Genomic DNA, 60,948 nt, shown 5'->3' on the forward strand with positions numbered 1-60,948 from the left:
TTGGGAAAAGCACGTAAAAGTCCAGGCAGAAAGCAATGCATAAGGATGTAGTGTAACGGAAAAAATTTTTTTGATTTTTTTTTTAAGTGTTGACAACTTAGTGTTAACTAATAATTGTTGCAAACTGGTACTACCAACAAAATATTAGTGCATTCCTGGAACTGGGCGTCGTTACACTACATCCTTATGCATGGGCAAGTCCCTGCCAGGACTTTTATGTGCTTTTCCCAAACCACTGAAGTGACGTCGACGTCCGGGTTAGCGGTAGCATGAGCCGTCAGGCAAGTGTTATTTAAATAAACTCCTGATGTACTTACAAACTTTCCAATGCCTCGTTTTATGAGGACAGAATCTACCGTAGAAGTTTGGTACCATTCTGGGCATTATTAGTGGGGTAATTTACGAGATACATCCTAGGTTCCATTAGCGCCTGCACTAAGCCATCCGGCTGATTTCTCTAAATAAGCTCTAACTTTAATAATGTTTAACCAAGGGAAAAAAGGCTTCTGGGGGGTGTTTGGCACGAGGTCATGGTGCAAAGGACCCTAGGTTGATTTTACTCCGAACCATCCCTTTAAGTGGAGTCTGGTGTTTCCGCAAATCTGCGTCAGGATAGATCAAGCTAAAGGCCCAATGAAAGGAGCATGTGGCACATCATCTGGGGCCTTTTGATTTCTGACTATCCATGACTTACCTAAGTTCCAGCATTGGGAATAAGAAAACTAAATGTTTGTATGAACAAGCATGGAGTGGTTCGACTCAAATGTATAAGTAAACCCTTCACTGACTAAGATCAGAACTGATGAGTTTGTGTCCGTGAGAACACAACCCGGGCGACTTAAGTTCTCTATTCGTTCATTAGGGACCCGATGTCGCACAATTGAAAGAATGGGATACCCTGAATAATTAAAGATTTAGATGAATACAAAACCAATATGTTTAGTTCCTAATTCGAAACACAATCTAAATGTAATAATCATTTGAACTGGAGTCAGATTAAGCACGGAGCTAAAGTAAAATTTAAACTAAATTCTAATAAATTAAGTGAACTTTACAGAGGCGCTGAAAAGACTCATTATACCTCATTATAGACTCATTATACCTTCGCCCTACCTTCGTGTAATTGGTTTAATTCACAGGCCACACAAATTGTAATAAAATGTAAAGTCTTAAGTGTTGCTTTCGATGAATATAAGCATATTAGAATGATTTCTGAATGATCATGTAATGGCTGCTTAAAATAGAGATTTGCCTTCAAAGGAATAAATTACATTTTAAAATATATTCCAATAAAAAACAGTTCTTTTAAATTATAATAATACTTCACAATATTACTGTTAAAATAAAATAAATGCAGCCTTGGTGAGCATAAAATAGCTCATGGATTAAAACATCCAAACTTTTGTTTTGCAGATGTTTCAGGTAATCCATTCAGAAAAGCCTCTGTACGTGCAGGCGGGTAACTGTGTGGAGACCAACAGCTGGATTGAGGTGCTGAGTCAGGTCAGCCGCTGTAACCCGGGGCGGCTCAGTGCGTTTCACACGTCTGCTTATGTGAGTGGACTCTGGTTATGCTGTAAGGAACCCAACGAGAACGCCCCGGGCTGCAAACCATGCACTGCGTAAGACATCTTATTAACACATTTGCATTTTATCGCTGTATGTGCAAGCATGTACACGTTACCTTTTTTCATGTCTGACTCCGTCTTATAGGACAGTGTTGGCTAATATTCAACTGGACATCGACTGTGACCGAGAATCAGAACGAATCTTCTCCTTTTTCTCCACAAACCGCTCCAGACTACAGAAAATGGAGGGTGTGTATAGCCTAAAAACAATATGAAATCATTTACTTTATTAATACACATTTTGATCTGTGTACTGTGTGTTTTTGTTTCTCCACTATTGAACTAACTTTTATTGTCTATTGATGTAACCAATGCTAGGAAGTAAAAAATATTGACCTATGAAAAGTAGCTATTGTGCAATCATATAAATCAACCCAGGATATTGCATCCAGGATCCTGCTCAATATTCTGTTTCATTCAGAATTACCAGTCAAATGTTTGAACACAGCCATTCATTTTTTATTGCTACTAGGTAAAGTCATCTGAACTGTAAAATGACACAAATGTTGGTATAGAACATTTACATTTATTCATTTAGCTGACGCTTTTATCCAAAGCGACTTACAATTGCTATATATGTCAGAGGTCGCACGCCTCTGGAGCAACTAGGGGTTAAGTGTCTTGCTCAGGGACACATTGGTGTCTCACAGTGGATTCGGACCTGGGTCTCTCACACCAAAGGCATGTGTCTTATCCATTGCGCCACCACCACCCTGCAGCATAGAAACACCAAAATGACCAAAAATGTGTCCCATGAATGCACTTAATGGCTCTTTTCCTTTTTATTATTTGGTCAATTCAACCATTAAAAAGTGATACGTTTTATTTTATTATTTCTTTTAAAGATATTCATAAAAAATTGTTTGCATATTGTCTATTATACTATTTTAAAGGTTCCTAATTTTGCTTCGGAGGCCTCCTAAAATTATTTCAAAAAACGTTAATTTTCTAATAATATACATTGCAGGATCACCTCTTTTCTCTGTGTTTGAAACGATTCAACAAAGGATTCAGTCTCTCAAAACCAGAAAAATGTATTTTCTTTTAAACGTGTGAATTTAATTGTGTATGTGTGTGTGTGTGTCTACAGATGCCTGTGCCGGCATGTCAGTGTATCTTGGGCAGCAGGAGGAGTGTTCAGCCTTCACTATACAGGACCCTAAAGAGACCTTCCGTACCATTAAAGAGCTCGGAGAAGTACTGGATGAACTGCAGGCTCACCACGACTTAAAGGGGGCATTAACCGATGAACCAGGCACTATGTAAGACACCCAAAATCAATCAAGACATCACATTTTTATACAAAAGTGGAAATTTAAATTGTAACATAGATGTTTCAAATTCATAATTTGCATTTTTTTATTATCCTTGAAGACTTTTTATAAAAAATTCCCATCTTCTTCAAGAGCCAATTAAACAAAATCTTGTCTTATATGTGTATGTGCAGTAAAATTATAAAAAAAATTGTTTTGCTTTTTTTTTTTTACTTTCTTTTATAGCGCGAATCCTATTGTTGGAAAGACAGCGTAACATTGTGACTGCGTGACCAGGTGGTACTGACACAGCCACACAAGCAGAGGGCGCTGTGTTTGACAACATTTAGGAGCATGACAGCGCGCTGATAATGCTCAGAGAAGCGCTGCCGTTCCACACGTGACTCAGTCTAACCTCTCCAGCAATGGCCTGATCTGGAGTTACGGTGTACTTGGAAGAATTTGGCCAGTCAAGAGTCGAGTGGCGTGTCCGTGAGTTGCTATCATTGGAAAAATCTAGCTCTTTTCTCTGTGTGCCTGTCCGGTCTCAGTCTTATATCAGTTTTTAAGATCGTTTTAGTAACCTCAATCGCCAGTCCGCACAGTAAGAAAGGATTCCGATCACCTCTTATTCATTCCTAAACAGGCTGTGAAAGTCCAGACACCAAGAGTTTGTCTGAGAAATTATAGCTGCTAAAATGAAAGAACTCAACCTTCACATTTTTCTTTGTAAACCGCCAGTTTTTTTCAGACTACTGGTCGTTAAGTAAAATAACCATGTCAAAGGGAATCTTCATTGTTCTTTATTCTTGTAGTTTCATCCCTCTCAGTCCATCCCTTTGAGTGTGTGCATGGTTTTCTATCTGTAGTGGATAGAATTAATCTGCCTTATAAATTCAGTGGAGGTACTTACAATCCCACACTTGTATGAATTAGGGACTAATGCAGAAGCACTTTAGATATTTGGAATATTCCAGATGAGATTGTTTTAGATACGTGGTATCAAACCTTTTTTTCCTGATATTGATCAGTTACATGATCAGCTCTTGTGTAATGTTCTGTAGATAAGGTTCATATCCCGTAGATTTTTACTAGCTATTTTTCTTACGCCAAAGATGTTGTTTTGTAGGTTTTCATGACTTGAAAATGGTATACATGTAGTTTTTTAATGACAGAATTTAAAAAAAGGAAAATGGCTATCTATATTTCATGGATGTACGTTTTGGGAGCCTCATGCATTTTTGATAAACATGAAGAAAATTCTTTGTAATCCCCCCCCAATCACACAATGACAATATTTTATAGTATGATGTCATAAGCTCTGTTCCATAACCTAGTGAGCTGCCTACAGAGACAGCACAGGCATGCTTAAAAATACAAAAACTGTTCTAAAAATGTAAACAACTAAATGCAATTATAGAATCGCTGCCTCCTTTGCAGAGAATGCATTGCCATAATGCACTGCAACTAACTTAGTGGGGGGAAAAAAGTATTGTTCAAAATAGTTCCATGTACTTACAAATATCCCAATATGGGTGTGTGCTATGTATATTTTTGCTCAATTGCGTATTGAGTTGTTAGCTTAGCAACATGATAACAGCATTGGAACTGGAATATTTGTGTGATGTGCAGAGAAGTAACTGTCAGGGTAAACAGCAAGGAAGCTCACTAGAGTTTTGAACAGAGCTAGAAACCGATTGTTTGGTATGAATTCTGATCGACAATCTCCTATATCATGTTTGTGGTGTCACCGTGTCTAATTTAGAGGTGGAATTGTCATGTCATTCTGATAACTTCCACCTACTGATTATTACAGGTCTACACATTTGTGATTTTGATTTAAAATGACCCATTTTTAACTGTACTGAAGGGTTTTTGTGTGTCTTTTCTGTAACATTGGAAACTGTTATGTTCTGCTTGGTATGCTTGTGTTTCGCATCTATCTGTTCTTGGTAGCCTAGATCAGTGGTTCTCAACTGGTAGGTCAAAAAAGGGTCATGGACTTCAGGGGAAATGTGAACCATATAATAGTGAAGAGCTTAGCAAAATAAATAAGCTTAACTTTTAAACATAAAATCTAATACCCCATGAAATAAAACAAATACAAAAGAATGAACATTTTAACAATTGGTCTGTACGTTTAAGACAGAGGGGCCGTTTACACGACACCATATTCAACTATTTGAGGGCCTTAAAACACAAACTTTGAAAACGGGATTCAAAGTTTTTGAAAACCATACCGTTATCGTCTTGCGAATTTGTGAAAACAGTGATGTCGTGCGTTTGCTTATTACGTGTTCAGTCTATAGGCTTGTACTGTTTCTTTACAAAGTGACATCGCCAACTACTGGCCTGGCATTCATAATACAATCGTTTTCATGGATCTTTCGTGAAACTTTGTCTATATGCGAAAAACACAAAGAAAAAACGTTTCCGTTTTTAGTACATTGTTGTGTAAATGAACCCTGAGAAAGAACATTTAAAAGATCTTCCAAACCATCTTATCATTTACAATATCCTCACTTTTATGAGCATTACAGATCTCTCCATTCTATCTGTATGCCACTGTGTACATGATCAGATCGATGGCGTAACTGGCATAAATGTATTGAATTTGGACCAGGGCACACTGTACGATTTTGCCCACAGTATTAGCTTCGGAGACCAATCTGTGAGTTTGTTTATTGTAGGATGTTCATTTCGTACTGTAGCTTCCCTTGACAAAAATAGGATTATTAAATTGGCTTTTGGATTAATGCAGAAAATAAGCTCTGTGACCAACAAAAGTTTATGATTCTTGCACGTTTTGTTCATCATAATAAACTTCACAAATTAACACAACTTTAATGAATTTCAAAGCCTAAATACAATCGTTAGAAGTACAAAACTAAACGTAGGCCGTAAACAAACTATACCCCAGTTGAATGAATTTAACATCATTAAGCTTCCGACATCTTTTCAGTCTTTATTTAAAAAAACATTTTCCCTGAACGTTCGAGTTATAATAGTTTGGAAGAGTGTGATTATGAACGCATTGAGGCTGTAAAAGCGGACTAGACAGTTTAGCTGTTCAGATGATGACGTTTAATGTCCCCGAAAACCTTTGCAGTCCCGTTTAGCCACTTGTCAGCAGCCACCTTTTTCAAGACTATTAAGCGGGGTATTACTGATGTATTTCATGTTGTAAAGTAAAACGTGACTCTCTGTTAATATCTTGAGCTTGTGTTAACCACAAACCTTATTTCAGGCATTTAACCAAAAACCCATCGATTTCGGGATGATGGAACCGGAAGTGCTAAAATGCTAACGTTTCTGGGGTTTAACCTACATAAAAACACAAAACTATAAATTCAAACAATAAATGCCGTTTTGAAGCTCTTAAATGTGACGTGACAGATCGCTGTTGCTCGGCTGGTTCATGTTTGGAGCAGTGGAGAAGATGAATTGAGGCTCTGTCTGGTCTGGATAGGGATACATGATTCTTTAAAAGGGAGGAGAAAATGCTTTCCATATCTTTTGTTGTTGACATCTGTCACTTGATAGAAGCTAGCCAAATCGGGCAGATGCCAGCATGGACGGGTTGAGAAAAAACTCCCAAAAACATTAAAAACCCGGTTCAATAAGGGCATAGTTTGTGGAAACCACAAAGTTTTGTGCAGAGAATTATTGGCTGCTGAGAGCATAAAACCATCGAAATTTTGTACGATACACAGTTTTGGTCCCGCGTTGGGTCACGATGCAAACCAACTTGGGTCACGAAGCAAACCACTGATCTAAATAATCTAACCTCTTAGTGTGACATCAAATTAAAGTGTACTTAGCATGATCATTGTATGTTCTTTTAAAAAAGACCCCTTAGCTAAATGATGGAAGGATATGTAAAAAAATCATCATTGGGGAACGCAGGAACCACCAAAAAAAAAGCAGATTTCTGTCATACCTCCATATGAACTCCATATTAGGGTTTTTAGTTATCAGAACATTCCATTCCTAAACTCTAGTTTTAACACAATCTCATGACAATTCATAACTATTTTACGCTTTGGCGAATTGGTGGTTAATTCATGTGAAGTCATGCAAATTAATTTGTACGGTTTCGTACGATGTGCTTACGCCCCAGTGATGGTTATGTTTAGGGGTGGGGTTAGCTTACATTTTTTTCAAATAATCAAACATTTTTGGGCAGTTCACATCATACAAATTCATTTTTAATCACCACCTTGTAAAATAGTTATGATTTCCCTTGAGATTGGGTTGGTCAAAACGCAAGTAAAACTACAGGGCATCAGTCTATGTGTGTGAATTTTTAGTGACGTGCCTCTCAAACAGATATATATTTTTGTAATCATGAATTTTGAAAGCTGAAATATTGTATTGAGCATTGATTAAAGAAAAAAAAAGCCTGGAACACAGTTTGCCGTTTCAGCACGAACAATTATGCAACATTCACCTTCCGGTAATTGTCTCAGAATATATATATATATATCTTTTTATTTGGTCCATCATATTTGACAGATTTGTGTGTTTTTTTCCTCATGTGTGATGTGTAGATGTTTGTAGCACACTGTGAACTAAATGTTGATGCATTGATTGAATGGTACATGGATGTTCATCTGGTACTCTGAGGCTCCAGTGAGCTTGAGTAGAAATGTGGTATCGATCATCCTCACTTCATAACTGTGATGAGCTAAGAGCCCGCAGACCTCCTCCATTCATTATATTTGTCGGATCGAATTTAGTGGTTTCTGTGTATTGCTGTAATTCTCTGAACTGGGCATATTTTCATCTTGTGTAAACATACAGTAACCATTACAACCAGCATCCAGTGGCCCTTAAGACACCCAAGACTAAAGATTATTCTTTAACATTCCCAATTTAGCACTTATCTTTGAGTCGACGGAACAATGCAGACAATGTCTTTTTTTCTTTTTCTTGAAGTCTCGAATGTATATCGGTACGAATCTACAATCACTATATCATAAGAAAGTTCCAAACGATCATGTGCTCCTGTTATGATGTTTGTTCTCGAGTTTTAACTTGTTGGCGTAAATGGGCTGCAAGTGGCCCTTTTGGAAACCTTGTAGTTTTAATAATGCATTTCCTAAATTATTTTATTTTTAGATCAATAATGTAGCTCAGTAAAACTGCTATAAATATTTGCACAAATTTGACCACTTTTTTTTTTTTTTTTTTTTTTTTTACCCAATTCTTCTTCCAATGTATTACTAATTGTACTGGACATGTTTGCTTCATTTTGTTATTTAAATGTTTTTATACCATTATTTTCACAATACAAGCTCACATAATTCCTCTGTTATTAGTTCTGTGGAATTAATTTGCAATAAATAAATAAATATATTGTTTGTGTGATTTCTGTTGTGTGTGTATTACATCAGTGGCTCTGCACCACAATTTATATTTAAGAACGATGATTTTCACAGTTCAGATCCACACCACATTGAGCTGTTGTGACACAATAGCTATTAAAATAAATTAAAATCAGCTGTAACACTGTAGACAGTGAATAGTATTGTGATAATGTACAGTTGGAGGCATTTTGTTATTTTAATTATCAATTAATAGCATGAAATGTCTCCTAAAAAAACGATCCACAAATAAAGTCTAGGCAGAGTTGTGTTTGTCCAAAAACAAAACACATTTGTAAATATTTTTGTTTTGGATTTATTACCCCATACAAAACATATTTGGACACCTCAGCCTTATTAAAAATGTATAAATATCTTTGCATTGGATGGTAAAATATAGATGCTCAAAATGAAAGTATCTGTTTACTGTATCTGTTTCTCTGTTTAAACATACAAGTTTTAATCTGCCCTCTCCTCTGTGATTCACCAAAATGCAGAAAACAAACAAAAACAGATAGTGATGGGGGATCCTATTTGATGATATAGAGAAGACTCAAGAAAACTATTAAACCTTCTTGTTGCAAATAGTATCACAACTGGCCGGCTAATTGAAAAATATGATTTGTGTTTAAAAGGAAGCACGTGTAACTTGGCACGTTTTAATAAATTGCGACGACTAAAATCAGTATCACAAAACTGTCTTCAGTTTCTCACAGCTGAGAAACCTGTAAAATATGAACTGTGGCAATTGTCTTTACAAGGCACATGGTGGTTGCGTGTGGACTGTGGATTTCACTGGACTGAATTTGAGACGTACACAATCTCCTTTCCAAACTCCAGATTTCTTCCATTTCTTGTCCAACATTTTCCCGCGGCATTCAATCTATGGAAACTGTGCTGAGTTTCCCTGTTTTTCCTCACATGAACTGTGATTAAGTGTATAGTATCAGAGGCTGGGAAGCAATCCAGTGCAAATGAAAACATACGGAAGAGTTTTGTTTGTACATGCACGTACAAACGTTTTCATCTCAAACATTTGCTGTCGAGGTTAATACAAGTGATATCAGTCGTATTCAAACATCGTTGAGGATAAATAGAAAATCTCATTGATTTTAAAACCATATGGTTGCACTTTATAACAGTATCACTTCAGTAAATCAATGATGTGGTTTTAAATGAACAAATTCTGTAATCACAGTAAGCTTTTATCTATCACAAAATCACCAGTATGAAAAGTAGCTTGTTTTAAGCACATCAGATTTCTGTTCCTCACTTCAAATGTTGATTTTGGTCTGTCCCACCGCAGGAATCTTGACCTTCTTGACCGTATCCCGCAAATAAATTCACACAATGTCATCATTTGGCATAATCTGTCATAATAATAAATCTTTTTAGAGCATTTTTTCTTTTCTATTTTGGATAAAATGTATTTCATTCTAAAGGGGATATATGTAAGAATGTTCATGTATTAATTGCTTTCTTATTGCAGCTTGTAACGGAATTTAAAAAACAAGGCCTTCCCCGACTTCCTACGTTGTCTATGAAAGCCTGTAGAGTAGGGCTGCATTTGAGTCCAATTTTGTTCACTCAGATGTACGTCATTGCTCACGTTGCACAAGTGCCCACAACTGGTGGAACACAATGTGTTTAAATGTAACACCCTAAGCCCTAGATCACTTGTTTACACACCATTCTATAGGCCCTTTATGTAGGCTTGGGCTGTTAAAAAAATAAATATGAACAAATATTAAATATTAATATTTTTATATTGTGCTGTGATGTCACAATCATGGTGCATTGTGGTCTATGGAACTGCCTGAAGTGTACATATTGGCTGCATCAGAAATTGTATACTTCCCTACTAAATAGTAGGTGAAAAACAGTATGTGACAAGAGTAGTACGTCCGAATTTATACTCATAAAAGAGTCTGTAAAAAGTAACCGGACGTCTTTTTTCCGGCAAGATTCTGAAGTGTGCATACGAAGGACACTTTACGATCCCATAAGGCCACGGGAGAGGATTTATGAATGGCAGTGAAGCGACGCAACTCACACTGGTAAGTACGTTACATGATAATGACAACATGATGAATGTAGTATTTCTGGATAACATTCATACTACACACATTCATACTATAGATAACATACTTTTTTAGCAGTCACAAAGTAGTACTCATTCCAAATAAATACATACTCGAGAGTATGAGATTTCAGATGCACTCATTAAGTAGACTCGCTCCCTGGGTCAAGGGTCTGTCCAAATAAACTTGCCTCGTCCACTTGATGAAGTTGAACGCAGTTCAAAATGGTGGTGATGAACAGATTGAATTTAGGATTTTATTCACATATAAATATTCAACTCTGTGAAGCTCAAGCGTGTTCACTTGAAGTGTGAGAACCAATAAGGTTTATTCTCGTGTTATGCAGCACGTTTTGCAAGAACCAATGAGGTTTGTTCTCTCATGTCAAGCAGGTTCGGTTGAACTTCTGTTTAAGTTTACTGATCAATGTTTAAATGTGAATAAAAGTCTAAATTCAATCTGTTCATGATATAAAGCGATCGAGTCTCTTCAGAAAATTTAGACTTAGGGGGTGTTTACACAACACCGTTTATAACTAAGTAAAAACGTAAAACTTTGTATGCGTTTTGGCCGTTCATTTACACGACAACATCGTTTTTGGTGCTAGAAAACGCAAACTTTTGAGAACAGGTTTCAAAGTGCAAGTTTTTGAAAACGGTCTCTGTGTAAACAACAAAAACGTGAATCTCTGAAGACAATGATGTCATACACATGCGTATTACGTGTTCAGTCTATAGTGTTTCATCGCCATCTAATGGCCTGGCAGCAGAATACAGCGTTTTTTGTCGTTTTCGCAGATCCATCTGAATGGGGATCGTTTTGGCAATGGTGTCGTCTGTACACGGAAAACTCAAAGGAAAAACGTTTCCGTTTTAAGAATTGTCGTGTAAACGTACCCTAAAACGTATCCAGTTACTATCGTAACCTTGGTTCCCTGAGAGGCGGGAACCAGACATTGCGTCAGCTGACGCTGCAGGAACTTCTCCTTTCTCCACTTTTGTTGAAATCTTATAGACTAACACCAGCTTGGAACAGCTGGCCAATGGGCTTTATGCACAGCTGCACTACTTCCTGAACTTCAGCCAGCTCTTTGTTTCCTGTCTGCCATTATTGGACAAACTGATTAATCCAGGTGTGCCTGACCTCAGTAACAATAATCAGACACACCTGGATTAATCAGTTTGTCCAATAATGGCAGACAGGAAACAAAGAGCTGGCTGAAGTTCAGGAAGTAGTGCAGCTGTGCATAAAGCCCATTGTCGTGGTAAGAACTGTATTAAACAGTAGCCATATACACAGAGTCAACAGTATAGTGGTAACCACTGCGTACAACTAGAACAGTTCATAATACATGAGTAAGGATGCGCTTTGCTGAGGCGAGAGCAAGGAGCAAAGCCGTTTTCAGGGAGAGCTCCTTAACAGCAATCGAAGCTAACGGCTCGAACGGCAGTAGAGAGAGAGCCCTAAAAACTAGAGCTAGATCCCACGGCGGCACCGACGATGGCCGTGAAGGACATAATCTGCGAAATCTGGTCACCAGAGCGTACTTAACGATCGACTGCCCGTCAATCGGGGAACGACACGAAGCAATAGCGGCCATATACACCTACAGCGTGGATGGAAAACTCCTGCTATCCAGTCTGTGCTGTAGGAAACACAAAACATCGGGTTGATGTCGAAGTCCTGGCACCATTTTGCAAAAACTCCCCATTTTAGAGCATAAAGGCGCCTAGTAGAAGGCACGCGCGACTCTGCAAGTGTGTCCAGCACTTGTGAAGGCAGAGTGTTTCGCTCATTTAAGGTCCCTGAAGTGGCCACGCATGAAGGTTCCACAGCTCTGGGCTGGGGTGCCATATCGTGCCGTTCGCCTGAGACAACAGGTCGTTCCTGAGGGGGATTTGCAATGGGGGAGTCACCATTATCTCTTGGCTGATTCGGCCAGTTCGGGGCCACAAGGATCACTGACACTCACTGCTCCCTGTTTTTGCATTACACCATAGGCAGAATGTTCACCGGAGGTAAAGCCTGGCTTTGGGCCAACGCGATGTCAGAGCATCTCCCATCAACGGGGAGTGAGATAGCGAGAAGAACGTCTGACAGTGCATGTTCTCGCTCATGGCAAACAGATCTACGTCCGCCCTCCCGAATCGATCCCAAATCATTCGCACCGATCCGGGGTGAAGCCTGCACTCTCCATGAGGAATCTGGTTCCTCGAAAGCATGTCCGCTTCGGGGTTTAGGAGACCTGGGATATACGCTGCTCTGATGTAGAGAAAGTGTTGATCCGCCCACAACAGGTGGTTCACCGCCTGTTTGAAAAGAGCTCTGGAGCGCACGCCACCCTGGCAATTTATGTGTGAAACGACTGACATGTTGTCGCTTCGAATCAGTACATGCTGCTGCTCCAACCTCAACCGAAAAGCTTATTGTGCAATTCGTGCGTATTCAGATGGTGAAGCAGTGCTTCCACGTGACTGATTAGCACATCCCTTGAGTGAGCTAAAATCAGCCAATCGTCCAGATAATTCAAAATGCGCATTCCACTCGTTCTGAGGGGAGAAACGCTGCGGCCACGCACTTGGAAAAGGTGCAAGGGGCTAGGGCCAACCCGAACGGAAGCACTGAATACTGGTATGCCGTGCCTTCGAAAGCAAATCTCAGGAAGCGCCTGTGGCTCGTCGCTATTTGAATATGGAAGTACACGTCTGCGTCTGAACTATATAGGCCATTATAGTTATGTACGGGGACTCTGCGCTGCTCTGGGGCAGAGTGAGTGACACAGTATTGAGTGTATGAGGAGGGAAAAGCTCTTTTTGTGAAGGGATATGTGTTTTTATTGTGGAACTCACACAAACAGACACAACATTGCAGCCTGCAGGAACATAGGGCACATGATGCAGAACCTGGCGCTTGGGGGCGGGGCCCTTTAATCTTCCATCTAGGAAGCTGCACCTGAGGACTAGCAACCCCCTTTTCCTCAACGCATCCGATGGCTTTATTTTGCTAGATTTGTGCAGGCCCCATCGACCCGCCCGACAACCACGAGTTCTGCGCCGCCTGCCTGGGCCTCGCCCACGCAGAGGTGGCCTTCACGGACTCCACGGACTCCACGTGTGCTTACTGTGGCGCACTCTTAGAGCCAGGAGGGATTTGGCTTGCGCTATAATGGGGACAAGGCCCACTGCAGCCAGCGAGCCGCTGGTGGGCCCTCCCCCGCCTGGACGGCCTGGAGCCGTCATCCTCTACCGTCACCACGCTCACCTGTCCTTTTCACGGAAGCGAGATTTCCCCTGCCTCGGACTTCGTTTCCTTCAGAACTGGTGGGGATGAGGACTCCATGTCACTTTCGACATCGGAGAAGCACCGTGCAGCGTCAGAACCGGACCGCCCCGACCAAGAAGGCCCTCTAGACCCTCTAGCTCCTCAGGGTCCTTGGCAAGGCTGTCAAGGAGCTGGACTTGACATGGAATGCTTCAGACGAGCCTACTAAGAGTAAGCTGGATTCCTGATATCTCCAGTCGGGCCACCGAAACTAGGCTGCCTCGAGGAGGAGGACTCCATTCTTCCCAGACATCCATGAGTACGTGGTGAAGTTGTGGTCTGCACCCCAATCCACGCTGCCACACAGGCCATTTTCCCTCGTCGATGTCTCGCTGTTCCTCGGCGCCTCACTCCGCTCAGAGACCGACTAGGCAGCCCGCCCCGCCGCACCTCGAACCGGATGTTCACCGTAGGCAGTGGACGGGACCTGGGAAGAAGCGTCAGGGACAGAGGAGAAGCCCGCGCCACGTCAGTGTGCTGTCCTCGGCTACCAAGCCTTCGTCCTGACGGACCGTTCAAGAGGAGGGGAGAGTTCACTGGAGGCCCCGCCCCCAAGCGCCCTTCTCCACTTTTGTTGAAATCTTGTAGGATAACACCAGCTTGGAACAGCTGGCCAATTGTCACGAAGTATGCAAATACGACAATTGCGTCAGAATCTCTTTCTTTAATCTTCCATCTAGGAAGCTGCACCTGAGGACTAGCAACCCCCTTTTCCTCAACGCATCCGATGGCTTTATTTTGCTAGATTTGTGCAAGATTTCAACAAAAGTGGAGAAGGGAGGAGTTACCGCAGCATCAGCGGACGCAAAGTAGAAGTGCCCGCTTTTGAAAGGGAACGCTCAATTCATATGGATTAGTTTTATGATCTCTATTAACTTTTTGAAGCTTCAAAGTGTCAGTTGCAGCTGTCAATGGAGGGACAGAAAGCTCTCAGATTTCATCAAAGAGATCCACGTGTTCCGAAGATGAACGAAAGTATTATAGGTTTGGAACGACATGAGGGTGAGCAATTAATGTCAGAAATTTCATTTTTGGGTGAACTATTCCTTTAATACAATGGATAGTGCCGAAAGAGCATTCTGTACTGAAATGTCAATGTGTCAAGCAAAGAAAAGGGATTCATTCAAACTACATAGCCAGACCTACAGTAGTCTCAAATATAGCCCTACCTTATAATCAAACTATCATAACAGTGTAATTTTAATGACCTAATCTGTTGACATGAATTGCGAAGAGCTAGTGCAAACATATCTGCTGTTGTTTCACCGCTGTCATTTTTGTTGTGTGTTTACTTTTTGTTATTGAGAGGAAAGCAACAATTAATTTAAACGTAGCTCTTAGCAGTGTGAACGGCGTTGGGATGTTCGTTAAAAAGTATATCGCTGCAAAAGTGAAAAACGAAAAAGAACTTCACCGTAAGTACGTTGGGTCTTGAATCACTCACGTTCAGTTCAATCTCTTGCACGTTCGTGTGCACAAATGCGAACATGCGCAGTAAGTTGCTGGCTGCAGTTCACTTAACGGCCGCCAGTATCGATTCAAAGGGTTTCTGAATTCTATAGGTCCTTTAATGGGTTTTTTTATTTATTTATTTTTTATAAATAATAGAAATCAGGGTTCTGTTTCAAACATGTCAAAGTTCAAAGTTATAATTTTTTTGCATAAAATAAACCTGTCAAATATCTCATATAATTTATTTCAACCTCCAGTTGGACGATCATTTTTTTGGCCCTATTTTGGCCCTGTCTGTTTAAAATAAAATGCCTTAAGGGAGCAGTATAAGGCTGGAGTCTCAATGTTGAGATTCACAATTGTCTGCCAAAGTTAAACCAATACAACTTTTCATGTTTTTTCCAAAACAGTACAGTTTAATGGTTCAGTAAAGTCATAAACTATGCCTTTTCTTCTTTAAACCGCAGCATGTTTATCCACCGAGTCACACAACTTATTAAGATTAGTTCATGTTTTTACATCCTCTGACCTTTAAATGCCAATCTCACACCATTTAATGTGCAAACTGGTGAATGCCACCAACAATGCACTACAATGAAACTACAGTACAGCAATAAAGTGACATTTCAAAGGTAAAATAAATCATCTTTTAATCTTTTAAATATAGCTCCAAAAGATTAGGTGAAGCAAAAGGAATATATATATATCTGAACATCAGTATTTATTTCATCTGAACAATTTAGAATTTGTAAAGGTTTGTCGTTGGATAATATTGATCTATGAATTTATTTTAAGATGAATATTCAATGTTTTTTGTCCATTTATTAATAGGGGATTTGTGGACATTAAATAATTTAGATTTGTACAATGATAATTACTTTTTTAAATTCTGGAGTAAAAATTTAAAAGTTAACACCTTATCGTAACATTCACCCCTCAGAATTGAGGTAAAAGGCTGGTCTTTTTATTATTTAATTGAATCATTATAGCTATTTATGGAGTTGTTTTTTAAGTGTTCGATCAGTTAGAGAAACATTTCAAGCATCTCAAAAATATCAATCAAATCATTGCAACCAATTGGCCAGACATTCAATCTGAATTCATAATATTGCTATTATGGCATCCTTCAAATAAGAAAAGATCATAGAAAGTGTTCAGATGGATCTCTATGACTGGGATTCTGACCATTTTCATTTGTCTGTCATATTTATCTAATATGTATTTTCTATGTAAAGGTATTTACAGACAACAGACAAATAGATTCATATTTTACATAAATTACACCATTTAAATAAACCATAAAAAATGTCAGATATAATTAGCCTACAAGTTCTGCAACTGGGATAAGTTTACCCCTAAATTAGCTATTTATTTATCTTAATAATATACTAATGACGCATCATCATCATCATGTTCCAATTTTTGATGTATGTATGATGATGTATAGACAAAATCATGTCAAGAAATAAATGATGTACTTGCATTGAGGTTTATTTGAACATACAGGCCAGTATTATTAAGGAAAGGGATCTTATTATATGTCGCTGTGGTGTGAGAGTTTCTGATTATTAATGACTATTTTTAGGGTTGTAAAAATAATATTTAGTCCACCCATTATCCAGAGTGTTAGGAATGTATTCTCATTCCCAAGCCAAATGTCCCAGCGTCCGGCTATGAGGGTCATGTTTGCCCTGACATGATCCTCACCCTCTCACTCAGTTTCCCTCTCATTCTTTCCCTCAGTTTCTCTCTCATTCTCTCCCTCATGTTCAGTCCTCAGTGATCTTTAATCTAGACATCTATTTTGTGTCAAGGCCTGTTCTCTCCATTCCCAGTGAGCTGCTGCATTATATCTCTGCTGCTCAGGAGCCCATTCCACAGTGAAAGCTGTAAAAGACTGCCGACAATGAAGATGACGTTGTGCAGCTCAGAAGAACAGTGTTTGGAGAGAAGCTTACCCAATCAAAGGCAAAAAACGTCTCATATATCCACATAAACATCGTCCAAATGACAGAGAACACACACGCACTTCCTATTAACCTAATCGCAGCGCTGAAACACATGCTGCAGACAAAGCGAGCCCGGTGATTTCAGTATATTTATTGGATTTGGCTGGTATGTCATCACACATTTCGAACACGTTCTGCCAAGATGTGTTACTGTAGTTCATTAAACTCATGTTTCATGTTTCCATCCAGGAGTGTCTCTGTTACTCATTTCCCGAAATCAATGAATCTGCTGTTGACAGTGTCCCAGTTTTGGTGTATGAAGTTTCAGAGTTAACAAGGTATTGTGGTTTGGATTTGTTGCTGTTGTTTGGTATTTAATGTTACATTACTTTCTATATTTATTATGCACTAAATGTACCATTTCAAATGAACATTCTGTTTCACCCACTCGTTCAGACTCCCAACTCGAACAGAATGGACGCTTGGACAGGACCACTTGGTGTCAATTTTTAACGCACAGGGTACCTTTAGCGTTATTTTTTGACGTGTAGGGTACTCTATTGCTTTCAGTAGAAATTATTTTTATAAACATTTATACATTGATAAATATTTTGGAGCACCTAACCCCACCCCTACCCTAAACCTAACCATTTCTCAACAATATAAAACACGTAACATGCAAACAAGAGTACAGTCACAGGTACAAAACTGACCAAAAAACTGTATAAAAGTATTGCAAACAACTCAGATTGCATTCCAAGTCTTCTGTAGCCACACAATATCTTTGTGCAGTACAGAGTGGAACTTAAGGAACTCATGCTGTGTTCCATTTACTTTGGAAGAAGGATGTCCCAGCTGGGAATGACGTCACACCCGAGTTGACCGCGTTACAATTCATAGGTCGGAATTCTAAGATGTACACATCAAAGCAAACCTTTTTTGTGCTTGCCCAATTGGAATTCAAAGCGGCAATTTGCAAGGATTATGCCTAAGTATGATGTCCACATACATAGTTGGGATAGTACTATGTATTGAGGTTATTGAGACACAGACAAACAGAAGTGCTAATTAACAATATACAGTTTATACCCCAATATATAATTTCATCATGACGTTAAAATTCCCATGCCCATCATGTCTGTGTAGTGTGTATTGAAAAGGTTTCAATGGTGACCTGCATGTCATTAATGTATGCTAAAGCTGCACCCTGTGACACCAAGAAGTCCTGATCAAGCGTCCATATGTGATGTGAGTGGGAAAGAGATCATAAAAGCATGCCAATTGCACGCTCCCTCAAAACTTGCGACATCTGTGGCGATGTGCTGTGTGATAAAACTGCACATTTTAGAGTGGCCTTTTATTGTGGCCACACTGTAAAAAAAAATTACATCCCCAAGTCAAAAATTTCTAGTGACTGATAACATCTAAATTTTTCAATTAGTCTGACGTATTATTTCTCATTGAGCCAATGTTAACAGACTATTGCAACAAGAATTGCACTTGGGCCAATTTAAAAATTTAGATGTGACCAGTCACTAGAAAATTTTGACTTGGAGAGGTTAGAAATTGTTTACAGTGCAGCCTAAGGCACACCTGTGCAATAATCATGCTGTCTAATCAGCATCTTGATATGCCACACCTGTGAGGTGGATGGATTATCTCGGCAAAGGAGAAGTGCTCACTAACAGAGATTTTGACAGATTTGTGAACAATATTTGAGAGAAATAGGCCTTTTGTGTACATAGAAGAAGTCTTAGATCTTTGAGTTCAGCTCATGAAAAATGGGGGCAAAAACAAAAGTGTTGCGTTTATAATTTTGTTCAGTGTAATTCAATCATTAAACTGTAGATGGTGTAGGCTGATAGATCCTTTACATGCAATCAGCCACCAATCACATTATTTTCTACACGATACAAGCTGATTGGACACTGCTGATTCTGCTGCCAATGAGATTGCTTGATCAACATTTAAAATAGTCTGGTTCAGTGGAAATAATGGGTGCTTTTCATGGCTAGAGGAAACAGTGACAGGGACTGTGGTGTTCCCTTTTTCCTAAAAAGGTAGGGAAACTCGATCCAACTGTCTGTGGGCAGTGCTAGAGGACAAATGGAGAAGTACAATCTATAGTTTGAACAAAAGCCATGGAGCTGTCAAAAGTCGTCATCTGGTGGACTTTAGCTGAAAATTAAACCGGGAGATCTGAGGGTAGGTAACATTAGGCCTACACATCATTTACATATACTACCAACATGGTAACAAAGCTGGTTGAAATTAGGCAAACATGACCTTTAAGGTTTGGAGACATACGTAAATGACAGAATTTTATTTTGGGCCAACTATTCCTGTCATATAGTGCTCCTGCAAAGCTATCATTTTTATTCATTAATTTAGGATGAGCCTAAAATGATATAGGCTAATTAACCCTTTCACGCATAGTGGTCACTACAGTGGACAGCTGTTAAAAAAGCATTTTCTTGAATTTGCACGGGTTTTTATGGCAAAGTTGCACATCAATCTCTTCATTGGACCCTGGTGCATCATCCTATAAATTGCAATCAAGTGGCAAGCCTTTGTGTTTCGATTTTTTCCCCCTCCAAACCAAGATGGCCAAGGGTCAGTCAGACATGCCAAGTTGCTCCAGAATATCCACCCATTCCTTCTATCCTAGGAGACTCTTGTAGGTAAAAAAAATATTGCAGCATAAAGCAATATCTAATGAGTCATATCACAGTAAAATTTTCCAAGTTTTGATTTTAGATTGAGAGAAAACTCTGATTAATCACATGTCCACTGTAGTGGACGTCATGCATGCAATGGCTATATTTCAGATACAATTCATAATTATAATGTGAATATTGTTTTTGAAATTTAAAACTTAAAAACTTAATATGCATTGACTTTTTCTACTGTAAATAAATGTATTTGTATTATTAGAATGTAATTTTCATTGACATCGAAAAAAGTCATGTGATTACATAATGTATGACACTTGTAATGCATTACTTTACTTGTTAGATCAAAAAGTAATCTGATTTTATAATGCATGTTATTGTAATGCATTTTTTACTCATAACATCAAAAAGTAATCTGATTACATAATGCATGTTACTTGTAATGCGTTTCCTTTCTCATAACATCAAAAAGTAATCTGATTATGTAATGTGCGTTATTGTAATGTGTTTTTTTACTCATAACATCAAAAAGTAATCTGATTACGTAATGCATGTTACTTGTAATGCGTTTCTTTACTCGTTACATCAAAAAGTAATCTGATTAGGTAATGCATGTTACTTGTAATGCGTTTCTTTACTCGTTACATCAAAAAGTAATCTGATTAGGTAATGCATATTACTTGTAGTTAATTACTTGTTAGATCAAAAAGTAATCTGATTAGGTAATGCATGTTACTTGTAACACATTACTTTACTTGTAACATCAAAAAAGTAATCTGAATGCGTTATGCATGTTACTTGTAATGCGTTACCCCCAACACTGATCATTTCAGATGAGATTGAAAAAACGTATCGCTAGGTTTTCTCAGAGGAGGGCTATGATAGAAATGTGCATGTCCATCTTGAACATAATCAGAATTATCAGCTAATAAGGGTAAATCTCCATACTCTGGTGCACTGGAGGGAGCATCTGAGTGGTTTCCACAGTTGTACCTTGACAGGCTGTAGAAAATTCTGATGGAATCACGTCCTCATGTTCTGATATCAAAGATACGCAAAGTGCAACTTGTATGAAGTTGTATGAAGCCATTGCAATATTTTGCATTTATATTTTTTGTATATATTTTATAGTTTTCACATTATTTGATATAATTGCATTGATTAGTGTGTTAAATTCACACACTTTATCTGTTTGATTATTGTCTTATATTTAATACAGTATATCTTCAGTTTAAACCAACCGCATGCTGTCCACTCAAGTGGACATCTGAAGATCTCTTTGAAAAATTTGTAAAAAAATAAAATAAAAATCAATTCTTGTTTTTCATGCCCTAAGAGCAATAAAAACACATAGGAAAAAAATCCTGACTGAGGGTATCATAATTCATGCATGAAAGGGTTAAAACTCCTTTATTGAGTAAATATAAATGGTCCTGGATTTTCTTGCAATGCAAAGTATGCAGAAAATAACAGGATAATGTGTGCCTATCTAGAAAATTTTTGTCTTTAATCAGAAACAAACCATAAAGCATACACCATAACGTAAATATATTTCAACTCTTAAAGGGGGTCGTCAGACGTCACCATAAAAAAAAAAAAGAGAAAAAGAGAGTGAATAAATAACGCAAACCATCTTGTCCGTTTCTGTTTTCATTGCACATAGGGCCTATTTTAGAAAATATAAAAGGTTTGCAGGCTTTACATGATCACAGCAGGAGTTAAAATATTGCTATTATTGTGATTTTATATCTTTAGTCTCAGAAAATGCTTTAAAATACACCAGCTAATGAGGTTCATTTATTGAGTACAATGAACAGGACATTGACCTGCTGACATATTTTTTTAAATGTGGGGTTTCAGTGTGGATATAGTACAGTAGTTTTAAATCATGATAAAGTACAGTAGAAAAATCATGTAAGCATAAGCAAAAAATTATATTTTTATTGCCAAGTAGGCTACATAACATTTGGTATAAAATATGAATTTCTTCTTAAACATGGGGGGAAATGCCCTGACTTGAGCACAAAATTAAAGTACCACTTTTAAGTATAAAACATTACATAGAAACATCAATTCACTTTTATCAAAAGAAACATTTACACATCATATACAAACATCTAGATTAGAATTTTGAAGGTCTGTTTCTATCCCTCAAGTTCTCAAGCGGATTAAATAAATGACTGATTTTGAAGTATGGGAGAATAAAACTGAGCTAATTAAAGTTAGTCAGTGGTGAAGTTAGTTCAAACTGAGTCATAGTCTACAACTGATTGTAATTAGTCCTTTGTGTAATTTGTTTTTTAAATTAGCCCTGTTATAATGATATATTTACTGTATATTCTGCAGCCATAGTCAGAACTAGACTTTAATTCTGCATCTTAATATCACCTTAAAGACAACATGAAACGGAATTAGAAATACATTTCTTCAGTAAATGTCTATTATTGTGGAAAACATATAACTGAATGTCCTTCAGGGTTTGATCATGAAAAGTAGACACCAGTCTTGCAGCAGAAAAAAAAATTGGTTACAGAGGTAAAGAAAAAGACATTTTAATGAAAACAACCAGTTTTTCTTGAGAATAACATGCATGATGTATCTTGCACAATAAGACCAGGGACATTTATTCAGAAAGCAACCAGTCTATTTTGATTTTATGTTGTGTTTAAGGGGAGTGCAGTGTAAATGTCTTTGGTCTGGATCCAGATGTTCTAAGCTGAGAAGCTGGAGGTCTTAGGGTAGCAGGTTGTAGAGGGGAGCGAAGGGAGGAGGGTTGGGCTGTACATGGGATGTATCTGATGATCCTCCTGGAGATGCACTAGATCCTGCTGCTGCAGGGGCTGCTGGAGAAACATAAACTGATGCTCTCTGGAAGAAATATGGAGAAAATACATTACTTCAAGGTGAAACTAATCATCTTTTCAGCTTTAAAATTTCAGTATACAGCTCCAAAAGATTTGATGAAGCGAAATGTGCAGAGAACAGTTTGTATCAGCTATGTATTTCAGTGAGCCCAGAATAGAAACATTGGGTTAAATGGTTCATTATCTAATTTAAATTTCAGCATCAGTACTGAATAAAAAAAAATATTGACAATTAGTCCAGATTCTGGATAGGAGATTCTGGAATTGTCTTGGATTTCAGGGCAAACTGAGATGTTGTCTAGGTGGGCTGCTCATTCCTCAGTGACCATTTTCTGTTTTAACTTAGTAAGCCATATTATACTATTTTCTTAGCTTATTTGTTGTGTTCATGATGAACATACCGAATATCTTGTGCTTAGCAATGTGTGTTTAAGTTGGCCAGAGGAACTTTTTGCAGTGATGCTTCCAAGAGCAACTCTAGATCACTCAACAGGGGTGAGGGTGCTGGGAGATCCATGATCTGGGATTGGTTGGACTTCTGGCTAGCGTTCTCGGCAGGGAAGGGGTGTGATCAGGACAAGCCCAAGGATCAGTGTACTTAGGCACAGTTTTATAAGGGAATGCTGTGGGATTTTGGACTGGGATCATTCTGTGAGTATGCATCACATCACCAGGGGATTTGATAGGGAGTCTCACACTAATTTTACGGTGCACAAAAAGTCTGCAGATTGAACTCCGCAACTGAATCATACCATAAAAGACCATGAGCGGAATCTGTGTCTGTGTGTGTGTGTGTGTGAGCGTGATGAACTGACCGGGTAGAGCTGGTGTCCTGTGTGTGTGTTAGGGTCCATTAGCAGGGGTGCAGTGGGGGATGAACAGTTGGCCCCATCAAAGGAGAACAGAGATGAACCTCTCCACTGGGACACATCAAGACCGACCACCCCACTCCTCTGGCGAGAAGAAAAAAAGTGTAAGCATCATCTCTGGTTGCCGTATGCAATTTCAATAGAATATTTATCCAAACAGTTTCTTAATTGCCCCAGAAAGTATAGTTTACTTCTGCATTCCAATCCCAGAATTATGGAAAGCGCCCATTGTTTATTTGTATATTTCTGTTGAGCAGGGAGATTATGTGTATGAGCCAATGGATTCATGTTTTAATTTGATTTAAATGCATCAGTACAATCTGTTTTGATCCTGCACTGCAAAACATTTTCCTACTCAGTATTTTTGTCTTGGTTTCCTTTTAAACTATCTTAACATTCTTGAGAAGCAAAATTACTTAAGATATAATGTCTTGTTTTCTGAAAAACTGATCAAAATTAAGCAAGTTTAGGTTTAAGACAAAAAAAGTGGGGTCAGAAAAATAAACTTAATTTTAAGGGAAAATAAGTTTATTTTGCTTACCTCATTGGTAGATATTTGTTTCTTGTTTTAAGCATAAAGTCAAGTTTGATACAAAACAACACTTGTTACAAATCAACACTCAGTAAATACTGAGGAAGAACATATTTTTTTGCAGTCATCGTGATTGAAGTGATTATGCGGGTCTTAAGTTTTGAAACTTCTTAAAAGGGTATTTAAAAGCAATAAAGTTATTAAAAGTATTAAAGTGAAAATAGAACAGACATCAGCATAAAAATAGCTCATTATATGCAGTCTTTTATGCTTTCATAAATCCTCATTGTGACTTTTTATGCATGTAAGCCATATATAGTCATGGCCAGAATTATTGACACCCTTGGTTAATATGATCAAAGACGGCTGTAAAAATAAAGATGTAAAAAAAGATGGCTGTTTTTATTTTTTTATTAGAAATTTTACTTTTCATTGAAGTAAAATAATTGAATGTGGGGAGAAATTCACACTATGTAATGTTTTTCTCCAAAACATGTTGGCCACAATTATTGGCACCCCTATAATTTTCTACGAGTACAATATCTCTGAAGTATATTCCCATTCATATTTACATTTTTAACACACCAGGGTAACCAGGAACATGAAATTGTCTAGCTGTGACTTCTTGTTTCACAGGAGTATAAATATGAGAAAACACAAAGGCCAAATTCCCTTAATCATCCATCACAATAAGTAAAACCAAAGAATATAATTCTGATGTGCATTTCCATTCCATTCCATTTCCACCATCGGGGCAATAATTAAAGCTACACTGTGTGATATTTTCCCCCATCTAGCGGTGAAATTGTATATGACTACCCAGTGAATATTAGTTTTTGTTCCTTTCAATTTCGAGGGCGTTTTAACTCCTACGGTGGCCGTATTATTCCAAGATTAACATGGCTTCCAGTTCGACTTCGTCCAATTGCGCCTTTAAAACTATCACCTGTGATCTGTCGCAGCACAGATTTATGTTACAAGTTATACAATACTTTTTCACCATTGATGTGAGGAAAAGTAACGCAAGTTATACTAGAGACAAGCAACTAAATAAAATAAAACTTTGAATTTACACAAATAGGCTGAATTACCTGTCGAGAAGAAAGCAGGCAACTTCGGCATCCGTTTTAAAATCTTTGCTCCTCATGAGCTCTTTCCATCTAGGAAAAGTTACTCCAACATTGATTTTGGTCTTGCTGATTTGCCTGTCGCGTTGACGTTTTAATTCTCTCTTTCGCTTCCTTGGCAACTCTGTCCTCGAAAATAGGCGTGATCCTCCATCAGCAATCTTTCAAATCTGCCGGCAGTCGCGAGTAATCTCCCCTCGCATTCGTCTCTGTGTCACTGAGTGTAAAGCGCGAAAGGCGAAGCTTGAATTTACAGGTATGTCCCTCTTTGGCTAATGTAGTTTCAAGATGGAGGGGCAACATGGCGACCGGCATTTGAACCCCTCACCCGTATGTACTTTCAATGGCAGATTATAAACTTACGAGAATACTTTATTACTTGAAAGAAGTAAATATACATAAATGAGCACATATATTTTTGAAAGAGCTAAGTGTTTTTTGCTAAGAATAAAAAATAAATAAAAATAAAAAAATAAAAAATCACACAGTGTAGCTTTAAGAAATTCCAATCAACTAAAGATGTTACAAATCTGCCTGGAAGAGGACTTTTGTCTATATCGTCCTAATGCACGGTGAGGAGTAAAGTTTGAGTGGCCAAAGACTTGGGGTCAGAAAGCCAAAAAAAATTCAAATAGCCCCTACATCAGCACCATTTTCTTTGAAGAACAAACTCCAGCATATTCAGTTGTCAGACATATAAAAATTGCTTCTTGGCAGCAAACACACTAGATGGGTTATGAAATAAAAAGAGTACCCCATGCTATTTTTAAAAAATTTTCTGCTGGAGATCCTGGACTTCTTGTTCTGATACATGGCATCATGGATTCTAACGTGCCAGCAGCCATATCACCCTGTAGCTCAAGACTGGTTGCCCACTGAAGCTAAGCAGGGTTGACCCTGGTCAGTACCTGGATGGGAGACCTCCTTGGAAAACCAGGTTGCTGCTGGAAGAGGTGTTAGTGAGGCCAGTAGGGGGCGCTCACTGTGTGGGTCCTAATGCCCCAGTATAGGGATGGGGACACTATACTGTCAAAAAGCACCGTCCTTCGGATGAGACGTTAAACCAAGGTCTTGTCTCTCTCTGGTCATTAAAAAGCCCAGGATATCCTTGGAAAAAAAGTAGGGGTTTAACCCCCGGCATCCTGGCCAAATTTTCCCACTGGCCTCTATCCATCAAAATACTAATCATCCCCATATAAACACTGATTGGCTGCATCATTCTGTCTCTTCTCCACCAATAAGCTGGTGTGTGGTGGGCCATCTCAAGTCAAGTCACCATAATTTATATAGCGCTTTTAACAATATAGATTCGTTCAAAGCAGCTTTACAGTGATAATAGGAAATTAAAGTAACAGAGATTGTTTGGGCTTTACAGCAGCTCTAGAATAATGTTATTGTCCAGCTAAAGTTAGTTTTGATTGATTCACTTCCGTTGCAAAGATCATTAGTTATTAACTTAGGGGCCTCTAACACAACACCGTTCTCTCACCGTTCCCCCTAACGCGCTCCGGCCCGCTCAACAACAGTGCCTGGTGGCTCAAAAACGCAAAACCCTGAAATAGGTTCCAAGGTACAAGCGTTGAAAAATTTTGAAAAACTTTATCATCTCCGCATAAACTTAAAAAACGCGAATCTGTGAAAACGCTGACGGCATGCACATGCGTATTACGTGTTTAGTCTATTGTTATGCGCGTTTGAATATATATTTGCGCAGGCGTTCAGTCTTTCTTTTCAAATTGACCTCAACAAATTACTTTTCTGGCCTTAAATATTCATAATACAGATTTTTTTGCTTTGCCGCTTCCGCATATCCATGTGAACTGGAATCATTCTGACAATGTTTTATCTCAGCCCGTTCTCATACCCAAAACGTCACTTTTTCGTCACTTTCAACCATGCTTCAATATCCGATGCACAAAGCACCCTTTAGCGTCCATATGAGACGCATAACCCTACCACATACCTAAACCTACCCATAACCGAAGCGTCACATATGGACGCTAAAGGGTGCTTTGTGCGTCGGATATTGAAGCATGGTTGAAAGTGACGAAAAAGTGACGATTTGGGGTGAGAATGTGTTGTTTATCTGTACAGAGGTAAAAGGAAGGGAAGGAGGCCTTCACAGGGGAGAGACTAGTTGACACTTCAGGACTGCGTTGTCGTCGTGTCCAGGCGCAGGTCCTTCATCAGATCTGGATACGGCCTGGATCCGGCGGACTGCGGTAAACCTCGGGATAAACAGAGAGCCTATTAGCGTAGACGCCATTCTTCTTATGATGTAACGAGTACATCAGGATTTATGGGAAGTGTTTCCGGTTCCGGCTGACCTATGCAGCCTAACATTGAATTATATAAGTTGATAATGTGTTATGTGTATGCTAGGTCAAAGAGATGTGTTTTTAGAAGTATTTAATAAGAGGGTCCCGATAATTGTGGCCAATGTGTTTTGGAGAAAAACATTTATTAATGTGATTTCCCCCCCACTTTCAATTCTTTTACTTCAGTAAATCTTCAGTTTAGATAAAAAAAAATGGAATGAAAAATCAAAAGGATAAACAATGCAGATTTAATTGTACAGCCATCTTTGATTATATTTACCAAGGGTGCCAATAATTCTGACCATGACTGTATAACCCGAATGCCCGTCTTGGGGAACTTTCATTCAGCAGCCGTCTAAATTGGCACAGTTTCCCCCAATTGTTGAGACACATTTCCTGAAAGCAATACCACATTAATCAAAACTATTAACACAAAGCCAAAACCACCAATTCAATATCGCAAAATTCAAACGTTTAAGTCTAAATGAAACACTGTGTTAAATTTTTTTCAATCCAATTCAAACACAAACCATCAAATACACTGAACACAATTACACATTGTGAGACCTGTTTAAAATAATAGTTACAACGATCTTAGCAAACTGAAATGAATCAGGTTAGCAAAAGATATCTACTGTGAACTTGCAAACGTATTCTTAACCCTTTATTTTTTTCCACATTTTGTTGTTGCAGCTGCTTTAAATGACATTTTTAATGACAAAGCAAATAAATAAATACATTTATTAAGAAATGTATAAAACAAGTATTTATACCCTTTTCTGGGACACTTGAAATTTAGCTCAGGAGCAATTTCACTGCACTTCTATACTTCGACTGGAGTTAACCTGTGGCAAATTCAATTGAATGGACATGATTTGAAATGGCACACACCTGTCAATAAAAGGTCTAACAGCTGAAAATACATATCAGAGCATAAACTAAGCCATGAGGTCATAGGAACAGGGTGCAGAGCTCAGTGACAGGATTGTGTCTAGACCAGGGGAAGACTACCAAAAAATCTGCTGCATTGAAAGTTCACAGTAGCATGAAGCCTACATAATCCTTCATGGAAGAAGTTTGGAACAACCAGGACTTTTCCTAGAGCTGGCCTTCTGGCCAAACTGAGCAATCGATGGAGAAGGGCCTTGGTTAGAGTGGTGACCTAGAAGCTGATGGTCACTCTGGTTGAGCTCCATGATCATATATGGAGATGGGAGAAACTTACGGAAGGACAAACATCACTGCAACACTCCACCAATCTGGGCTTTATGGCAGAGTGGACAGACTCAAGCCTTTCTTCAGTGAAGACACAAGAAAACCCTCTTGGAATATGCAAAAAAAAAAAAAAAACACCTAAAGGACCCTCCAACTTTGAGAAACAAGATTCTCTTGACTGATGAACCTCTGTTCCAAGCATCATGTCTGAAGGAAACTAGGCACCGTTCATCACCTGCACAATACCATCCCAACAGTAAAATGTGGTGGTGGCAGCATCATGCTGTGGGGGTGTTTTTCAGCACCAGGGACTGGCGGACTCGTCAGAGAAGGAAAGCTCAAACCAGAAAAATACAGTGCTTACCTTAATGAAAACCTAGTCCAGAGGATCTGCAGAGAATAATGGCAGAAAATCCCCAAATACAGATGTACAAAGCTTGTTGAATCATACCCCAAATGACTTGAGGCTGTAAAGGTGCTTCAATTAAATACTATCACGATTTCCAGTCACCAGCCCAGTCACCGCAAAACTACATTTCCCAGCAAAATCCTTCATGGCTCCCAACTGCACACACTCAATCACCACCCGCACCTGCCATCAATCATCCTCATCAGCAGCACCACATCACATTGGCTGTTTCTCAAAACCAAGAATGCAAAGAACGGACTTGTGTTCTTGGGGAGAACGCTCTTGCTAGTTGTTCTTGGAAGAATGAACTCACACGGTGACAAGCACACAGAACGCTGCGGACAGTTTGAGACGATGTGTTCTTGCTGGTATTGCGCAATAATACCCCCGCACAGACGCCGTCTGCAGTACGGAAACATAACGCGATTTAAATAAAGTTTAAACGGGTTAAATAACGTGTTTAAATAACCCAAACATAACCCTTCCTCGAATGCCGAAATGAATGCTGGGATATTTCTGCCGTCAAGTTCACACAAGTTACCAACCGCTGCATCCTCTGTAAAATGGGCGTGTCAAGAACACTTCTGGGATTTTTAACCGTTCTTGCCAAAATGCAAACTTGTGTATTGGGACAGTACTTGGGCAGCGAATGATGACGTTTCACAAGTTCACAAGAACACAAGTACAGACAAGAACGCATATTGAGAAACAGCCATTGTCTGGTCTCATCTGGACTTACCTGACTGCTTACCTGCCTTGTGGATACTTACCCCTTGCGATCATCATCATCTTCCTTGCACTGACAATCTTCATTCATCCATACCTGCAAAGGACAAAGAAATTTGAAATTACCAGCTAAGTGATGACTCAGTGACTTTCTCTGACACTTTTGACTTACCTGATTCATACTTGTGTTGGCACGTTACAATAAAGAACTTGTATCTTTGAATCAGCTGTCTCCTCTTCTGACTGTGACAAATACTGAGTTGAGGGTATGAATACTTATAGCCTACTGACACAGTGTCAGAGATATTTAACTGAATAAGCAGAAACCATTAAAACATTTACAAACATTTCTCTTCAACACTTCAGAGGTTTACCAGGAGGATAATTTATTTAAAAAATAAGCCCAGAAGTTTCTCTTCATTGTGCTCTGCTGACAGATTTTTAAAAAGCCCTTCCAGCGGCCCGACAGATGTGCAGTGTTTTATGTGATTTGCGGTCCAATATTTTCCCACTTAAAGTCTTTAAAGCTGCACTCTTTTGACCTTTGTGAATAATTGGACCAATGTAGGTAACTGATTTTCATTATTTTGCATAAGTGTTTCCAGAAGAGCATCTGTGTCTTCAGCACTATTCTGATGAGATTAAATTCCTAAACAGTGTCTGAGTTCATCTGTCATTTCAAGTACTGATTCAGACAGGATTGGGATCTTTGTAGTCATTACCAGGGTGGAAGCGTCTGTTGTCTGGATGTCAGTGTAAAGGAAGGATTACACCAATTGTTATTTTACCCAGGAAGTTCTGTAAAAGTTCTAAATTCATTAAAAATATGCATAAAAAATTGCTTTAGTTTCAGTATTCCAGTGGTTCTCAATTCCTGTCCTGGAATTCTATCAGATGAAGTACACATCTAATATAACCAAATTACATACATTTTCATATTAAACATTGCAACAGACATTTAGCACACAGTTTATCACTTGACAATTTATATAAACTAAATAATATTTTAATATTTATTCAATAAAAATACACATTAAATAAAAGTATGTAATTTATATTTATTTTTAGAAGTATATGTCATCATACCTCAAACTTCTCTAATATGCACTACTGAATTTTTGTCTGTATTTTTGTACAGGGACAAGGAAGGAAGGAAGGGACTTTTTTTAAAAGTTTGCAATTAACACACACACACACACACACACACACACACACACACACACACACACACACACACACACACACACACACACACACACACACACACACACACACACACACACACACACACACACACACACACACACACACACACACACACAGATGGTTTAAATTGTTGCTTTTTTGTTCCCTCCTCTCAAGTAACACCATCGGTCAAACATGGTGACAGCAGCATTATGTTCTGCGTTTCTATTTGCAGGAGAAACTAGAAAGCTTGTTTGCATCAAAGAAAAATACACAAACATCCTTGAGGAGAATCCGTTTTGGTCAGCCAAACATCTGCGTTTAGGCCAAGATTGACTTTGCTAGGAAAAGACAATTCATGAATATGATGAATTTCCAATCCTTCAACACTGGAGGATTACTGGAAACAAAGTGGAAATCTCTGCAGCTGTTTTCTGCTTTATCAATAAACAAAAGAATGTCACCAGATTCCCAAGAGATCACAAAAACTTTCTCTTTCTTTCTAATTTGAGAATGTCATGTTCAATTAAACACATGCCAAATATCCAGGATGTTGGCATGTGATGTGAAAGCAGCATTATATAAGGACTGCAGAAAATGATGAAACAATTAAAAACCTGTAAAAAAAGATTTGTTGTCTTCTTACAGACTACTATTCCCTTTTCACTCTCCTCTCTCGCTTTGTCTAAAGAGCACATGGGCAAACACACATTATTACTTGATATTACCTTGTTCTTTTTTGTGTGATTTTGTTCTTGTTGACAACATGACAATTTGAGCTATTTTAGATTGCAGACACCCGAAGCACAAAGCATACTTCGCTTGTCTGTATTATGGAAAGTGTGTGTCTACTGAACAGGGTTCTTATTCACGCTATTATTTAGGCTCTGTCCCAAATGCCACACTTCATGTGCACTTGTGGTCTTACAATGGCTGCCATGTGCACAAGACCATAGGGTGTCCCATTTGTTATTTTAGGTATTAGAAGGGAGCGTCCCCTTTGCGGCCGATATGCACCCTCGATGCACACTTTTGCCAAGCAAAGCACCATTACTTGTGGACTCGTATGAAGATCGAGAGGGCTTCGGGTTCCATTCGAGACCAGGCCTAACAAGCACATCCCACAGTTTAGCAACACTACACTGCATTTTGCAGCAATCACTTGAACTGATTTGGGCATTAAGTTTAGGCTTTTAGGGAGGGACAAAAGTGTACCAGAAAAGGGGTGCATTGGATTTATAACACAAGACCAATTTTGAAACTGAATGTGGCACAATGATCACTTAATCACAATTGTCTTATTTTCCTGATCACTGGAAGCCAAAATCATAACTGAAAATCAAATTCAATATCGCCCACACCTAGCAGAGATTTTTATAGGAGTAAACCATTGCAGATCTTTTTGGATTTTAGTTTAGGGTCCATTTCTCACTATTAACTAACTATTACCAATGACTTTTCCCTTAATAAACTCCTCTAACTACTGCTTATTAATAGTTAGTAAGGTAGTTGTTAAGTTTAGGTATTGGGAAGGATTAAGGGATGTAGAATATGGTCATGCAGAATAAGGCATTAATATGTGCTTTATAAGTATTAATACACAGCCAATATAGTCAAATGCATGCTGTAAGCAACTAGGTAATTAGACCCTGAATTAGAGAAATAGAGACCCTAAACTAAAGTGTTACCGAAAGTATATATCTCTAAAGTATCAGTTTAAAAGTCAGATTAAATTTCATGGGCCAAAAAGGTCCATTGTCTATTGAAAATAGTGTAGTGATGTGTGAAGCACAGCTCACAATACACTTTCAAACCAAGCACCTTTCTGTTAGTCAATGCGGTGAACGTGTGACCAACTTGAATCCGTAGACAAATGTGTGTGAAGGAATCTTTCACCCTTCATTTGAAATTCCCATGAAAATTTTCAGAACAACGGTAAATGTGACCACCCCGTTAATTTGGATAGATCATGAATGGGGAGAATTAATATTTTATAAAATGGACTTACAATTAAATTGAAGTTTAAATTCTGATTCTAAACGGTGCACAATTTTACTGCAGAGTACTCTTTTTCTTTGTTTCTCACCATGTCTTTGAAACTGCCCAGTACAGCAGTGGTCAGGATTCCAAACACGAAGGCCAGAAGGTTGAGGGCAGTTAGGATCCAGAGGAGAACATACAGAGAAAGGACATCCTGACAGCTCTGCACACCAACAAACTCATAGTAATTGTTCAGATATCCTCCACTGGAAAAGAAAGCAAGCAGGCAAATCCTTGTCATGGTATTACATGATTATGTGCTATTTCACATTAATAACTAATTTACTGCAACTAGATGTTCTGTAGAAAGTGTAAGTGGTTCATGCTATGTATGGTGCGAAATGAGTTATGTGCTTCCTTGCTTACTTTTAGGAATTTAAACCCTCAAAATATGAATAATAGCAATAGTTATATTTGCCTTAGCTATCTCTTTTATGCTATGGGGTGGACAGATAACAACTTTATTATTATTATTATTTATTTAGCATTATTGATGAGTGTTTCTTTAAAGTGTGTCTTCACAAATATGTGAATTACTTACTTGGCACAATCATACAAATCACAACAGTAACATGTTCCACTGCGAACTTTCATTTCACAGGACTCTGTTAGTCCTTGACAGGGAACCTACAAAACAAATGAGTATAGAAATAAAATATTATATTCAACACTTGAATGTGGTTTCAAGTTTCATAAAAAAGCAACAATTTGAACAAAAAGCGGAGAAAATCGCATTTTGTCAAAGACTATGTCTGGATCCCTTTCAGAACAATGATCAAAATTCATAGATGGAGTAGATCGCTTCCATCAACACCCCCAAAGCTTCACAGTCCTATAGCTCGTCCTGGGTCGACATCTCATTCGGTAACATTAGGCAGTTGTGATTTATTTGCTGTTTAATGTTTGATGATTGTGTTATTTTATATGTGTATATGCTTCTATAACTTGTTTCTGCTTTATCTTTTCCTGTGTTTTGATCCGGAGATTCTGTACTATTTTAGAAGTTGAGTAATAGCTCCCCCTACCGTATAACAGTGAAAACATGGATTGCCGGAAAGTTCCGTCAATGGAGGGGAAAGAGTTAACTTTACTTAATTAAGACTTTAATCTTTACTTTACTTAAGATTGGCAGAATACTACGAGTGCACATTCAATAAAATGATGAACCACATTTCTTTTTCACAAGGGATATTTTACAGAACTGAAAGTAAAGCAAGAGGATTTGACTCACTGTAGCGTAGTAGTTCTCATAGATGTAACTATTTCCACTGGTGTAGAACTGACATCTTCCTGCCCTCATTGGACGCATATCCTGTTGACAGAGTGTAAGAAATGTCTACAGTTTGTCTTTTTCCTTTGAAACTTTTGTAACTTTTTTTAATACAATTCCCTTTTTGGAGTGACAAGTAACAGTAGAATGCCTTTTGTTTGAAGAAGCTCACAGTGGGATTTTCTTCTCACCACACCTTATCCCTTCAATCCCATCGCTCTTCTCTTTATGGGCCGCATCCATGCTGCTAAGACAGAAGATGATCTGTCCTCTGAATTTTTACACAAGTACTAAAGAGCGCCAGTATTCAGTGACTTCCTCATCCCTCCAAATGAAGCCCTTGAATATATTTTGACACTGAAATCTGTGACTGGTTGCATAAACTGTTTAGACTAGTCTTACAAGTTGTTCATCTTTTTTTCTTTTTTTTTCAAGACCGGTTGTAACTTTTAAAAGTCAGTTACATAAAAGGTAGATTAGTCTAAATTGAATCCAAAAAGTAGCCCAAGACTGATTATCTTCAATTAACTGCTAGATAGTCAGACTAGTTTTTAAGACACAGTCTTATCATATTGGCTATGTTCATGCAACTGGCTTCTGGACTGAACATTTTATGATTGTGCAGACACAAGAATGCAGATCTCCAGTATAATACCCTTTGGTTGCTATAGCACCACTAATGGTGAATGGCATCTAGGCAGTTGCTAAGGTGGTTTTTATGCAAAATTGTGAATGGTTAATGTACTCACAATGTTGAGTAGGATGAAAACGCCATCAACCAAAAGACACAAGAAGCTGGAAATTATACCAAAACTCAGGAACACGATGGCTGCAATCAGCTGGACAGAAAAAGAAAAATGGATTATACATACAAATATACATTTGGATTGACATACTATGAAGAGCCAAACAAGCCAAAATTCATTCTTCTACTCTCACACACATACATTCTCCTTTCACGTACATAGGCAACATTTCTACTCTCACAGACACATAGCCTACATTCTCCTTTCACGCGATCGGGGTCACGTCGGGACAGGTCCTGATCAGCATGGCTGAGGTAGATGAGGCAGCCAAAGGTGCACTTCAGCAAGCTATTGGAGTTTTAAAGGTATAGCGGAGGATTTTCCCGAATTTTAGAAAAGAACCGCCCTCTCCACTTTTTGAAGAAATGCACATACGCAACACTCTACTTGCTCCCGAGAGGGAACGCCTATTAAACGTGTGCACGAGAGAGCATGCACGAGCTAATCATAGCTTACATGAACTTTTACTAGCAGTGATTTTAAATGGATTTCTCCAAATAGCATGCCAAACTTTACCTGTCGAGTAGAAACTTCGCGACTGAGGCATCAGTGGGAAGCCCAACCTGTGTTTTGAGCGCACGCCATCGTGTGAATCGTGTGCACGAGCACGTACGACGGCCTTACGTAAACATATGACCAGAATGATTGACACTTAGGAGGACCAATAGTCTTGATGATCCACCCGGAAGAAGAAAATCCTCCGCTATACCTTTAAGAAATATTTTATCATCTCCTGAAACGGTTACATATTTGGCCCTCGTCCCTTGAGCGACCAAGGACAGGCTCATCCGCACATAATCGTCTCGGTTATAACGTAACCTCGGTTCCCTGAGAGAAGGGAACGAGTAGGCTATTGCGTAAGCTTACGCTAAGGGAAAAACTCCTTTTCTCGAAAATATTGAAGCCAAAATGTTAACACGCAGTGCAGCTGCACAGCAGACACCTAGCTGAACTCCTAGAGCGGTCATTGGCTCAAAGAGTATAGAAGTACCAAGAGGCGAAACTCCGTTGCAGTTTTGACAACAATCGCTAGATGGCGCTGCTCTCGCGCTGTCGCCATTTTGGACTGAACCAACGGCTTTACCGTTAGCACAACTACCATAATACAGCATTAACATTATGTCTGGAAATTATTGGAAACAAAGAAAACAGTGTTCTGCCATCAACTGCAACAACTACCAGTGTACAACCAATCAACTAGCATTTCATAGATTCCCCAAAGATCCAGAGAGGTAAAGTAGAAAAGGTTTTTATTAACGTTAAAGTGAGCTAACGTCAACGATAACAGGTGCTGTAACGCTAATGTAAGCTATCCCATAACCGCAGTAACAGTTTGCTAACGTTATGCATTTGGTCGAAATTGAGTCAAGACTCGAAATGGACTTTTTAAATCGCATATTTTCAGAGATATATGAACACCTAACCTGGCAAATGACCGCTTTATTAATTCATTGTTATCACTAAATTAACCCTTTAAATTACTCTATAACTGCAAGAAAATTAAAGCAAAAAATATGAACAAGTTGTGTTCAACATTTTAGGTTGATATCTCAAAAAATGAGCTTTCAGTAAGATTTTATTTGGGCGTAGTAGCAAACCTTTTCACTAGATGGACAGCCAAGCTTCCTTACTGACCATATAAGGGCGCCTCTATTTTCATATACTGTATGTTTTGAGTGATCTGAACCATATATTTCCATAATTTTCATACAATTTTTGAAGTAGACATCCTATTCAGAGGTAGTATGGGTGGTTTGGCAGTATTTGATTTGAATTCAACCTCTAATAAACACATAAAAAGAGCACACACGCACACTAGCACACACACGTAAGGTCTCTCGCTCCCTCACCCTTTCTGCTGTGTGCTCTACACGGTTTGGAGCTGTGCGCTCTTGCTCGCTCGCTCTAGATTCCGGGAGATTTTTTGCTAATTTGCGGGCATCAGGGAGCCGCTATCAATATGCCGGAGACTCCCGAAACTTCCGGGAGACTTGGGATGTCTGCTATAGAGATATTAAAAACTAGAAACTACTATTTAGTTCCCTTAACCACTTTTGAATTGGAACCGGTATCGTTCAATTCTATGACACCTGTGTTGCGTTCAGTCCAAGATGGCGGAGCTGCAGCTCTGCGCATGGGTGCGTTTGTTGCAATGGAACGTTCTATTGAGTTTCGCCTCTTGGTACTTCTATACTCTTTGATTGGCTGTGCTGCGGCAACTGCACTAACCTATGGCGAGGTGGCTAATGCGCGCAAACCAATCAGGCCGCTTCACGCACTAGCGCGTCGAAGGACGCGAGCCACGTCGCTTCTCACTGTTGTCTCGGCCACGGCTCGAAAGCGCGGGGGTCTGCGAGTGAACTGTAGCGAGTAGCCTCGTTTTATTATATTCAAAACCCATTCTGATTTACCGGGGATGGCCTCCCAGACCTTGGCCCGCATAGCTAGGGGTTGAATGATGTCTGGGGAGGGGCCGCTTTGTGATAGGGAACCGGCAGCCCAACTGCTTTGTGCTTGTGACACTTTGGGAACAGTGCTTATGTGCAGGGGAAGAAATGCTTATGATAGGGGAAGCTGCCCTATCTGCATCCTTCATCTCCGTTAGGTTTAACCAGGGATGACATTCAAGCACTGTCAAGTTCGCCATGCTCCTGCCAATCGCCTGTGCGGTTGCCTTGGTAGCTTGCAGAGCTAAGTCAGTAGCGCTGCGCAGGTCTCGAAGGCCACATCCACACGAAGCCAGAGCTTTCCATATCCGATTTTTTTATATTTTTTTTTTATTTTTTTATTACGTTAACATGGCGTTGTCTCAAGAAATATCTGCGCACACACGAAACCACTGAAACCGACTCAAAACGATGTAGTATACATGCCAGACCAGTATGTGGCGCTGTAATTCTACTGAGCCTCTTTTTGAATGCGCCAGTCGAGCCCGCAGTGTAGAGAGCACCATCTCATCGCACTCCAGGCAGCCGCCCTTAGAAAGTGCAGCTTCCGCGTGGTCGCGGCCTAGGCAGGAAGCACAGAGGATGTGGCGATCTCCGCCAAAGAGCGGGCCTCTGCACGAGGCGCAGGAGACCCGAGGCATTTGGAACAATGCCTGAGAATTTGCTCTTTTAGAAAAGAGAGTCGCAGCGGCGAACACTCTAGCTTGTTTTTAAAAAGGATATGGTGCGCCGGATGGCACAGCAGAACAGCGGGCTTAAGGCAGCGTCGAGCTGAGCAGAAGCCGGCGTCCTCAGACTGCGTTGCAGGTGCGTATTCCGCCAAAAAGGCCTTTTCGACGGCTTCAAATCCGGAGGTCAGCGAAGTGAAGACTCGCTGAAGGAGATTAAATCTATTTTTTATGGCGAAAAATGGGCCCTTATATAGATAGAAGCCATGGCCATTCTGGCGGGCTATGACGCGCTAGGCGCGAAGCTGCCTGATTGGTTCGTGCGCATGAGCTGCCTCGCCATAGGCTCGTGCAGTTGCCGCAGCACAGCCAATGACCGCCGCTTTAGGCGTTCAACTAGGTGTCTGCTGTGCAGCTGCACTGTGTTTTAAAAATTTGGCTTCAATATTCTCGAGAAAAGGAGTTTTTCCCTTAGTGTAAGCTTACACAATACAAGAGACCTCTCGAAAGGAAAACTACATACGGCTCGGTGGAAAGTGAGATGAGGGCACTTTTCAGGTTCTGGCGGCTCACGAGTCGATGCTTCGGCAGGTCAAGCTGCAACTCAAGGCCAAACTGGAGGATTGCGGCAATCTTTGTGATATCAGACTCAAAAGCACTTTGGCAACTGGAGCTCCAGGTCAAGGAGAAGGTAAGAACAACGCACATTTACAACTTAACAATACCAAGTTAAACATAAGGTTGCAAGCCAAATTATTTACCATATACAGTACGCGAAGGATTACACGGTATGCACACAAACTCGTGAAATGTAACGTTACAACGTTTGCTAATCTTGCAACACACTTTGGCATCACAGTAAACACTGTAGTGTTAGATAGTGTTTTCAAAAACCATGTCTGTAATAAAAACAGTAAAGGCCGCTAAAAAATATGCGAATGACAGAAAATAACACGAGGCTATTGCAGCAGGTTTTTTTTTTCAACGTGTCTGGTTTTGATTAATGCAATGTGAAGATAATAAACACAGGATTGTGACGATATATGATTTATTTGTGTTTTTCAAGCCCTCTCTGGGTATTTTCACAATGAAAAAGTATATGAGAAATGCATTTCTAATTGACTGCCTTTATGTAAACCATAATGTGCGGTGCTGTATCATGAATAAGTCACGGCTGAAGGGTGTCGTTAGGCACGACACAATGCTGAATAACCCCTTCAGCCATGACTTATTCATGATACAGCACTAGCCTTGAGTACCTTATGGCTTTTATAAAACGGTTACCACACAATACAAATATTAAAGCCACAAAATATATATCAATGCAACTTTCATGAAGTAAAATCACTTAAAGCCTTCATTCCGCTGGAGAAAATAATCCCTGACCGTGAACAACAACAGAATTTTGCCATTAGATGGCGGCAAAGACTGTCTTTATGAGTGAGTCAGTCAGTAGAGAAGACTTTTACATTGAAAGGACTGAAACTTGTTGTGATTGTGAACACTGAGAAGCTGGATGCAAGGTGTCAGGGCAGGGGAAAATACCAACTGTTAAAAGGACAAGATATAGCAGCAAACATTGAAATTGATTTTTATTAGAATAGTACTGACCTAAAGGAAAATGCTATATGTACTGTAAATTAGTGGTCAACCGATATAGTTTTTTTGATGGCCGGTGCCGATATCTTAGAGAGAAGGGTAGCCGATATAAAGCCTATATATATATATATATATATATATATATATACTTTATATTTATTTTAATCAATATTTAATAAATTAGAAAACAAATCTTTAAAATAAACATGCTTATACTTTAGATGGCAACTTCTTGAATCTACAATCAGTATTTTTCACAAATAAAGTAATTGTTTAAAAATACATGAATAAGTATTAGATCTGACTGACCGAGATTGTAAACTAATGAAGACGGAGTGAGTGCTGTGTGTGATCTGGTGTTCTCAGCGCCGCCCGTCAAAATAAAATAAAACTAGATGTACCGCATGGCGGTACAAAATATGACCACCGCTCAGGCCTGCACTGGCTTTCCACAAAAATAAATGACGTGGAGCAATTTGGCTGTATTGTGTGTTTATGTATATACCTAAAAAAAGTAGTAGTATGTGCATGTCTGTCTGTGTGTGTGTGTTTGTGTATGTGTGTGTCTGTGTGTGTGTCTGTGCGTGTATGTATGCGTGCGTACATGTGTGTGCGCGTGTGTGTTTGTGTGTGTGTGTCTGTGCGTGTGGATGTCAGTGTGTGTGCATGCTTGCGTTTGTTTGTATTCCTGCATGTGTGTGTGTGACAGTATCATCCTAAACCAGCAACCCTTTGCTCAACACCACCATCTACAGGCCGATGAGTGTACAGTCACTAAATGTGCACATAAATGAATTTATTTTATACCCCCCCATGGATGAAATTCTACGAAACTTAGCATACCCCCAGAGGATGTCAAGTTAATCATACACATGAAATATGGTGCAGTTCTGAACATCTCAACTGAAGATAGGGGCGATTAAAGCAGAATAATATTGCATTTTCATTTTTTATGGGAGGGGCGCAAATCACAAATGAGTGATTATGGGCTAGGTTGATGTGCCATAAAAATGTCTTCATCCTCGGTGCCACGGTTCAGGTAGTTATTTAGGAAAAACTGCATTTTTTTGGGTTTGGGGGGGCCCAGCGCGGTGGGGGGGGGGGGGGGGGGGGGGGGGGGGGTTGGGGGGGGGGGGGGGGTAATGGCCCCTGGGGACCAAACGAAATTTTTCCGTAGAAGTCTAGTGGGGCTACATGCCCACCAAATTTCATGTTCCCCGGTGTTTCGGTGTCCCTGGTATCGTTGACGAAAAATTTACGGGGGCCCCAGCGCAGGGGGGGGAAGTGGCCCCCGGGGACCAAACGAAATTTTTCCGTAAAAGTCTAGTAGACCAACATACCATAAAAAGTTCTTCATCCTCGGTGCCACGGTTCAGGTAGTTATTTAGGAAAAACGGCATTTTTTTGGGTTTGGGGGGGCCCAGCGCGGGGGGGGGGGTGGCCCCCGGGGACCAAACGAAATTTTTCCTTAGAAGTTTAGTGGGGCTACATGCCCACCAAATTTCATGTTCCCCGGTGTTTCGGTGTCCCTGGTATGGTTGACGAAAAATTTACGGGGGCCCCAGCGTGGGGGGGGGGGAAGTGGCCCCCGGGGACCAAATGAAATTTTTCCGTAAAAGTCTAGTAGACCAACATACCATAAAAATTTCTTCATCCTCGGTGCCACGGTTCAGGTAGTTATTTAGGAAAAACTGCATTTTTTTGGGTTTGGGGGGGCCCAGCGCGGGGGGGGAGTGGCCCCCGGGGACCAAACGAAATTTTTCCTTAGAAGTCTAGTGGGGCTACATGCCCACCAAATTTCATGTTCCCCGGTGTTTCGGTGTCCCTGGTATCGTTGACGAAAAATTCAGTAAGGTGACGAAAAAAAAAAAAAAAAAAAACTTTTTACGCTAGCGGCGGTCATAATAATTGCTATAAATTTATACTAATCACAATGTTAATGTAATTTACAAAGAAGCCTATACACATACATCTTAAGAAGACATTTATTCTGTAATATTTCATTGATTTATACATCACTGTTGTCTTTTAAACACTTTAGTCTTGGACTACATTCACTATGTCCATGTATTAATATTATTATTAATATTTGTGCTTGAATTAAATGCCACATGTATTCAAATGGAGCCGGAAGAGCGCATAGTTTTGACATTTTAAATATGCAATGATCAGTCATCTAAAATAATCACGACAGGCCTACACTGAAAAAAATTATTCGCTGAATTTAATTAAAAAAATTATGGTAAGTGGTTGCACACAATTGATTTTAGCTACATTTAAACAAATGCATTAAGTTGAACTAAATCAATTTTAGTTAAACTTAATGCATTTGTTTAAATGTAGCTAAAATCAATTGTGTGCAACCACTTGCCATAATTTTTTTTATTAAATTCAACGAATCTTTCATAATATAAAACACTGTTTCATTTGACATGAACTTTAATGTTGTAAATACCTTTCCTATTAAATACACATTCATATATGTGCGCATACATACAGTATTTGTCTTGTCCAAAGCCAATACATTTTTATGTGATTCCTGGGGGCACAATAAAAACTCATCTGGCTTTGAAACTAGCCATAAATTACATATAACTGACTGCAATGACTAAACCAAATGTCACAGTGTATTTATTTGAACATGCAATATGATATCGAGAGGGACATATCTTTTCTCAGCTGATCAGAGACAGACTGCCAAGGGAAGCTGAACCCACCAACAGAGAGACAGATGCACATCAAAAGAAAAGGACAGGCAGGAAGAGAGAACGTGAACCGAGACAGTAAATGGACATACTGTATATGAAGGTCAATAGAGGATCAGAGAGCATTAACAGGAAGGAAAATAAAAGGACAAGGTTTACACTCAGGACCTGTGCTTCTTGTTCAGTGAAATATACGATATATTTAAAGTTGGGAGCGAGGAAGATAAATTCAAATAAAAAAAGACACACATAAATACACATTTCTTGTCAAATAATAATCTTTCGGTATGACTGTATTGCTTTTAATTAACTCTTCACTGAGCTCCGCCCCCCTAGGAGCAGGACTATCTGTTTGGCTGAACAATGGCAGATGGGGGGAATTTTCAGGAAAACTGTTAGAAAATAGTTATTTTGGTAATTCCATTTGGCGATGCTAGTGGCACCGAAATCATTACGGCTTTAAATGACAGTTGAATGATTAAAAACTTTAGAGACTACATGCATATCAAAAAGAGAAGCCTCATTTGAAGCCTCAATTCAAAATTGACAATTCTTTATTTTATTTTATGAAATATCACAGTGTTTATCTCTGCACATCATTATTTTACTTGCAATTCATGTGCCTTCCTAATCTTTAATCAAAATAACATCATCTCTTCTCTGATGATGTGTTTACCAGCATGAGGGCGGGACAACCTGTCAATCACATGACATCACAGCAATAGCAAACTGCTACCATCCAACGGTTCAATCAATTCCAGATGGACAAAAACAAGTCCCGCCCAACATTTTTTCATTTACTTTACTTTTCTTTATTCAAATACTAGAGAATAATGATGAATATTGTCTGAACCTCTCACTGAGAGAAAGAAAATGTTATCAATATGTTTTGGGGAAAGATGTAAGAGCCAGAGCAACTTCAGCCTTGAAGAAGTATCCTGTGTATCTGTGCTAGCATTTTTTTTGTTACAGATCAGTATTGGCGAGGTGAACTCCTGGCACCCTGGGGAGATGGAATGACTTGTTTTTCTCGACAAGCTGGCGCCTAGAAACTCAGTTCTGTGACCCAGGAGGGTCACTTCTTACCTAACTCAGGGTCCGGGTGTCAGCCGTATCATCCATTAAGATATGCTTCTGCCCATCAGTCCATGTGTGGACATTTTCTAAGTTTTCTCTTGTTCTTAGCCAATCAGAATCATTCAACCTGAAGTAATGACGTATATTCATGATTTTGGGAGAGTATAATTGGTGTGAAAAGTGAATGTATGCAGAGAGGCCTACGAACTCCTTCCTGAGTGTTGAAGCTGACTTCTGTCAAATTATTCTTCAGTAAAACTTTCTTCAACCGACTGCACTTCTGACTCCTGGTCTTCATTAATAATATCTGGTCCTTGGGGTCTTTAACTGTAAATTCCCCTACAATGTCTACTGTTTGATAGCATTATGTGGTGGAAATTACATTTATTACAATTTAGCATTAAAAGTCTTGCTATGGCTGCACTTTATGTAATTAATATTTTAAAGCTTGATTTAAAATGAGACACAATAAATATATTAATCTCACAAGGGATATTTTACTTTCAGTTGTCTTCACACATCAGCTGTATCATATTTCTCAAGCAAAGCTTTTCACAGACACTGTTGTCTCCTAAACTTTATAAAGGGTTCCATCATTGTCGTGGGGAGAAGTGGAAATGATGCCACAGATTTTCCAGTTTTACCCATCTCAACAATTCATTTTGAATTAGTAATTGAATCAAACCCTAGCAAATTGAACCAAATGCACTTTAAGGTTACCATCACTTTGCTCTGGCAATCGAGCTACAAGAATATAGATGGACAGCACTTTTTTTGTACCATTGTTGAGTTGGGCTGAGAAAGCGGACATTTAATTTCTGCTATAATATCAACTACAATATGTTTAAGATGTGGGTTGGCCACCAACAAAGTAAACTGCTTCAGATGGTCGCAGAAAACTTATAAACAACCACTAACGCCTGAAGAAACTGCATATCCTTGTGGAAATGTCATGGCTTTGTTCTATGACCGCCTGAAATACTGAATAATACATGCAATGTTTCCCAAGAGCTTTGTAATTATCACAACATTAGGCTTATTCTATTTAAAAGCCTGGGTTAAAATTTCCTTTGGGTAGAGTCATATTTTTTATTTAGAGTTACTAATGAATCATTTGTTTTTGATTATGTGATTATACGGCTCCAAAACAAAGTTCAGCATATGGAAAACAAAGTTTAATTAGTGATTATCTAATATATCACATTTTATCAGCAACTATAAAAGAATTTTACAGTGAGTTGTATTCAATTAAAGGTGAAATCATTGTTTATTGGTGCCATGAAATTATAAAGCCAAATTCGTAACTCAAGTTATTTCAGCAAGTAGCACATGTAAACAAAACTCAGAAACACAATAAATGTTGTAGCTGTGGCACATTAGCTTTTTTAGACCTCACACCATCTATGTTCTCGTCAAAAATAATGTCTCAACTATTATCTTATTATTTAGCTAATATTACCTTTTTGAACATTGTGCCTGAAAATAATATTCCCCGGTTGGAATTCAATGAGCAAAAAATTGAGCCCTTGAAATCGACCTTTTCAAATCTGTGTAAGTATAGTTATTTGTTGGTAAAAATTAATACACACAGATTATGATGTGTTTCTGATAATATTGTATTCTATATACATGGTTCTATAAGATAATATGGTTCCTTCTCTACAGATAGACAGAAATGAAGTGCTCTGAGAATGTTGTCAGGGAAGACACAGACAGTTATGCCATCTTAAATCTGACCAGACAGCAAAAGCCCAATCGTTAAGCAGTTACTCTTTTCACACAAGACATTATTCAATCATGAATTTGCATAAAACTAAGTCTCCTGCGTCACGTGAACAGAAGGGCTGGGATGATACACCTATCTCCCGATTCGATACTATCACGATACTTGGGTGCCGATACGATATGTATTGCGATTTTTTAAAGAATTGCGAATCAACAAGTATTGCGATTCGATATTGCAATATATTGCAATTTTTTTAACACTAGACCGTCGGGAAAAGTTAAATCATTTTTTAACAGTCACTTGTCGCGAAACAATGTAATCGATTTTGAAAAGCTGATTTTGATCTCTATCGTAGACATCAGTGTTCATATTTGAACTTTAAACTTTTATCCAAGTACTTCTATGATAATTTTAACTATTGCATCACAGAAATATTGATACTATAAGGTTGAAAAGACTGTTTGTAAAGTTGTTTCATGACAACTCTCTCCGGGTCAGCGGCAGCGCCAACACAGCTTTGAATGCTGCGATATGATTTTGTCAAAGTTTAATAGACAGACGAATTGAAAGATCACGTGGGTGTTTGAATGGAGATCACAGTCTTTTAAAGATTAATCGTGCAGCTCTATTGTCTTATCTCTCTCTCAGCATATGAGCAGTGCGAGGGCTTTTCAGTGCGTTCAGTCTCACGTCTCTTCCACGCGTCCACTTGGGATATTACGTCACTCAACACTCATAATGACACATTTTATCCTCTGTTGGAACGAAAACGGCTAACTTCTGTCAACCTCATCTATAAGCAAGGAAAAAATAAAGCAATTGAATTTGAATTAATATTGATTCTGGAATAAAAAAAAATATTTTTGAATCGTAAAAAATATATATAACAAAATAATAATAATAATTGCGATAGCTAGGTGAATAAATTTTATTTATTTTTTTACCTAATGAAAAGCCTCGGAGACTGACAAGGAAAAGAAGAAATTAGAATAAAGTCGTTATTTTTGTGTGTTTTTTGTGCACAAAAACATTCTAGTCTCTTCTTAGCATTAAAGTTGAACCACTGTGGTCACATGGACTATTTGAACAATGTATTTACTACCTTTCTGGGTCTTGAAAGTGCTAATAACATTGCAGTCTATGTGGGAGGGGGGATCAGAAAGCTCTCGGATTTCATCAAAAATATCTTCATTTGTGTCTTCTGAAGATGAATGAAGGTCTTACGGGTTTGGAACGACATGAGCGTGAGTAATTAATGACAGAAATTTCATTTTTGGGTGAAATTACTAACCCTTTAATTCTATTCATCAGGAGCAGTTTCCATGTTAGTATTCACCATGGTGAATGTTGTTTCCGTATACCTAAAATGCCACTTTTGGAAATGGACAAATTGTCCCTTCTAATATTTGATAGTCTTGATGTTTCTGTGCTGCAATCCCGCTCTGTTTGTTGTAAGGATGACAAAAATATTTGAAAGTAAAATTTTTAGGCTGGTCTGCCTCAGCGGTCTAACAGCACTCGTCAATGTCAAAATGATTGAGACGGCCAATCAGATCAAAGAAGGCGAGGCTTTGTTCACAGAAGACAAGTGCGAATTCCAACATGACTCTTTAGTTTTAGCAGTGAAAGAGTGCGTGGTTGGTAAGATGTAATAGCTAATATTTGACAAATGTTTTTTGATAGAAATATTCAACGACCGACCTCTATATCCAGTAATGCAAACTACTCAACTTTTTCAAATGAAATTTTGCCTTTTTCAAATAGAAAATATGCTATCATTTTCCAGGGCCGTATTAAGACAGTGTGGTGCCCCTGGGCACTATACCTCAAAGCGAGCACTGGCCCAAGTGCCCTTATGGATAATCCGGCTCTGTCATTTACATGATTCATGTAATGCACAACTGAATGTGATGAGACAAGGTAAGTTTAGCATTTGTGACATAGTTGACACAAATAAGAATGAATGTGTGCATATTTAATAATAGGCCTATTTGCAAAAAGCTTAAATTGATTATTTAGCAATTAGCAATTAGACCTAGAATTTCTTTTAACATTCTTACATTACTTACGACAGTTAACACTTGTAAAACTAATCTTACAATAGGCCTATGTGTAAAGTAGGATGGTACTTGTGTGTGTGTCAACAATTTTTGTGAAATAAATGTGCTTTTTTTTTTTTTTTAAACAAATATATATAAGCTTTCCTGTAGCTCAGTGGTAAGAGCATTGCGTTAACAACGCAAAGTTGTGGGTTCGATCCCAGGGCATTGCACATACCTATGTATAAATGTATAGGATAACGCAATGTAAGTCGCTTTGGATAAAAGCATTTGCCAAATGCATAAATGTAAATATAATAATATATATCATATATCAAAGTGGGTCATGGCTTGATGACCATGGGAAAATGTGGGTCCCTTGGCCAAACCAGTTGAGAACCACTGATGTAGAATGTAGTTTATGCTGGAGCTGAGTATAGACAGACTGACACCAGCCCCGTAAATACTGGCCAGGAAACCAGCTCATGCTGTGTGTACACTATAGTGACCCAGCAAATATTAGAGGAAGTGGTTCTGCCATTTAAAAAAGTACAAGAGGCACAGACATAAATAAAGGGTGCCCAATTCCCCTGGAACACAAATCTGGAGCAAAAACTGTGGCTTGGACATGTATCTGTCCAAGTTCACCGACATTTAAAAGTTCTGTTAAGAATTACAATAGCAGAATAAATAACCTAAAGAAAACCAATACAAAGATACAATGATCTGGGCTGTACCATGGCCATTAAAATGTGTGTGTGGTCTGCTTGCTTTGAACACTTTGCCTGAACATAATTTACGTATTAAAGAAAGTTGTTTTCTGTAAATGAACGCAAAAGTATTTTGGTCAAGTATAAAATGGACTGTTACATAGCAAAACATCAAATATACATCTGTGAATCATTAAATGAACCCATTGTCTTCTGGTTATGCTCTATCAACAGCACCTCTGAGATGCTGCCGATTACCACAGAAATATAATTGTGTCCATCACTTTGTAAAAACAAGCAAAAACACGCACAATAATGCACTTATGTACAATGGAAGTCTATGGACCATTTTATGAATGATGCATAAATAAATTCGTTCTGCTGGTAAAGGGAACATTTAAACAACTTTATAGCACAAACAATACACATTCTTGGAGAATTTAAGAGAATGAAATTCACTTTAACAAAAAATAAAGCTGAAAAAAATCTGCCAATTTCTGAAAGAAACCCTCCAAAAAATTAATTTTCTTTTTATACAAATTGTCACTGTTCCATTGTGTTTTGACTTTGTTTTGTCTATAATTTCTATTTTTACAGCCTCCCCACCGGAGTTAGTTCATTAATATGTAACCATAGTTACTCATTTGATTATTCATCTAGTTCAGCTGTGGTCTAATTAGTTCTCCTTGTTTGTCAGTGGCTGTGTTCCAGTCCACTTTTAGACATACACTTGCGAACTTCCCTAAGCACTTCCCCTCGGGGGAATCCCTGCCGCCATTTTGAAGTGCGTTCCACTTTGTGAAGTGGACAAGGGAAGTTTATATGGACAGACCCTCGACCCTTCGATTTTGATCAAGGAAGCGAGTCTACTTCATATGTACACTTCAGGCACCTACATTTCCCACAATGCAGAACGATTGAACGATCACCACCACAACAAACATTTTGTTAATTTAATTTAAATTGTTTAATTTAAAACAACCCAAACACACCTATATACATTTGGATGCTGCATTCAAAAAATTCTTAAAGGGAAAATTATTTTTTAAATATTAAATCAACTCCATAGTTGATTCCAAGTGATCAAGGGCTTAGGACGTTCCAATAGGCTCTATGCATGATTGCTTCCGCGTTTTGTCCCAGTTACATCCGGTGCTGCGTCGGAATGCGTTTTTGCATTCGGTGGAGATAATGGCAAATTACACTCGCTGTTTACAAGAACTTTCAGCGGTTAAAGCAGCACTCAGTAGCTTCGGGACTTCTTCGCTGTATTCTCGCTTTTTGCTCTCTAGAGCTCCCCCCACAGCTTCGGAATAGATATTTGACAACACTGTTGTAAAAACTCGTTGTTGATTCTCAGACACCAGAGGCTATAGATCAACGACATCAAAGCAGATGGGACGTTCTTTAAAACGTCTTCTTCATTTGGGTTCGGACGGCGTGAGGGAGCGCAATAATGACAGCATTTTAGCAGATTTCTTTTGGCCGTAAAGCAATTGTTTACATCGCGAGACCTGATATCACGCGAGACTTCCTGACGCAGCGGCCGGCGGCTCGCCGGCTCAAAGTTGCAAGTGCGTAGTTTCCGCTCACGGGCACCAGGGGGGTGCGAAACGACCACCGTTCAACCCGAAATAAGTAATATAACCATTCCAATGACTCCGAAGCTGTTCAGTTAAGGTAAAAAAAGTTACTTAGTTCACCTTTAACGTGAATGATGTTAACAATATTGTGAGGCAGTTAGCTGTCACACCTAAGAGTAAGAAAGAGAAGGGCTTTAAATTATATATTTCGAGCTACATGGACAACTTTGAGGGTGAGTATTCTCTCATGTCATGCGAAATCCAACTAGCGAATCGGTTTCTAAAATCGTTGTCTCCATTTCTGAGAAAAATAATTTTATTAAAGCTTTGCCGCTAGTATACCTCGCTATAGAACGGATTCTATGCGGAAGTAAAGACGCTGGCTGAGATTCTACTGGAAATATGTCAGCACCGTTCGTGCATAGAGCGTATTCAGCCCATTGCAGTTTCCGCCAGTAGTGGGCACTCGTGCAACGTAAGCAATGACGTACATCCGAGTGAACGAGACGGAGGGAAGTTAGCGAGTGAAGGGCATGACAATTTTGGACTGAAACGCAGCCAGTGCCTCAAGTTCCCTTGATTCAGTGCTCCTTTGTTGGTTCATGTTAACGCATGATTGACACATTTGAAGCACTTCCCAGCCGGGTTCATCACTTATTGGGGTCCCCTGGAAACATTTCCGTTGTGGTCTGTGCTATTTGCAGCGCGTTTCTGTATTTGGTTGTGTTGTGAACTTTTGCATCGTGTTTCTGTATTTGGTTGTGTTGTGAAAATTGGGAGCGCACACATGTTGTGAAACTGATGAAGATGTTTTCTTAATTTGCGGGTGTTTTTCAATTTGCATGTGTTTTCTTCAGTTGGTCTTCTAAATTTCAGTAGAAAGTATAACTATTCAGTATTTTCATAAGTACTGTTTTCAAAAGTATCCTTAAGTGTAGAAGGATGTGTGTACTCTCTATAACTAACATTTTCAGTGCATTTATAACCAAAATAATTGAATCTGGTACAGCATGTCAAAGATACTATTGATAGAGTTTAACTTTTGACCTATGAACACAAACACTCTAGTTAAAGAGATTTACCTGCACTATACTACTATCCATTAATCTGTCAAGGTAGATATCAATGACAACGAATATGCTTCAGTGTAATATTTAAGGATCAATGAATCATTGAAAAATTCAAAATGCCAGTAATTCCACTCATACTCTATACCACATTTACTACATGTGCAATTGTCATTGTATAGTGATTTTAAGGTTTTTGCCTCTTTTCTACTTACTGTTACATCACTAATTCACCCAGTAATTGGACTTAACCTGAAATCACCTACAATTACTGGAAGAAATCAACAATCCCAATAAGGAAATTTGCTTAATTAAGCTTAAAAATGTAACGATTCAGAAAGGTTTGGTTTAGGAGTACGGTTATGATGTGATATGTGAAAATATCTTTAGCTCAGTGTAAAGACAATAAAAACCTAACAGACAACAGATTCCCACCACAAACCAGATCTGTATGTTTGCAGTTTTGGTTATGTGAGTACCAAATTTTAGAAAATGTCTGACTTTCTCATTATTTTGCATACTAAAGTTTATGGGTTTTGAAGTTTTATTTATTATAAACATTTGAACCTATCGTGAAGAATGTGGTCAAGTGATATGGAACTTTAAAACTTTATAAATTCATCCACACTGAAACGTCGGAAAAAGTTAAATTCACCTTACTGCGCATGCGTAAAACCTAATAAAAGCTCACTGAGATGATGCAGTCGGAACATATATAATAAAGTTCTCATGCTATTCTTCTGGCAGAGTCATTTTTCTTTACAAAATATCTCACCATTCACTGATGAGTCCAGGTCCCACTCACTCACCATTACATGTTTGGTCTAAAACACAACTACTCTCACGTTTTGCAGCAGGACAGCAATTACGAGTACATTTTCTGTCATCTTTCCTGGACTGTGATATGAAGAGTGTACAAAGTAACATATCTTTAGCAACAGTGTGAAAGTGAATAGCACATAACAGGCACAATAACAGTATAAACATATATACTGTATCTTATCTATCAGTTCAATATGCGTCACATGACTAAACAAGCGTTTTCAAATTTATCCACTTGGGAAAGCGTTTTCAAAAAGCTCAGTTTTCGTAGGAAAAAACTCCAAAACGGAGAGAAAAAGATATTAGTGTGGCAAAGCCTTAATGTGGTAATTCAGTCACAAAAAAATGAATCAACATTTGAAACATTCAACCAGAATCAAGCATTCAGGAGCACTGTGGTAAAAAAACTAATATCTTGTGTTTTTAAATGTTTGTGCTTCACATATTTTCACGTTGGAAGCGTGAGATTAGAATGTTTCCATAACCACAGTGAACAAAAAGGACAATAAAAGATGGTACATATTTTGTGAAGCATAACTAAAAGGACCACTGCAGGATGACGAGGTAGCAAACTGAGCAGGATCATAAAACAGGAAGACAAAACTCAAGCTGATGATGGATTCATGGGATATCTACCAGCTGTTTGCGGTTTTCCTCCAGGCATAGTCCAAGAACTCCCAAGAAGGATCCAAACGCCAACTGCAATCAGCAGACAGACATAAATGTAAAAAGAGAAACAAATGATGCAAAATTCTCTGGAGAACATAAGCATGACCATACGAGCACTGGGAATCATTATCGTGGTTTCAATTCATTTCAAGCTAATGATTTATGACATTCATTCTATGGGTTTATCAAGCTTATATGACAAGACAATATGAGGGAAAGTCTAAAATACATAAATATTTCAGCGTTCATGAGATTACATCCTGTTGTGGAACATATAACCTTTCCTCAACATCTTGCAAATAGCTAACTGGAAGATCCAATCACTTTGCATGCAAAACTTCATGACCGTCAGCTTATGAGAGCTGACATACTTTAGCTATACTCATAACCCAGGTCTCCAGTAGGGTATCTGCTGGAGTTTCACAGACCATCCAAGTTCACAGATGGAAAAGAGATGTTTTGGCAACACAGTATGCGGTTTACTTCTCACTGTCAGACTGACTTTATTATCTTCTTTTTCCTGCTGTAAACCCACTGATAATATTTGACATTGTATCAACAAGAAGCCCCTTGTTTATAATGTCTGAACAGCCTTGAGCTCACAGATGAAGTCACTAATGCAATTTATTAATGAGGGAAATGCAAATTCGGGTATTATTAGGGTCGACACTTCAAGGATTAGTTCACAAAAATGGGGAGAAATTCTGTCCTTATTTTCATGTTTTTCTAAATTCATTCGCCACAAAAGAAGACATTCTGAATAATTTATAGTTAGATAAAAAGGATGCAAAAGTATAATATACAGTATATTTGTATATTTGGACAATCTCTATGGGAACCTATCCAACAGGTATTGTTAGTTAATTGAGGGGTACATGGAAAAAATACTGTACAAATGGCTCAAAAAACATTTTCTAAAAAAAGGACATAGCATTTCATATTTATACACAAGTTGATCATGTATTATATGTGACAGTTGGCAACCCTAGCTATAGTCCTAGGTGTCATAATAGGACTACAGATGTTGGATGGTGCTTGACCATTGACTGCCCTGTATGCTAGGAACCTGTTTTTAACCTGATTCTGATTGAAATGATAAAGTCTTAATTATGTTGGTTCTTGATGGAATGAACAACAGCTTTAGATGATGGGCCTGAGTGTCATTTGCATAAGAATGATAGTAGAAAGAGATGATGATGTTGCTAATTGTAAGATAATAAAACAGGTCCGAGTACTGAACCTTGTGGAACGTTCCGGGTTACTTGACTGTAACCCTGTTCCCTGAAAAAGCGGAACAAGATGCTGCGCTGCTCAGCGCATTGGGAACGTCTTTAATCATGACCAGCTGTGAATATTGTGTGTAACACTTCAATAGAATTGACCCGGAGGTATTAATAGTCTCGGTCGGTGACGTCATCGGCGCGCACCCGCGACACGAGGCTATAAATAGATAAGCCACAGGTGCATCGACAGGATATTTTGTCTGAAGAGCAGTCCATCTTCAGCACGGCAATGTCGCACAGCATCTCGTTCCGCTTTTTCAGGGAACAGGGTTACAGTCAAGTAACCCAGAACGTTCTCTTTCAAAAGCTACAATCGATGCTGCGCTTCTTAGCGCATTGGGAATGAGAATACCCACACCGCCGTGCTTGAATGTGTCTGGACCCTTAACGATTGTGTAGGTGTGCTCACAAGAACGCAAGAAGGCCTCAGACGTTAGCTTGTGACGTCAACTCAAGGACGTGAGAGCCCGGAGTGGAATGAACATCCAAACTATAAAATCTTATGAATGTGTGCGGAGAGGACCAGCCTGCAGCATCACAAACAAGTTGTAAGGGGGCACGACCATTCCTGGGGCAAAGTCTAAGCAGGATGGCGAGATCGACAGAGCCTGCATATCTCCAATTCTTTTTAAAGAAGTTATAGCCATAAGAAAAACCATTATTAGAGTCAGAAGTTTGTCAGATGCTGATTCTAGAGGTTCAAAGGGGGTCTCAACCAGACCCTCAAGGACTATGGCTAAGTCCCATGAAGGGGTCTTGGTTCTTACGGGAGGCCTCAGTCATCTGGCCCCACGAATGAAACGAGCGAGCAGAGGATGTCTCCCGAGTGGCACTCCGTCAACCTAGGCGTGGCAAGCCAAAAGAGCGGCCACATAAACCTTGAGAGTAACTGTTAATAATTTCTACTGCACGAACAACACACCACCTTTCAAAGCACTTATATGTTCTATGGCCTCTTTTCTCAGAAGAGTTTGTAGCTCGTGCATCAGCTCCGGTCTCACGGAAGTGGAAACCACGCCGTTGAAACGCGGAGGATGACGAATAAATTGGATTCTGTATCCTATTTGTACTGTGCTTAATACCCACGCCGGAGTGCGCTTCGAGATCACGCGAGGGAACGTGTGGATCTGGTGACTGAGCAAGCGATAGGGACGGACCCGTCTCTTGCTCGTCAGCCAGATCCATGCGGGAGCACCACAATGGCAATGTGGGTGCAGTCTGGAAGTAGCTAAGGCGAGCTCGCAGCATTTTAACGGTGAACAACTCACAATTCTCGCACTCGCCCTGCTCCAGAGCAAGAGCCGCCTGCTCCTCCCCCAAACAAGCAAAACAGTAATGGTGTGTATCCAGCTCAGACATGGGACGGAAGCATGGAGGAACACAACTCTTACACATTTTTTTGCTTTTTAAACTCTTTTAAAGACTTTAGAGAAAAATGAGAAAACGAGAAAATGAGAATTTCCTGCACACTGCCAGTTGAAAACTGACTCCTAACACAGATCTGTAGTCAGATATAAAGAGGTAAGAGAGAGAGTTCTTAGACGCACACATGCACAGAATGGTCTGAAGACAAAAGACCTGTCAATGCACCTGTGGCTCATCAATTTATAGCCTCGTCTCGCGGGTGCGTGCCGATGACGTCACCGACCGAGACTATTAATACCTCTGGATCAATTCTTTTGATGTGTTACAATATTCACAGCTGGTCACGATTAAAGATGTTCCCAATGCGCTAAGCAGCGCAGCATATAGCTTTTGAAAGGGAACTCCGGTGGATTAATTGGTGTGGAGATGAAGTGGATCTTTTCCATGATAAGAAAGAAGACATTTTTCAATGTTCGTTGTTTGGCAATTTTTTCCATTGCAGATTTCGCAATGGGTTCAAGTTAGTCACATGGATTCACTACCCTGACCAGCAGAAAGCTGCTAGGTTTGAAAGTGACTTCTGTGTGAGCAGTGTATCAAACATTGCTACAGTATTGACAAAAGACAACGGACCTTTTTTTAACCACAAAATTGTACAGAAATTTCACTAACGTGATCATATATCAAAGCTGCTGAGTATGTGACAAAATTTGAATTGTCATAATCATGAAATGGGAAATTAAAAGGTTCCTGTTTGTCAACAAACTCAATTCTGTAAATTAGGAGAATTAGTGTGTGGGCCTATAATCATGTCAAAGCCCAAGAAAATTACACAAACCTACATTACATGCATATTTGCTAAACAACAACAACAACAACAAAAACAATTAAATGCTATTTGTTTGATTTATAGCATTTACTGGAAAACATAATTTTCTTGGAAATTACCATAATTATATCATCTTTCAGCACAGGCTAAATCATAAATCAATGTGCATTTAAGGATTTTGAAAGGGCTGGTGAGATCCAAAATGATTTTATCCAAAACGTAATTTATAAATTGTATTTCAGATAAAACTGTGATACTCCTGCGTCATAATAGTGTGCGATTTTCTCATGAAAATTTGTCTTGGAAGGTTTGGTTGGTCTCTGTATATTTTGGCAACTTCTATTAGTTAAATAGAGTCAGAGCAGTGAATTTGGCTTAGGTTGTTGGGGGAATGACTGCTCCAACCAAAATGTGTGTTTTTCTTGACAGATGACCCATTTCAAATGTCTACTTTCTTATCAAATTATGGTTTGACTGAATGAGACATAAGTACATTTTCATATGGCTGGAATTTGGAATGGAATCTTCATTGAGACCAGAATAAACTCTAGTTCCCCAGGGTATGTACAAAAAAATTCAAGGATGTCAATGGGTCTCATAGTTTGTCTGAATAGAACAAATTCAAACCAAAAAAACAAACATTGTTTTATAAACATTTAAATATATTTTCTTTTTATTGCATTTACACCCAATATGATTCAAAATTGATACTTACGATAATCCCGGACATGTATCCTGTGATGCTGACACTCTCAGTGCGTGTGCTGATGTAGATACCCATCACAACAATGAGCAAAGACAGACTTAACATGCCTGAAACAAGCCACTGAGCCTTTCTCTTCCTCATCCTCACTGCATCTACCAAAGAGACGGTGAGATAGAGAGTTAAATGAAAAATAATTTAGAAGTTAGCTCATCTTACCAATGATTGCAAATCAACAACATAAACACAGTTTAAAATGGCTAAAATACAAGTTTTCTCTCTTGACTGACAAACTCAGTTGTAATAATAAATCATTCTCTGCCCCATGCACAGGGGATTCAAATTCTTGGATATCTTATCGTTGGCTTCATATATTTACGTATTGCCAACTGCCAACTATATTTGGTAGCTAAATTATCTCTCAGAGCTACCACTATGTAAAACTGTTTTGAAAATATTAAACAATTCAAAGGATTGCAGTGGGAATTATGAGATCTATGACACGCATGTTGAATAGCAAGCTTTTCAATCTCAACCTTTGAGCATTTGGTGTTATCATCCTAAATGTCAGTGTAGTTTATAATATGTCATAACATGTCAGTATAGTTTATAGTATGTCAAAATTATAGCAAATGTTTACTTGAAGCACTACAAAACTATTTCTTCAAATTAGGTCTCACTTTATCTAATTTCTTAAATACACCCTTGTTAGATGCTTGTGTATAATCATATCCACTAAGATTTTTTCAGACAAATGAAAACATTTCCAGAAAGACAAAGACCCTTGAGACAATTATTATGACAGGTAGCCTACATGTGATTGTCTACTGATTTTTAAAGGACAGTCAATCGTGCAAATAATTCGTTCCACTTTACCTGAGGTCTCACTTACTTTGCCTGAGCTGAAGCCAATCAAATATAAATATTATCAAATGTAAGACTGCATGATCATCTATTAAACTTTACAATAAATGATTACTGCGGGGAAATTTTTATTTCCGTATAAAAGTGAGTTGTGCAAGTTAACGCAACCATTCTTTCATATAATAGTATTTTAGCCTAGATAAAATAATACTCTCTAATTTCTTTTTCTTACGCAGAATTTATTATAGTTTTGAAATCTCATTCAAACCCCTCACACTTACCCACAGCAGTATGTGGACGAGCGGCGTCGCGCCGGGTCGTTTCCTGTGAGTTTGTCATCTTTATTCGTTAATGTTTATAATCCACTCGATCTCACTCACTGGTAGCCTATAAATCCGGACTGTGCGCGCCACCGCGACTGCTCGAGCTTTTATACACGTGCCCGCGCACTCCTGGGAATTCAAGGTCGTAAAATTAGATATTATTACTAGAATTTGGGGCAAGACCTTCTATTTGACTTTATGGTTTCTTTGAAACTTCCACAGACATGCTGAATATATAGATTAATTGCGGGATAGTTGTCACACCTTTTAGGCTACTACAGAGAATATTTCTCAAGGAAGATTTTTGATTTAGGCTATAGACACAACTCTTAAAGTTTTGACTATAAAAACCTATAGTACAGCTCAGGAAAAACATTAAAAATAGTTTATTTAACATAGGCTATTGCTTTTTTTTGTGACAATGGAATCTGCCATTATTAATCAGGCTTTTCTGCTATGTTTAACAGTAAAATAATTATAAAACTAACAATTCACGAGACAGCAAACAAAATAAATAAAATAAATAAAATAAATAAAATAAATAAAATAAATAAAATAAATAAAATAAATAAAATAAATAAAAAGTATCAAAGTCTCATACCATTGTGTTGGCCAATTGAAAATATTTTTACCATATTTTTTATTTAATTACAATACAAGTAATTTGCCCCAGTTCATGTGACAACTTGCCCAGACTTGCCATGACTGAATGCCAGTGTGGTTAATATGAAACAAGTTACGAGCAAAAGATGTTAAAGGAAAAAGTGTTACAACCATCCTCGCTCGCTGTCCTCAGTTCTGATTCAAGCAGAGGTCACTGGCCTGTGTGAGATCTGAGACACTGTTTTGTCTTATGTCAGTGAACCCACACTGACCGATCCTGACCATCCCTGTGAGTTCCAGAGATTAGCTGCAGGCAGAGGAAAAACATCACACACCTATTAAATCATGGATCATTGTGTCAGTTTAAACACCCTGCAGTACGCAGAAGAGATTTATAAAATATGGCAAATAAGGACAAAAATGAGTGCTATTTGGCAAAGGACATATAGGTATACTATGCTATAGCAGACTGAATTTAAAGATCTAATTATGTATAGAATCTAAGCTTTTGTCACAATATAAAGCCGTTTTTCTCTGCTAAAGACACGCCTGTCTATAGAAGAGTGTGTTGAACAGGAATAATTTACAGCCTGGCAGGAATGCAACTTTTAAATAAATCCCAGCTAGAACAGCATTTGCTACACACTTAACACCTTAACTAATTCAAACAGGCCAGAAGACAACACAACATGCTGACAGTTTTATAGCACTTATTTGAAATACATTTTATGATTTGATGACTGATTTTTATTTGAGAAAAAGGCTTCATAGATAAACATTGCAGTTTTTAATTTAATGTGATGTGTGTGTTCCCACAATACAGAATAATATATATATTTTTGCTATTTAAAAAAAAAATGGTCAGCCCTATCCTGCATGTTATTACATTATTGGTATTTTGTTCTTGTGTATTGGGATGGTGTATACATGTTTGTCTGAGCTCTTATGTGTATTTTTTATACATACCTCATTACCATTACCTTAAAAAAATAAATAATTATACACACACACACACACACACACACATATAGGCTATATATGTATATATATATATATATATACATTTAATTTCTAATGCGCTTTTCTTAGACTCAAAGCGCTACAATACACACAAAGAGAATAACAACAATAAAATACAATAAAACAACACACTTCAGTTACAATAAGCAGCTCTAAAAAGGTGTCTTTAAATAATTCTTAAAAACAGTCCAACGTTGCAAGTCTCTAATTCCTGATGGTAGAGCATTCCATAGACGTGGTGCTGAGACCAAAAATGCTCGACCACCCATATACTTTAATTTATATCGAGGCTGCTGAAGGATACATGACCTAGAAGAGCGCAGAGAGCGAGCTGGAATATGAGAGGTAACTAAACTGCAGAGATAGGCAGGGGCCGTCCCATGAAAAGCTTTATATATTAAAACCAGTGTTTTGAATTCGATACGTGCTTGTATAGGCAGCCAATGCAAATCATGGAGTATGGGGAAATATGTTGACGAGCAGTTGTATATGTCAATAACCGGGCAGCTGAATTTTGAATATATTGTCATTTTTTGATGGATCGATTTGGGAAACCAACATAGAGTGCATTGCAATAATCAAGCCTCGACGTAATAAAGGCGTGAATAAGCCTTTCTGCACCTGGCAGCGATAGAAAAGGTTGTAGTCTAGCGATATTTCTTAGATGTAAAAATGCAGTTTTCAATACCATTTTAATATGGGCATCGAACATCAGTTCTGGGTCAAAGATAACGGCGTTGGTACCAACGAATAGAAGTTCTGTTTTTGACTCGTTGAGTTTAAGAAAATTGTCATGCATCCAGGCTTTTATCTCATCCAAGCAGGTGGTAAGAGCTGTAACTGTTTGGATTAGGGTGCATGCTGATATATATCTGCGTATCGTCAGCATAACAATGAAACCCTAACCCAAACTTACGAATGATGTCACCCAAAGGCAACATATAAATGCTAAATAAGATGGGACCAAGCACAGACCCTTGTGGGACACCCTGCAGAGACACAAACTGAAATCGATTAGTGAGATAAGATGTAAACCATTCAAACGCAGTACCAGAGATTCCTATCCATACACACAATCTTTAAAGAAGGACAGCATGAGATATTGTGTCAAAAGCAGCAGTGATGTCTTAACAATACTAAGATACTACAGGCACCCATATCAGCAGAAATGAGAAGATCATTTGTGACCTGGACAAGGGCATATATATATATATATATATATATATATATATATATATTCACACACACACACACACACACACACACACACACACACACATATATATACATATATATATTCTTATGTGTATTATTTGTAAATTAACCCTCCAATCAATGTGTTTCACTCTGTAATGTTCATTGTTCTTTAAAATGTCAGACCTGCCAAGCCTGAGCCTCTTCACATCAGGCCTGCCAAGCCTGAGCCTCTTCACGTCAGACCTGCCGAGCATGAGCCTCTTCAAGTCAGGCCTGCCGAGCATGAGCCTCTTCAAGTCAGGCCTGCCGAGCATGAGCCTCTTCAAGTCAGGCCTGCCGAGCATGAGCCTCTTCAAGTCAGGCCTGCCGAGCATGAGCCTCTTCACGTCAGGCCTGCCGAGCCTGAGCCTCTTCACGTCAGACCTGCCGAGCATGAGCCTCTTCACGTCAGGCCTGCCGAGCATGAGCCTCTTCACGTCAGGCCTGCCGAGCCTGAGCCTCTTCACGTCAGACCTGCCGAGCATGAGCCTCTTCACGTCAGGCCTGCCGAGCATGAGCCTCTTCAC

At 38.8% G+C, this 60,948-nt stretch overlaps 2 protein-coding genes across 2 annotated transcripts in view; one reads left to right on the forward strand and one right to left on the reverse strand.

Moving 5' to 3' along the window:
* The window catches only part of rasa2 (RAS p21 protein activator 2), a 42,216-nt gene extending 33,977 nt beyond the window's left edge, over positions 1-8,239 (forward strand). The window contains 4 exon segments of the mRNA XM_082182679.1: positions 1,414-1,622; positions 1,714-1,817; positions 2,719-2,890; positions 3,128-8,239. Of these exon segments, the coding sequence (XP_082038805.1) occupies positions 1,414-1,622; positions 1,714-1,817; positions 2,719-2,890; positions 3,128-3,158 (516 nt within the window). The 3' untranslated portion in view covers positions 3,159-8,239.
* Positions 8,240-21,637: 13,398 nt separating this feature from the next.
* Positions 21,638-57,677, reverse strand: LOC309508447 (transmembrane protein 255B). Its single transcript, XM_082183087.1, has 9 exons — positions 57,521-57,677; positions 56,388-56,530; positions 52,163-52,225; positions 35,027-35,116; positions 34,239-34,319; positions 33,549-33,634; positions 33,054-33,213; positions 23,402-23,539; positions 21,638-22,590 (listed from the first exon to the last, which is right to left on the reverse strand). The coding sequence occupies exons 1-9, from the start codon at positions 57,576-57,578 to the stop codon at positions 22,456-22,458; spliced, it is 954 nt and encodes a 317-aa protein (XP_082039213.1). The 5' UTR covers positions 57,579-57,677; the 3' UTR covers positions 21,638-22,455.
* Positions 57,678-60,948: the final 3,271 nt, after the last annotated feature.

This window comes from Leuciscus leuciscus, assembly GCF_965113295.1.
Source record: "Leuciscus leuciscus genome assembly, chromosome: 10".
Classification (NCBI taxonomy): domain Eukaryota; kingdom Metazoa; phylum Chordata; class Actinopteri; order Cypriniformes; family Leuciscidae; genus Leuciscus; species Leuciscus leuciscus.

Coding starts and splice junctions, on each gene's coding strand:
- LOC309508447 (XM_082183087.1), bottom strand. CDS start 57,578: ATGACAAACTCACAGGAAACGACCCGGCGCGACGCCGCTCGTCCACAT. Junction 56,531..57,520: donor TCGTCCACATACTGCTGTGG/GTAAGTGTGAGG, acceptor TCTCTTTGGTAG/ATGCAGTGAGGATGAGGAAG. Junction 22,591..23,401: donor CAGGACACCAGCTCTACCCG/GTCAGTTCATCA, acceptor TATTTCTTCCAG/AGAGCATCAGTTTATGTTTC.